At 41.4% G+C, this 72089-nt stretch overlaps 2 protein-coding genes across 2 annotated transcripts; one reads left to right on the top strand and one right to left on the bottom strand.

The window, feature by feature from the left end:
* Positions 1–43146: 43146 nt before the first annotated feature.
* On the bottom strand, positions 43147–44220 carry LOC134203701 (trypsin-7-like). The gene is made up of 4 exons (XM_062678562.1): positions 43921–44220; positions 43625–43855; positions 43455–43558; positions 43147–43383 (listed from the first exon to the last, which is right to left on the bottom strand). The coding sequence occupies exons 1-4, from the start codon at positions 44218–44220 to the stop codon at positions 43191–43193; spliced, it is 828 nt and encodes a 275-aa protein (XP_062534546.1). The 3' UTR covers positions 43147–43190.
* A 24580-nt stretch (positions 44221–68800) lies between these two features.
* LOC134203724 (trypsin alpha-3-like) lies at positions 68801–69716 on the top strand. The gene is made up of 2 exons (XM_062678583.1): positions 68801–69088; positions 69159–69716. The coding sequence occupies exons 1-2, from the start codon at positions 68801–68803 to the stop codon at positions 69684–69686; spliced, it is 816 nt and encodes a 271-aa protein (XP_062534567.1). The 3' UTR covers positions 69687–69716.
* Positions 69717–72089: the final 2373 nt, after the last annotated feature.

Genomic DNA, 72089 nt, shown 5'->3' with positions numbered 1-72089 from the left:
CTTATACCATTCAACTTAGTTTTATGAATCGAGATGATGTCTGTGTGTGTGTATGTATGTGTGTGTATGTTTGTGTCTGTATGGTCACTTTTTCAACCTCAAAGACACACACGATTTTCATGTACTTAGACTTAACTGATTTTATCGCAACAAGTTGCATTCCGCAGAGCCACTCTTCTAATTACATGCTATTTAATTTCATCAAGATTGATTAATGCGTTCGCAGCTGACAAGGAAAATGGTTTAGGCAGTTTTCCATTTTTCCCATATAATCGGGTCTACGAGCATTGAGCAGCTACCATGCTATAATATAAATTACGTTCGCTCGATGGATTAGAATCCTCGCTACGCTAATTTTGTTATAAATTCTCTGTCAAAAATGTATGAAAGAAAATTTCACGATCGTCATAACTTGATTATGACATATTTTGCTTGATTTGCTTATTTTACAGAAAAACATTGCCAACAGTTTTGGTAGACAGGAATTGGAAAAAAACGAAGTTACCATTTTCAGTATATCTTGATTTGATCGAGAAAGGCATCGTCACCGTTAGGTGGATTAATTTTGGTTTTTCTGTTAAAGATTTCCATGAGTAATACTCGTTAGGGATCGTACACTAATAAGCCATGTAGGATTTTTCCCATACAAATTATTTTTTTGTTAATATGAAACGTTCAAATGAGATACCCGCCTCCCTTTTAGTGGTTACGTTATAAGTGTACTATGGGCATTCAGGAAGATTAAGCTATTCTCAAAATTACGTTTTCAGCCTATTTTTCACGTATTGTTGATCTATACAAGTAATCTATAAGATGTGGTTCGCACATCAGGTACACATATTTTGGTAGCAATAAGTTGTTTTCTCTTCCTCGAGGAGACAAACCGGGAAACGCTTGTTTATCCTAACATCGTAAGCAGATGTACGTTCCTATGCCTCGAGCCTGCTCACTGCGGCGTGGCAGCAGTAGGGCGAGTTCAAGGTGCTACCGTGTGGTAAGACTGAGGAACATTCTACGGTAAATATGACAAAACAACGTGCTTGAATTGCGCTGCGTAGGTGTGTAGCTGAAATTTCCTGGTCGTAGCAATAATGTTTATGTACCTCTACGAACTTACCTACCCCCAGCCAGCTCGATATGTTTTCGTGTTCCATTTTTTTTCCGAGGGTAGGTACTCGATATCGGCTACGGTGACAATTGGCGGAACGGGGCGCGATGGCAACTGAAACAGCGGAATCTTGTTTCGTTTTGCTGTCAGCTCACATTACGATCGGAAGTGTGGAAGGAAAGATTATTCGCGCTGCTCCAACGAAGCTGACGATGTTTTATGCCAAAAGATATTGTGTTTCCGTTACATGGGTGTCGATGTGCACAGATGGAAATGATCGAAATAGGTTCGCCAGGCGCTTTCCCAGATTCGTACTAAATTGGATATTTGAATCAGCAGGACTTGACGGTAATTCAAAGTTTATTTCAACATAGGTTTGACATTTTACAATAAAGTGTGCCCTAGTTGCAAAATTTTCACACAGATCGTTACACGGATTAAAATAGAAAAAAAAAATGTTTTCCATGTCACCACTTTCACCTATCCAATACAACCGTCACGTATCACTTCACGATAATGATGATAATACTTTGGGATGTGGCACGTGTAAAACGACTGTTGACATGTATTAACCATTTTGAGTTTTGAATAACGCAAATCACATGCCATTGTTTCGCATTCTAACTGAAGATACCCTTTTTGTCAAATGCATCACCAACACTGCCATACCCTAATTATTTCATTATGGGTTGCATATTATTGGTAATTGACAAAAAAAAAATCAGAAGAGCTGTTTTTGTGTACAACATTTGTGTAATGATTTTCCTGTATTTTAAGAGCTGCGGGATGAGGCTTGAATTTTCGTACGAATCTCTGAACAAGCCACCAATCCCTAGAACTGTTCTCAAAAGCATAATACACAGCAGGTTGAAATTGCTGTTATTTTGCCTGTCTTTGTAAGAGTAGTCAGAATGCTACTAGCCAAGCCGTTCCTGGGTGGACGTTAGGCAAAATCCAACAAACAATTTATTCTGAATAAGCTAGTTTTTTTAGATGCAGAATAGTATTATTGGTAGGATAAGCCCTCTATGAGCTTCCAATAATGTTTGTTGAGAATAACAGTCTAAAAGCGATTTCGACAATGCTGTTCTTACAATAATTGGTATCTTCTAAGATTTCAATTTCTGTTCCCTTTATACTGGTCACGAACACGGTTTTCCGGATAAACTGACACGGTTGATCAAAGCGACGATGGATCGGGTGATGTGCGTAGTTCGAGTTTCAGGGGCATTCTCGAGTCCCTTCGAAACCCGCAGAGGGTTACGGCAAGGTGATGGTCTTTCGTGTTTGCTATTCAACATCGCTTTGGAAGGGGTAATACGAAGAGCAGGGATTAACACGAGTGGTACAATTTTCAATAAGTCCGTCCAGCTATTTGGTTTCGCCGACGACATAGATATTATGGCACGTAACTTTGAGAAGATGGAGGAAGCCTACATCAGACTGAAGAGGAAGCTAAGCGGATCGGACTAGTCATCAACACGTCGAAGACGAAGTACATGATAGGCAGAGGTTCAAGAGAAGACAATGTGAGCCACCCACCGCGAGTTTGCATCGGTGGTGACGAAATCGAGGTGGTAGAAGAATTTGTGTACTTGGGCTCACTGGTGACTGCCGAAAATGACACCAGCAGAGAAATTCGGAGACGCATAGTGGCTGGAAATCGTACGTACTTTGGACTCCGCAAGACGCTCCGATCGAATAGAGTTCGCCGCCGTACCAAACTGATAATCTACAAAACGCTAATTAGACCGGTAGTCCTTTACGGACACGAGACCTGGACGATGCTCGTGGAGGACCAACGCGCACTTGGAGTTTTCGAAAGGAAAGTGCTGCGTACCATCTATGGTGGGGTGCAGATGGCGGACGGTACGTGGAGGAGGCGAATGAACCACGAATTGCATCAGCTGTTGGGAGAACCATCCATCGTTCACACCGCGAAAATCGGACGACTGCGATGGGCCGGGCACGTAGCCAGAATGTCGGACAGTAACCCGGTGAAAATGGTTCTCGACAACGATCCGACGGGCACAAGAAGGCGAGGTGCGCAGCGGGCAAGATGGATCGATCAGGTGGAAGATGACTTGCGGACCCTCCGTAGACTGCGTGGTTGGCGACGTGTAGCCATGGACCGAGCCGAATGGAGAAGACTCTTATATACCGCACAGGCCACTTCGGCCTTAGTCTGAATAAATAATAATAATTATACTGGTCACTTGCGGCACCTACCTATTCGTACTGTTTTTCATTGCTGTGCTTCCCATTTTCTTTGAGGTTGAGATACTCACCGATAAATGCCAATAAATCAATTATTATGATTAAGGCATATATGGTATTACATTTTTTCTCAATTACTTCTGCTATTTCAGTTTTTCAGTTTATCAATTTCATGAGCTATTTTTTAAATATCATGGAGATTTTTTTCTTTCAAATTTTAAAGTCAGAATACACAAATAAACTCAATGCAATAAAACTGCTTCACTATAATGCCTATTTATTATACATAACCCGACAGTCAATTCTGTTGTCATTACGAAGCTTACCATTTACGGTGGTTTATTTTATTTGCATTTTTCATTACATTCCATTAGCAACACCTGAGCACCGTAAAACCGCAGCTTGAAATTCTTGTGCGAGGCAAGTCCACTACTGTTTTGAATCCTGTCCCCCACAATAATAATGCAAAGTAAAACAAAAGAGCCACCACCTTCGCAGTCGACGCGAGACAGGGCAGGCGGCTTTTCCACATCATGACTACGTTCGTGTTTGTCCACTTCGACCGCAAAGTGTTCTAAGCAGATGGAAAATATGAGACAGCATGGTAACCCACTGCTAGATTTGCCATTATCACCAGTCGGAATCGCTCTTGACAATGGAGCAATTTGTCTTGCCCAAAAACATTAAACCATTGCCAGAGGACAGCACGTTGGTGGCCATCGTACCCACACCAGCAGCTGCTTAGCTACTTAAATACATAAGGTCGAACGCCGTAGCCTACTCTGGATGACTGACTGTTCAGTTTACCAAGAAAGGGGAAGCTCCCGAAAAGTTTTCGTCTAGCAGCAAGGCGCAGCAGTTCATTCATCGTCAAAAGCAATTAATCATTTTTGTTTTTTTTTTCTACCATTGTTCAACGATTGCGTACCTACGACAATAACAGACCCTTGGCATGTACCAGCAGTCAGAGAAACCCAGACATTTGTTACAATCAACAGAAGCAAGACAAGACTTGCTTCTGGGTAACAATTGTGATTGAGCAATCAGTGTTTTGGTTTAAGGGATTTACAAATGTACAAATGAAAGATGGGCGTCATAAATCTGTGGATTTATTTCAAAAAGGGCGATATTGATTTTGACCTTGGAATTTCGATCGGCTGATAAGAAACCATTTCGGTCGGCTGATGTGACTCGCAAATAGATTAGACTCCATTTGGCGTACTGGCCACATTTGAAGCTTGCAATATTTTGATATTAGCCAGAAATCGACCAATACAGCAACACAGGTCGTTTTTGAATATACCCGAGTAGCACGCATGTCACACGTTGGCTGCCGCAACTTATATGTGATCGAGTTTGGTTACATTTAAGCTACTGCAACCAAGTCTGCTTAAAATTTGCTACTTGGGTATCCATACAAAAGCAGTAGGAAAAAAATACCCAGCTAGAATATTTTATTTATTTTATTCTTATTTACTTCATCTGTTTTATACTTAAATGAAGTGTGACAAGGAAAGCCAATTTGAGTAGACTAACATCTTGCTCAAATTGGCATAAAAACCTCATATCTTTTCGAAACTGCACAGTAGATAAATAAGCTTTTACGAGCAAACAAACAAAATGTGTTGTATGGTGGACTTCTAGTGTGAAGGTTTTCTACAACTCTGCCTAATGATTCGTTGTTAAAATTCAGCTAATAACAGAGTTATAGCGTTAGTTGCAGTAACTTAAACTAAATGATTGAAATTTTGTTATTATTCAGCATAAGTTACTAGAACTATAGCTGTAACTATGCTACTAGTGGAATTATATTAAGGAACCATTAAGCAGAGTTGCAGAAAAACCTTCGCAGTAGAAGTCCACCATAGAACACATTTTGAAATTCAGCTTTTGGAATGAGTTATTGACAAACTACTAAATGATCGAATGCAAATTACTAAATGATCGATAACATCACTGATTTGAGGTCATCCTGTCTAGCGCTGTGCACCGCTGCACCACGCCGTGGTCACTGACGGTTTTTATGCGCCGCCGCCGCCATCACTTTTGACCGACCCGACGCTGCAATCTTTTGCCCGCGCCGCCGGACGGTGGCTATAATCGTGTTTTAAGGTCACTCCTGACGGAATCCAAGTTTCGAAGTGCTCGCGTTTTCGGGGGCACACCACTCGATACAGAAGCAACGCACACCTGTTATTTTTATTGTTCCACGCATGCTGCAACGCAGCAAAGTTAAATCAACAAAAATGACAGTTGTGCGCCGCCTCCGTATCGCGTGGTGTGCCCCCGAAAACGCGAGCACTTTGAAACTTGGATTGCGTCAAGAGTGACCTTAAGCTCGTTTATTTAATAGTACCTATATTATGTGATTCAGCGTAATGGAATCTTCGATACATTTTGTCAGTAAATCGATGCGCTTCTTTGGATGTATTCAGCCTTATAAAACATCCCCCTAAAAGTGAGATGGAAAGTTTATTTTTTTCAAATTAACAACATGCGTCTTCGCGAGAGTTGTATCAAAAGCTTTCCTGAAAAACTTTGTCGAAGACACCAAGTTCGCAATTTCATTGCTTTTGGAGATTTATTGCTTTTTATGTCAACAAGTTTTGAACATGTTCGATGTATAAACTTACAAAGATATGGAGAGGCGTTGCTCTCTTCAGATATACAACTGGCCTTTGCGCACAAGGAGCAACTGGCTTCAGTTTTCTTGGACATTAAGGGCGCTTTTGATTCAGTTTCCATAGAAGTACTGTCAGATAATCTGCACAGTAGTGGATTACCCGTTATTTTAAATAATTTCTTGTACAATTTGTTGTCAGTTAAACATATGAACTTTAATCTCGGCACTCTGACAACTTCCAGAAATAGCTACATGGGTCTTCCCCAAGGTTCATGTTTAAGCCCCTTGCTTTATAATTTCTACGTTAAAGATATTGATAATTGTTTGGAAGGACAATGCACGCTCAGACAACTTGCAGACGATGCCGTGTTCTCTCTAAGAGGTCCGTGTGCAGCTGTTTTGCAAGGACCATTGCAAAGTACCCTAGATAATCTGACTGTTTGGGCCAGACATTTAGGGATCGAGTTTTCACCGCAAAAACTCAGTTGGTTGTGTTTACTAAGTAGCGGTATCCTGCTCAACTGAAACTCAAGCTGTTGAATGATGACATCAACCAATCTTTATCTTCTAAATACCTTGGGGTCGTGTTTGATTCCAAATGTACCTGGAAACTCCACATTGAGTATTTGATACAAAAATGCCGGAAAAGGATCCATTTTCTACGTTCTATCTCCGGAACATGGTAGGGTGCTCACCGGAAGATCTCATCAAACTATATAGAACTACTATTCTCTCTGTTTTAGAGTACGGCTCTTTCTGCTTCCTCTCAGCAGCTGATTGCCACCTAATAAAATTGGAACGAATTCAATATCGTTGTTTGCGTATTGCCCTTGGCTGTATGCATTCAACGCATAATATGAGCCTGGAGGTGCTTGCTGAGTCACTCCTCTAAAGCACCGCTACTGGGAACTCTCACTTCGAATACTGATCAAATGTGGAACAAGTAACACACTTGTGTTAGAAAACTTCGATAATATGCTTGAGCTGGTTCATCAGTCAAGATTTCTGAGAGTTTATCTCAACTACATATCGTCAGATCTTTGTCTTCCATGTTATAACCCACCAAGAGTTCACTTCACCAACGACAGTTCCTCCATTGAATACGATCTGTCCATGAAACATGCTATTCAAGGAATACCAGATCATCTTCGACAAATATCTATTCCCTCACTTTTTCTGAAAAATATGAACATGTCAATTGCACCAACAGATATTTCACTGATGGTTCTCGCATTAACGGATCCACTGGCTTCGGTGTTTTCAATGTAACTTCAACCACCTTCCGAAAACTTCAGGAACCGTGTTCGGTTTATGTTGCTGAGCTGGCAGCAATTAACTTCGCTTTGGGGATAATTTCCAATCAGCCCGTAGACCATTATTTCATCTTCTCGGATAGTCTTAGTTCTATCGAGGCACTCCGGTCGATGAAACCTGTTAAGCACGCATCTTACTTTCTTACAAACATAAGAGAGCAGATGCGTGATTTGGTCGAAAGATCATTCAAGATCACCTTTGTATGGGTCCCATCCCATTGCCTAATCTATGGCAATGAGAAGGCGGACTCGCTAGCAAAGGTGGGCGCGGAAGGTGAAATTTTTGAAAGACAAATCTCGAACAACGAGTTTTTCCCACTAGTCCGTCAGAGTACTCTTCAAAATTGGCAAATGAATTGGTCACACAATGAACTTGGACGGTGGCTATTTTCCATAGTTCCTAAAGTTTCTGCGCGAGCGTGGTTCAGAGGTGAGGAGTTAAGCCGAGGCTTCATTCTGTCGATGTCGAGGCTTATGTCCAATCACTATTCACTAAACGCACATCTCTATAGAATTAACCTGGTCGATAGCAATCTATGTAGGTGTGGAGCCGGTTACGATGACATCGATCACGTACTTTGATATTGCACGGAAAATGGCGCCTCAAGAGAGCCACTATTGGATACCCTTGTGGCCTGAGGTAAACAACCCTTCCGGGAACTGAGAGATGTTTTGGGAGATCGCGATGTGGTGTATTTGCAGGCCATCTATGCCTTTCTTTTCTCGTCTGACATCAAAGTTTAATACTTCAATTTTTTCTTTCTCAGTTTTTTTCTTGTCTCTGTCTCATTGTTCCGTGTACCATGAAGCTCTGGCCATCCGGAAGATGCTCCCTGAAGAACCAAAACCCGAGCACGACGCTACACCAAACCAGACATGGCGTCAAATACCCGGATGAGCAGCTGAAATACCTCAAACCTAAATCCCAACCCCGTCCATCACCAAATTACGCAATCTAACCTTGAGTCGCCACGAGTATCTTGGTCTTTGTCCCTTTCCCTTACTAACTGTTGATAATAAGATGATATCGATTGTAAATATCATTAAGAGTCTCGGCTCCGTTAAGTGTTATACACGCCTGAGCCTGTCAAATAAATACAATAGATAAAAAAAAACAAAAAAAAGATATGGAGACGCATGGTGCATTGGTTCGTAAACTCCTTGTGATGGGAGATTGATTTTGCTTTGCATAGTAGGAAATGTTTTGACGTAGGACTTACGTCTCTCTTTACTATAACGGGTGTCATTTCAAAATATTCAAAACGACCGCGTTACGCTGTGTTGAAAGATTTTAAACGTTAATAGCGTTCGTCTCAGTGGACGAATTTCTGCGGTAAGCCCCTCAATCGACAGATTTCAAGTATGCCTTCCATGTCCATGCTTGATAAGACCCGAAAAACTTGTTTCAATAGGCATGAAACTGTTTTCAATGAAAACATTGAGATCAAGGGAACCTATAAATATGGGTACCGCATAATTCTTGCATCATTCCATTACCACGTTCTGATTGGTGCAGACACCAGCGAATGAGCAGCCGCTGGGTCTGCCGAGAAGCCATAAAATAGCGCAACGCGATGACCGGGACAAGCGAAGCAACCGCATCATCGATTGAACAACACTCACACCTTTTAGCAGGGAATGAAGTCATCGAAGCCACCATCATCAGCCGAAACCTAGCCAGTACAGCAGCAGTCCACCCTACAGACCCGACAAAGCAGCAATGCTGAGCAGATACCGGCAGCAGCAGCAGAGTCGAGCCGAGACCGGCCGGCATCGGTGATGAGCCGAGACAGGCTGAAGAAAAGCCACATGATGCAGCATGTTTGTCCAAAAAACAAACGGTTCTTCAGAGATCCAATGATAGAGATCAATATCAAAGCTTTCAATTCCCTTCGGGATAGAAATTGCAGGGTTGTTACGGAGATCCTGAAATATTTTAGTAAATACACGTTAAATATCAATGTTAAATATTACGCTGAACATTACAACAATTTAGTGAACGTCTTTTTTCGAGTTCGTTTTTATAATATTACTGATTTTAAGTATATGTTTTAACTTCAACGTTACACATGTTTGTACAAAATTGCAAATAGGATTAAGGAAAAAGCAGTTGATATAACAACTCATCTAGATGGTCCATCTTGGAATTTCTGAAGAAGTCGCTCCAAAATTGTCTGCGGGTGTTTCTCCGAGAACATCTGTGGAAATTTATCCATTCTTGCAAAAGGTTCCCCGGAAATTTATGCGGAATTTCATTTTTTCATATTTTTTTGTGAATTCCTCAAAAACAACATGCAGGAAATTTTCGGAAACTGTATGTGGACACCCCTAATTAATTCCAACAGAAATCGCTTGGGAAATTCTAACAGAAGTTGGTTGGTGACTTTCTGCTGAAAAACTTCCGAAAAATCTGTTGTTAAATTTTCAGGATTTTTCACAGAAATTCTTGTGATCATAGCTAAATAAACTTCGAAGGAAATCGCAACGTGAATTCTTGCGGGAATTTCTCGGGAATCTCTGCAAAAACTCTTTCGGCAAAACATTTTCAAAAATTTTCAACAATTTTTTTTTTCAAAATCAACATCAAAAACAATTTCTGCGGAAGCACTTAAAAGACGGGTGTTCATGTCCTTCAACAGACATGTTTTGAATGCGCCTTGTTTCAGAATGGTTTAAAAATGACAACAAGTGGCGCCCCTCTCCTCATAACATTTGTTTAATCAATGCTCAAGAGTGTAACCATGGAATTCAAACAGGGTTTGTTAATATCCGAAAATTGGTATAAGTAAATAACTACAAACGTTAATTTTGTTCTCGAAAACATTTGAACCGTTTGTTTGAGAAACTGCATATGTAACATTTTTGGCCAAAATGAGATTTTTATATATTCTGAATCCTTGTCCAAAAATACATATTCTGGCAAAAAATACTAACAAAAAATTTTTGTTCAGGAATGTATGAAAAAAATTTCGTTTGTTTGAGAAACTACATATGTCCACATACTTTGCAGAGCAATTGTGGAGTACTGTTTACATTTTTTGCACTGAAAGTGCCCCATGGTGTTAAGTTTTGCCAAAAACTATTGATCTGTATCGAAGAAATCGAAAGATTCGGTGCAAATTTGTTAAAAAACAGTTTTTTGTTGTTTTCTCGAAATAGTGTAAAATGGACTTATGCAGTTTCTCAAACAAATGATTCATTTGCTAACGAGAATAAAGCCCATCTAGATAGACATAAAACTAATTTTCAAATAAACGTCCTTAGATATAGAATTTCATTTGTTTAAATACTCCTAAAACTAAATCCGCACAAAGTCCTAAAATCGTTATGTAAATCCGCGCTGAATCCGCGAAAACCGCAAAATGCGCGAAATCCGCTTAGTCGTAACAATCCTGAAATTGTACTTGGGTGCCAAATCCAATATTCAGAGATAAAATTTTATGCGTGATTTTCATAAATAGCGTTAAAACTAACAGTGGATAATTTTTCTGACTTAACCGCGAAGTGGACGAAGCACTTCACTTGACCATGCCTTTAAAGATTCATAAGATGTTCAAATCTTTCACATAATCTTATTTGGATAAAAAACCACCGATAACAGCTCAAACATTAATAAACTATCAATCGATTTTTCATCAAATGTTGGATTGATAAAAAAATATGTAGAAAAACATTGTTTGATACTGACCGCACACAAAGCGAACGTGACTGAATGATCGTCCCATGTTATGAGTTCTAAATCTGATCACTCGAAATCCCATGTCCGGGTGTTTCCTTCCTTCTACACCGAAAAAATTCTTTATATTGAATATATTTGTCGCACACATAAATTTTTGCAATTTGGCGACCCAAATATATGCAATTTGTACCCACACATAAATTCAATAACTGCATATTAGAGACCACACATACATTTTATTTGATTATAGATTATATTTGTACTTCGCGTGGAGAGTGGTTATGTGTGCACTAATTAGAATCATGAATTAAATTAATGGATTTTTGCCAATAAAAATGTGTGGAATTTTTGTAGTGTACTACTAACAATGTTGTCTCAGAAAAGAACACCCTACTTCCCACCTGAACTGCAATTCTAAGCTTGCTTGCCCGGCTTATTGGCCTGTATCAAGCGAAAAGTCCCGTTAAGAAATAGACGCCAGCAGCGAGCAACAAGCGTAAAAAAGAAGAAGCCCTTCTCGAACGCGTTGATGATGATGACGCTTTGGCTGACAAAGAAGCGGGATACAAGACAGTAGCTGATTGGCCCACCAATTGGGAAGCAGAGAAGATTCAAAATTAAGTAGTATAAAAGAAAAGTGCATTCGCTCGCAGAGCATTCAGTCTTTTTTATACCATCACTAGAAATTCGCGGTTATTTGAAAAGATCGTTTTCTCACTTTTTGCACTTAGCCGAAGCAAACAGCCTTTTTCAAGGCTCTAAGAGTAAAAAATAATGTTCTCCTTCAGTCGCTATCGCACGGATTAAAAGGCCCTACAGTGGAAGGGCTGAGATACAGTCTACATCCCCTGCTGAGCCTACTTGTGGTTTATTTCAGGCAGTCCTCAGTGGGAAGGTTGCCACTGTCGAGGCTAATATTTCGTGATCGGACAGATACTTCCTGAATTTTTATTTGATGATTTTTGTTCGAGGTAGATTTGATTTCTGTGTCGGAATGATGAGAAGATTTTGCCAAGGAATGGTATGCAACGCCGATTATTTATTCAAATTAGTTGATGTGATAAATTTAGACATGTTATGTACCGTCTACGGGGGTGTCATTGGGCCAAAACGTGGTATGCTCCAAGTAAATTTTACAAAGCTCTAGTAGTTAATATTGGAATCAAGTTGTAATTAGTTAGGTACAAGCTTGAACAATAAATTTACCACTGTGTGGGGAAAAAATAATAAAAGAGAGATATTGTTCAAAGTTATAGACGAATCCAAGTAAAAATAAGAAGAAGGCACACTACGGTGCTAACTTTGACAGATCCTACAGCACAGCATAGGGAGATCATTTTAAAATGCTTATAATAAATTCTAGACACAATGTAATTAAAATCTGATTAATGTATGATACGGAAAAAGTTCCAAACTGTATGATAGATACATTTTTGGAAAATATTCAAAAATTGAGATAAGCTTCCAGATATGTAATTCAGAACTTTTTCCGTACCGTACATCAATCAGATTTTAATTACAATTTGTCTAGAATTTATTATAAGCATTTTAAAATGATCTCCCTATGCTGTGCTGTAGGATCTGTCAAAGTTAACACCGTCGTGTGTCTTCTTCTTATTTTTACTTGGATTCGCCTAGGGGAAGCGGGGGTAGCACGCCCATAGGGGTTAAAACGCGCCACCCCTGAATAAGGTTAAATATCCCCATTTTGATTATTTTCAATAGTCTATACGATAAAGCAATGAAAAATATTGCCATTGGATACATATGTTTCATGATTTTTCTCTAGTTATTCATGAAAAACTCGAAAAAACGATTTTTACGTGTTTTGATGCAATTCTAGCTCGGTGGAATTTAGTCTTTCTGTCGCTGTTATACATTGATAAATTAATAATTGAGCCATGAGCCATGCTGCTTACTCGTGTTCTTTATGTTCCACACGAAATCGTCGTCAAAAATGGTTTTAAAACGATTTTATGGGCCTTCAAACTTCTGAGGTCGGTGTGGGGCATTACGCCCATGCTCATTTCGTATGACCGAAACAGCTGAAACATTCGGTTAATTGCCTTAATGTAGGCAATTAAAATGAAAATCAGTACGATAAGCACATGCGCGTTTTAACCCATCCACTGGCGCATCTCACCCCGCATGGTTTCAAAATCTTTTTTTTTCGGGTGCTTTTTAAAAATCAAATTTCTGTGCAATAAAATGGACAATTAGATATCTGTTATCGGTAGTCAGTCGCAGATATGCTGTACTTCAGTATGCGCTGATGAAAACTGGCTGAAATGGTGGTTTTCATTGATAAAAATGGCATTTTCCTTAACGTGGGCGTCCTACCCCCAGTTCCCCTATATGTTGTTTAAAATTGGCCCATTCTCACCCCTCTCAGGAGATGACATTGGGCCACATACAATAAAGTTCACCGGTGACGATGCAACGATTCAATCGTTCATTCAAAATAATTGCCTACATTACGGCTTTTACCAACTATGTATGGCAAATCAACCAAAGGCTTGGCCCAATCTCAACCCTTTTTAGCATGCATTGCTCGTTGTTACGAAAAAACAAGACCGCTAAATAAATACTCATAAAATTCGATAAAACAACAAACAGATTATCATAACATGATCACCAGGTATCCATCGATCTAAAATTTAGTTATGTAATAGATTTGTGGGGCATTACTGACACTATTTTAATACGGGTTCATTCGATCAATAGTTTTACATTCAAATTCCAAGCATTATGGTACGAGCACAACTAATCCTTGGAATTTGTTTTGTGATTTCCTAGACGTAAATTTTAATATAATTTCGAACCGTTTGAAGTTTTCATCAAAATTCGTAACAGTTTCTGAGATATTAGAAGTTGAAACATTTTTCGTTTTTGGCCCAATCTTACCCCCTAGGCCCAATGTCACCCCGAACGACGGTATCTTAAAGGCATGGTCAAGTCAAGTCCTACGTCCACTTAGCGGTTATGTCACAGACATTACCCACTGTTCGTTTTTTATTTAAATCTACGCATCAAACGCAGCAACTCACGTACAATTGTACATATATCAATTTGTTGACCTGTCATGAGACGAAATGGAAGAAACAGATGTGGATTTCTCTCGAAATTGGTTAAGTATTACTTAAATACCTTATCCTGTTCTTGGCTCTGCACCAATAGTTGCGGTAGCGTTCCTACAGTTGCGAGTCCTAATGGGATTTTTTTTTGGTTTAAAATTCAGTTTATTTAGTCTAATAATAGTTCACGGTTTACAAAGTATTTACAAGTTCAAAAGTCTAGGTCTAAGTGGAATTATAATGCATTTACATCGATCCTATCGTTACACTGGTTAACAAAGTGGATGTAATTGATAAAAAATTTTAGTGTTTCTACTCGCATTCTTTTTCCTATACCAGCCAATACAGGGTTTGAAAGTTCTTCGAACGAAAATCGCCTCCACCCATTCGTTGTTCTTGTAAGCCTTCGTTGAAAAACCGTCCACGCCTGGACGACACGAACACAGGAACAAATCTTATGATGCAGCGATTCTACTGTATGGTTTCCGCAGTGTGTACAGTTTTCGTCTGCCACCCGTTGCATCACGAAGAGCAGTTTTTGGTGTTCAATTCTGCCGTTGACTAGAAGGTATAGTTTTGATCGCTGAGCCGATGTGAGCTGCTTTGCCAAAATGTTTCGCCATGCGCGTGGCCATTCGAGCGCTGGACTGTTTGCTTCCACTTTAGGCGTTTGTTGGATGAAGTGCCGGTGGATCAGATCGGCGGAGGGGTTTTGTTGGATTTGTTGGGGAACTTGGGATAAGCATGAAAGGATGTTTTTAATGTCAGGATAATCTATTGAAATTGCTGGGCGGGGATTTGCGAGAAGGAGGGATCTATAGAAAGGGGGGAATTGATCTCAGTTAGTGCTCTGTTTGTGGCTAGGCTTTTGCTTTTTAAAGCCGGAACCTGAATGCTCAGGCCTCCATGGTCCTTATCGCGAGCCAGCTGGAATATTGGTACGCGAGCAGCTATTCCTCTCCACAGAAAAGTACCCATCGTTGAGATGATCTTCACCGTGTGAATACCGAGAGGTGGCAACACAGACGATAGATACCATAGCTTTGACGTGCCGAACGTATTCAGCATGATCACTTTCTGCTGTAAGGTCAGTTTGCGCAGCGATTGGAGCCAAATTTGTTGCGCGAAGCTCCCCACCATTGCGTTCCAATTTAAGGTGGTCATCAGACGAATTGAGTTGGCAAAGGAAATTCCCTGAGTTTTTACTACATGAGAACTTTGTAGCCACTGGGTGTCAACAATATCTTCTTCGCCAAATCCTACATTCACCGCAACGGTTTTGCGCAAATTGAATTGTGCGCCGGCGGCAAAACCAAAACGACGAAAAACTTCTCTCATCGCCTCGATCTGCCAGGGTGACGTCACTATTACGCTGATGTCATCGGCGTAGGCAACAAGCAAATCCTCCCCACACACTTGCTCAAGCCGGCATACGAGAGGGTGGAGATATAAAACGAAGAGATGCATGGACAGTGGGTCCCCTTGCCGCACCGAACGAGTAATCTCGAACGACCGAGAGAGGCGCCCATTGACGAGCAGCCGGGAGGTGGACCGACTGGCAATCTGCGCGAGAAGAGCGATGAGTTCCTCGTTGAACCCGAGCAACCGCATGGTGTCGAAAAGGAATGAATGGCGCACCCGATCGAAGGCGTTCTCGAGATCAAAGCTGATGAGTTTACCGGCGCGTCGGTGGTGACGGAGACTGGCGATCCGATCTTTCAAAGCGAGAGTGGCTTGGAAGATGTTGTGCTCTGAGTTCGAACATTTCTGTCCGTCGCTCAAAACACGGTGGGCTTGCATGACGCGCTCTAGCCGGTTTTTTAAAATTCGGGAGAGAAGTTTATAGTCGCTGTTGAGAAGCGATATGGGCCGGTACGCTCGGGCCGTGTTGTCTCCACCTTTCTTCTTCACCAGCACAATGATGCCCTCCATGAAAGCATGGGGAAGATTGCCGACGAGTGCTTCATTGGGAAGCAGGTTCAACTCACGATGGATTACGTTGAACATGCAAAGGTCTCTCGCGGGATCCCATCGGCACCGGGCGATCGTTTTGCTGCGCTTGTTTTGATAGCAGATAATATTTCTGCCGTCGTGATCTCTTCTGTGCATCTCTCGTTCAGTGGGTCGTCCGGTGGAATAATCCGTTCGCAAACAAACCCGTCCTCGTTGGTATCTGCTGTTTCTTCCAGGTAGAGGCTGGAGAAAAAAGCAAGCAGATTTGCTTCGACTGGCTTGTGGTTCATTTAACATTTGGTTTTCAGCCGTTTGCAGCTGCGTGATGTTTGTTTTTTTGCGTCGTCTTTCCCCCAGCTGGAAGATCGACATAGGCTCTCCCGCCAGATGCGTTTCGTTTATACGCATGATCGCTTGGGAAAAGTTTCTTTGTAGTGCCAGCATTTCACCTTTTAGACGGTTTATGGTGGTCAACATTTCGGGATGCTGAAAGTACCCGTCGTACGCTAGCCGTAGTTGCGCATAGAGACGCTGGTGCGCATCGTGGAAATCCTCGAAGACGGCTCGAGATTTCCACTTGAAAAACGTTTTGATTTTGGGCTTAGCGTACGACAGCCACCATTCCATCCACGACCCGTAGTTTCTGCGCTGCCGAGTCCAATATTGCCACTTATAATGGAATTCGGCAACGTTTTCTTCCGTCAGAAGACCGGGTTCATTTCCCAGTGGGGGGAGACATAGTCTTACCGTTAGCGCTTTGTGGTCTGTGATGCAACAGACGTGGGTGTAGGCAGATTGCAGATTATTTCGTAGACCAGTACTTACGTACATGCGGTCCAGTCGGGATTGTGCGTTGCGACTGGCATACGTGAACCCGGGATCTCGCGGACACAGCTTTTCCCACGCGTCATGCAACTGCAGTTGTTGGATGGCTGTTTTGAGGGACGGGCTGGTGTTCGGGCTGGACGAGTCGCATGCACGCAGTACGCAGTTGAAATCGCCAGCTAGGATGACGTTTGCGGTGTGGTGACGGAGGTAGTACGCCAGCGTGCCGTTGAAAAAATCTTCTCTGGCCGCTCGCTGCGCAGTGCCGGAGGGAGCATAGATGTTGCAGATGGTCGTGTCGTGCACTCACAGTGCGATCAATCGGCTATCCAGACTCTTCTCCATGTGAGTGACCTGGATGTGCTCCTTCACCGCAACAGCTGTGCCTCTCCTCGTGTGGTCTACATTCACGAAAACGACAAAGCCAGGCAAGGAAAGCTGTTCGTTCTCGACTTCCTGCAGACACACGATATCGAGACTTTGGCTGCTGATAAAGATTCGGAGTGCGTTCAGTTTCGTTTGGTTCGTGATGGTTCCGATGTTTATCGACGCGATGTTTAATGTAGGACGTGAGAGCCATTTATGATTTTTATTTCTCGTCCCGCTCGTCGTCGCCGTCGTCACATCGTTGTTTCTTGCCGGGAGGACGACCTCGGCTCCGGGTACTTCTTGTCGATGTTGACGAATCATCCGTTTCGTTGCCGGCTATTCGGCTTTGTGACCGAATCACGTTTACAGGCTTCCTGAAAATATCCTCTAATACCACCTCGGCGCATTGTGGTTGTGTGGTTGTTCGCATTGACGACGATGAAGAGCTGCGTGCCTGTTGTGTTTGCAACAGTGAGTGGGGGGTACCGTTCGTGCGGTGCCTGCAGCTGGCTGACTTGCTGGTAGATTTTTTGAGCCATATGGTTCGGTCTGACTCGCCGGCTTCAGTAGCTCGGGAAAGGCTTCCAGCGATGCTGGTGGAGGAGCGACAGAGCGCTGACCGACCGGTATAGCGATCGGGGTTTTCGCACCGTCTGCCTTTTTCGGTGGTTGTCGTGGTCCAGCTTGCTTCGTTACGTTGGCGTAGCTCTTTTGGACCAGTAGTTTCTTGTTTTGCACACGAGAAATGCCAGTAATCTGGAAATCTTCCCCTTGTAGACGATGTACGCCTGCTGGCCATCGATCGTGACCCACGAATCGATGTTTCGTTGTATAAGCATACGGGCCGACCATATGCCGAGCGGGATTCTACCGAACTCGAAACCATCATTCCAAGTCAATTCGCGCAACGAGATCACTTCTCCGAACGCACTGAGGAACTCAACTATCTTCTCTTCGGAAATGTTTTCCGGCAAATCGTGCACTTTCACTTCCACACTTCCATCTTCGATTGTTATACGCAGCTTGTGCTTCTTCCCCGCAATGTCCACTTCATGTTTTTCATCGTGATCGTCCACGATTTTCTGTGCGAGCGTCAGGTCTTTGATCTTTGAACATCCACCGATGCTTTATTCCGGGCAAACGCCCATTTTTAAAGAAGGGATCACACTCACCATTGCCTTATTCCGGGCAAATGCCTACTTTTAAAAAAAGCAATCACATCCACCATCCAGAAGGAAACACATTAATTATTGATAAGAAAAGTCGAGTCAAGTACGAGACACTGAAGACGGCCTTACATTTGAGGTCGAAATACGTATCTGTCAAGATACAATTAAGTGGTGGAATTCAATTGGGATTGTACTAACTCGTCTTATGACAAGTGACATTAATTATTGCTTTTCACTGGGCAAACCATGATTCCGATGAAGGGTAACAATAATCATTGCTCTATACCCAGCAAATGCATTCTTTCTATGAAAGATTTTTCTGATGCTGTTCATAATTATCCCAAATGCCTTATCCCAATGGCCTGCTTCATTCAGGGATATGTCATTTTCAGGGAAGTTGAAGTTGAAGTCATTTTTGGGGAAATGTTATTAACGGGAAAATGTTATTGTCAAGGATTAGCTATTTTTAAGGAATTCGGGAAATTTGTTTTCGGAGCATTGCACAATGTGAAAGAACCTCGAATGAACTAAATAAGAGGGATTTTAAATTAAGACGTTTTCTGAACAATACCTAACCCCAACAACTTCCTGGATTCCAAAAGTTTCTCCCAGCCTCTATATAATAGTTTTGGGCAGAGAATATGTTTTTACAAAATTGGTTTGAATTGACCCATGCGGTAAAAAGGTGTACTAAACTGTTCGTTTAATAAATATACCATCTCTCTCATTCAGCTATGACACTCCTATCCAGTCTGATATAGTCTTCCTTAAACAGAGAATATGGGTTCCAAATTTAGTGGACATCGGTAAATGGGTTCAAAAGTTATGCTGAATTGATCGAGAACTAAACAATACTCCTCTCTTACACCATCCCCATTTAAAATGACCTACCCACATCCACTAAAGTTGTTTCTTTAGGACATACAATATTTGATACAAATTTAGTTCAAATCGGTCATTGGGTTCAAGACTTACATTTAGTTGATCGATTGTTGAACAATACCCCTCCCCCCACACCCTCCCCCTTTTCCAAAGAGCATCCCTAATCCCCCTATCGTCGTCTCCTTAATATGAAGATGTGTTCCAATTTTGGTTGAAAACGGCCAATGGGTTCTAGAAGTTACACTGAGTTGATCAATAACTAGGCAATACCCTCCCCTTTCTCCAAAAGCATTCATAATCCCCCTATCATCGTCTCCTCAAGATAAAGAATGTGTGTTCAAAATTTGGTTGAAATCGGCCAGGGGTTCAAAAATTTACACTGAGTTGATCAAATACTTAGCAATACCTCCCCACCATCCCCCCTTTTCCAAGAGCATCTCTAACCCCCTCTATCCTCCTTTCCTTAAGGTAAGGAATGTGTGTTCCAAATTTGGTTGAAATCATGCAAGGGGTTCAGAGGCTACACTGAGATGATTAATAACTTCAGCAATACCTCTCCGCACATCCTCCCTCTTTTCCAAAGAACATGCTTAGCCCTCCTCCATTGTCGTCTTCTTAAGATAAAGAATGTGTGTTCCAAATTTGGTTGAAATCGGCCAAGGGGTTTATAAGGTACACTGAGTTGATCAATAACTTAGCAATACCCCTCCCCTTACACCCACCCCCTTTTTTTCAAAAAGCATTCATAATCCCCCTATCATCGTCTCCTCAAGATAAAGAATGTGTGTTCTAAATTTGGTTGAAATCGACCAAGGGGTTCATAAGGTACACTGAGTTGATCAATAACTTAGCAATACCCCTCCCTTCACACCCTCCCCCTTTTCCAAAGAGCATCCCCAACCTCCTATCGTCGTCTTGTTAAGACAAAGAATGTGTGTTCCAAATTTGGTAGAAATCGACCAAGGGGTTCAAAAGGTACACTGAGTTGATTAATAACTTGATCAATAACTCCCCCCACACCCTCCCCCATTTCCAAAACGCATCCATAACCCCCTATTGGGTTCAGAGGCTACACTGAGATAATTAATAACTAAGCAATACCCCTCCCCGCGCATCCTCCCACTTTTCCAAAGAACATGCTTAGCCCCCCTCCATTGTCGTCTCCTTAAGATAACGAATGTGTGTTCCAAATTTGGTTGAAATCGGCCAAGGGTTCATAAGTACACTGAGTTGATCAATAATTGTAATACCGATCCTCTCCACACCCTCCCCTTTTCCAAAGAGCATCCCTAACCCCCCCTGGGTAAAGGCAGGGACTATGTCCAAGGGCTTGGCAGTCCTCCCCAGGCCATCTGCGAGTTGTGGCGCCTGCCTAGGATGTGGTGGGGTTTGACAGTGGGCCCTGTTAAACCTCTATAAAAAGCTGCATGTATCCGCAAGTGGGCTCCTCCAAAGCGACCGTGTGCCGCTCAAAGCCTCTGACAAGCCCAAGTCCTGGTGTTAGGTGGGACGCTAAACAGCTCCTGACACGACGGCCTCCGACGAGACAGGAGGTTTTGCGCAGGCCCAATAAGCCGCCTTTAAAAACAACTATTACGAACGACATAGAAGATAATACGACTCGATACAATCGGCAACGACCCAGGGCGACGAATGAAGGATCACGATTGGAAGCTTGGAACATGGAACTGCAAGTCGCTAGGCTTCGCAGGTTGCGATAGGATAATCTACGAAGAATTACATCCCCGCAACTTCGATGTCGTAGCGCTGCAGGAAATCTGCTGGACAGGACAGAAAGTGTGGAAAAGCGGGCATCGAGCGGCTACCTTCTACCAAAGCTGTGGCACCACCAACGAGCTGGGAACCGGCTTCATAGTGCTGGGAAAGATGCGCCAACGCGTGATTGGGTGGCAGCCAATCAACGCAAGGATGTGCAAGCTGAGGATAAAAGGCCGTTTCTTCAACTATAGCATCATCAACGTGCACTGCCCACACGAAGGGAGATCCGACGACGAGAAAGAAGCGTTCTATGCGCAGCTGGAGCAGACATACGATGGATGCCCACTGCGGACGTCAGAATCGTCATCGGTGACATGAACGCTTTCAGGTAGGAAGGGAGGAAATGTATAAGCCGGTCATCGGACCGGATAGTCTGCATACCGTATCGAACGACAACGGCCAACGATGCATAAACTTTGCAGCCTCCCGCGGAATGGTAGTCCGAAGCACTTTCTTCCCCCGTAAGAATATCCACAAGGCCACATGGAAATCACCTAATCAAGTAACGGAAAACCAAATCGACCACGTTCTAATCGACGGTAAATTCTTCTCCGACATCACGAACGTACGCACTTACCGCAGTGCGAATATTAAATCAAACCACTACCTCGTCGCAGTATGTATGCGCTCAAAACTCTCGACGGTGATCAACACGCGTCGGAGTCGTCCGCCGCGGCTTAACATTGGGCGGCTACAAGACGGTAGACTATCCCAAGACTACGCGCAGCAGCTGGAAGTGGCACTCCCAACGGAAGAGCAGCTAGGCGCAGCATCTCTTAAAGATGGCTGGAGAGATATTTGATCCGCCATTAACAGCACCGCAACCGCTGCACTAGGCACGGTGGCTCCGGATCAGAGAGAACCGACTGGTATGACGGCGAATGTGAGCAGTTCGTTGAGGAGAAGAATGGCAGCATGGGCGAGATTGCTGCAACACCGCACGAGGGCGAACGAGGGCACGATACAAACGGGCGCGGAACAGACAAAACTCGATTTTCCGGGAGGAAAAGCGCCAGCAGGAAGATCGAGACCGTGAAGAGACGGAGGAACTGTACCGCGCTAATAACGCACGAAAGTTCTATGAGAAGTTGAACCGTTCACGGCGGCCACGTGTGCCACAGCCCGATATGTGTAAGGACATAACGGGAACCTTCTTACGAACGAGCGTGAGGTGATCCCAAAAGGTGGCGGCAGCACTACGAAGAAGAGCACCTGAATGGCGATATGGCAGACAACGGTGGCGGTATGGTAATGAACCTAGGAGCACGCGCGCAGGACATGCGACTTCCGGCTCCGAATCTCCAGGAAATCCAGGAGGAGATCGGCCGGCTGAAAAACAACAAAGCCCCTGGAGTTGACCAACTACCAGGAGAGCTGTTTAAACACGGTGGTGAAGCACTGGCTAGAGCGCTGCATTGGGTGATAACCAAGGTTTGGGAGGATGAGGTTCTGCCGCAGGAGGGGATGGAAGGTGTCGTGTCCCATCTACAAAAGGGCGATAAGCTGGATTGTAGCAATCTACCGCGCAATCACATTGCTGAACGCCGCCTACAAGGTACTCTCCCAAATTTTATGCCGTCGACCAACACCAATTGCAAGAGAGTTCGTGGGCAGTACCAGGCGGGATTAATGGGTGAACGCTCTACCACAGACCAGGTGTTCGCAATACGTCAGGTATTGCAGAAATGCCGCAACAACGTGCCCACACATCATCTATTTATCGACTTCAAAGCCGCATATGATACAATCGTTCGGGACCAGCTATGCGGCAGCTAATGCACGAAAAACGGATTTCGGATAAACTGATACGGTTGATCAAGGCGACGATGGATCGGGTGATGTGCGTAGTTCGAGTTTCAGGGGCATTCTCGGAGTCCCTTCGAAACCCGTGGTAGAGGTTACGGCAAGCAGTGATGGTCTTCTTCGTGTCTGCTATTCAACATCGCTTTGGAGGGAGTAATACGAAGGGCAGGGATTGACACGAGTGGTACGATTTTCACGAAGTCCGTCCAGTTATTTGGTTTCGCTGACGACATTGATATCATGGCACGTAACTTTGAGAGGATGGAGGAAGCCACATCAGACTGAAAAGCGAAGCTGGCAACGGATTGAACTAGTCATCAACACATTGAAGACGAAGTACATGATGGAAGGGGCTCAAGAGAGGTTTCAATGTGCGGAGCCACCCACCACGAGTTTCTATCGGTGGTGACGAAATCGAGCTGGTTGAAGAATTCGTGTACTTTGGGCTCACTGGTGACCGCCGATAACGATACCAGCAGAGAAATTCGGAGACGCATAGTGGCTGGAAAACGTACGTACTTTGGACTCTGCAAGACGCTCCGATCGAATAGAGTTCGCCGTCGTACCAAACTGACTATCTACAAAACGCAACACATTTCAGTTATTTTTGTTCATCTTGACGCGCGATCTGTGGAGGAAATTAGTTAGATTTTCACAACTCACCAATACCTTTTGATTAAACATCTCCAGAACTCCGAACAAAGTTTCGATTTGGATTGTAAAGCCGCGTTCAATTTTTTCCAAAAATTTCTTCTTCCGATCATGAGGGATCCAATCAGAGAACAGTGAGATTTTTCACAATCAACCACCTTCTGGACTAAATATCTCCAGGATTCCAACCAAATTTTCGTTTGGATTGTTAAGCCGCATTCCATTTTTTCCAGATATTTCTTTACTCCCGATAATAAGGGATCCCATCTTAATTAATTTTGGTTGTACCTTGAAGCATGGTCCGGAAAGAAATCAGTGAGATTTTTCACAACTGATCAATTCCTTCTTGACTAAACATCTCCAGGACTCAAAAAAAGCTGTCGTTCTGGATTGCAAACCCGCATTCCATTTTTTTTTCCAAAAATTTCATCACTACGATCATTGTCCTTCAAGATGAAGCAAGTAGAAGCATGTGGAAACATTGAAGACGGTCTCTGTCTTACCTATCTTATGCAAGTGAATAAGAACCAAATATTCAGGGCCTGCTTCAACAGTTCAGAATAGCTGTGTAGCCCATGATAGTATACATGCTGTGAGCAACTAATCTAGAGCATCCTTTCTTGCATATTTATAAATCATATTTTTGAACAGTATAGCCTTGATGGGATGCTAATGGTTTAACCAGATGTAGATGATCACAACGGAAACTCCAGAACAATTTGGAGTACCTAGAAATTTGCGCACGGAAAACTGAATTGTAATATCCTTGGACTCTGCGAGCTGCCTGTATGGACATAACTTGGAGTTAACTTCGATTCCATATCAGCTGTAGTTTACCCGGAAGACCGATCTCTAAACTCCTGGATAATTGGAGAACCTAGAACATCGGTAGTAATACTTTTGTAGGATGTCTATTAGCATTTCAGAGATTGTAAAACAAAATCAAAGTCAATTGAAAACGGGAAAATACACCCGATTCTTTTTTTACACGGGTATGCGTTATGTGTAAAAAATCAAAATTAGAAAATCCGTGAAAAAAAGTTTATGATATCTCGACAACTCATGCAAAATGAACAACTTTTGCAAAATTTTAAGGATTTTTTACACGGCCGAGTAAAAAAATCTGTAAAAACGGAATCAGGTGTACTGAAGAAACATATGCCAGGTGTGGGTTGATAACTTGATTTTGTAGCCAAATAACTTTGTTTTGAAGTACCAATTTTTTCAAAATTTTTTCACAGGGTCATTGAGCCTCAAACCTCAGTTAATTTCTGATTACTTTGAAGCGATTTTTTTCATAATTTGTTGCGCAGTGAAATCGACTTGATCTGAAATGCATCCGGTAATATGGCCAAAATACTACATAGAAATAAATTTTAAAACGTTTAGAAAAATCATGCTTTTGAAGTTATATCATCCGAAAGCTCACAATAAGTTGCGTTCGACTGTATTCTTGAAGTAAGTATAACCAAATGTGAGTGATGTCTAATCTACCTATCAGTGCTGTTTCAGACTTTTCTTATTTGCGTTTTATCTTTCCAACGCACCAGAAATACACAACACCGCTAGGTGAATCAATCAAGTTGTTTATAATGTCACACTTAACTCATTTCACTCATTCGTAAATTCTCGAAATCTCAACAGCAGAACTGTTCGGTAATTTATTTTACAAATTTTTGTAATTTTTTCCATTGTCAACTGTCAAAATCACCGAAAATCAGTTAAATTATACCGAACAGTTCTGTTGCTGATTTCGTAAAATTTTACCGAATTCGGCGATTATTTTAAGTGTGTATGATTGAAACAAAGCACTTAAAGTGGATCACATCTATTTTCTGTCATTTAAACTATGTTGAACTTTTGACCGTCTTTTATTGATTTTTTTCCACCAAAAAGCTATGCATTTTATAACAGTGGAATTGATCAATGAACAATTTGGTGCGTAACTTCGGTGGTTGTAATGCCAATGAAAGGAAGATAATCTTTCTCGCTTAAGATTCGAATGCTTCGAAAGCGAATCACCGTTTGAATGGTTGTGTTGAACCGCAGCCAGAAATGCCTATCGATTTCTTATAAAAAAATAACGAGATTTACAAAATATCATGTTTTTATTAAAGTTTTCCTAGCCTTGTAAAAACGTTAAACTCCAGTTGTTTCAGATTCAGTTACGGATCAAAGGAAAAGCCACACGTGCGAGACACCAGGTTCATTACTGAGGCAGTTTGTGGCTCCCACGACACAATACCGATCTGACGACCTCCAGTAACCAGTGGGCACCGCTATCTCCATTGCAGGCATCGCGTCCTGGCTCGCTGGCACAAATCATGCCAGTAAAATACAATACAATAAATGCCTCCCCGTCGTATTAGCTGTTCAATCGCAATACACTTACTCATCAGTGACCCAGCCGGCTGGCCACCCAGCACTGCATGTTTCCTGATCGACCACTGAATGTCAACCATTTGTAACGTGACTGGCAGAGATCCAGGTACGCTCTGAAAGTAGATTGATTTATCCGAATAAGCATAGATGTTGAAATGTTGATCAATAAACATGCTACCGTTAGACCCAACCAGACACAACAGCACGTGTCCCTCCTGGGTAATAAGTGCTTGCTGGTACCAGCTGAATGGGAGTGATGTGCAGTCCTTGAAGTGATTCCTCAGTGCGGAGAACGCATACATCATTTTCCAAGTTCCAGTCGTCATATTGGGGATGGTTAATCAACTCGACATTGAATATTGTGCCTCCTTCCAGACGGTTGGAAGAACTCCACGAATGTAATCTGCAGATAGGTAATAATGTTACAAAATGAAACCGCAATTGTTGAAATTCGTTAGATCTCACAATGGCAACACTTGGCAATGGATACGTGAGTGAGCGGCCGATAGAGCCCATCTATCGGAGATTATTGAAGCACCACAGCTGTGAGATCCACTGCGACGCAAGGACAGTTGGTATGGGAAATTTTCTATCAGCATCCAAGCCGCCGACAACTCGTCCTTATTAGATCTCGCATGTTCCTTCAGGTTATAATATGCACCGGGCATACGTCTGTTGAACTGCAAACGACGTCCTCCCCAGGACCTGCAGTACTGTGCTACAACAAAGCAAATACTGCTAACACTTTCATCTTGCCCAACATGCTACCAACTGCTGTTGGGCCCTATTACTAATCTCATTTATAATTTTGTAATGACGAATCATGCATAAACATATGAAACGAAATTCAATGGAACGGTAGCAAATATGATTGTTTCAAGTTATCATTTTCTTATCGCAGTACGTAACCCCTTCTGTGTGATTAGATACGTTTATGGAAGTCTATTTATTCGAGTATGAACTGATATCATCTGAAACATTTATTACGTTTTCTTTGGGATTGTCCAAATTCACCATTAGTATGCGTTTTTCCTTATTGGTAATTTTATGCAGTATTCTTCTTCCAGAATCATATTCAATTTGTGTTACATTGCCTGCTCGTAATGTGATGCACTGTCACACTGCTTCCGAGTTCAAATGTAACTGTAATGTTTTTATAATATTACTATATGGTTATTAAAATTACTTGTCTAGGAGAAAGTTTTCATCAGTCGTAATCGATTTTCGAGCCGAACTGTCTTCTAGTGGTCTGACGTACAGAATGCTTTGTGACAAACATGTTGAGATTTCACAACTGCAGTACGGAAAACCAGATTATTCAATAAGGTCACCCAGGATAACCAAAGGCCATGGATTGTATTTCGGATTATATGTTAATAAATTATACAAAAGGTTGTTCTTCTTATTCTGATGTTATACTTACAATAATAGATCTCGCAGCACGTAGGTGTGGTTGGTTCGCCAAGATGGCTGAAAATACAACATATCTTAGTTTAGGAATTGCAGGACAAATTATTGTGAAACCAACTAAATAATATTAAGTCAACGTAGTAGGTGAGAATGCGGTGTAACCCCTAAAGTATATTCTTTCTGGTTCGTATTATTCTTTTCAAAGTAAATCATTGTTTGAGAAATGTTCTGTCTTTGTCTTGTCCGTAGTCTTCCAAATAATATTGAGAATTATCTTTGTTTATTAGGAAATTCTGTACTTGATATCTTGGCCAAAGCTGAATTGGTGGAAACTATCCAGTTCCAATCAAAGTCTGTTGCAATCAATGGTTATAAATCGTTGCAACAGAAATCAAACACGGGAGTTGCATCAGAGTTGGATTCTTTCTAAACGCAACGTTCTCATGGGTTCAAAGAAAGTCAAATTCGAACTGATATCGACTAAAGTATGACTGACAGATCGAAAGCAAAACCTGAGCGAGATTGGACTGGTTCATCTAGTCATACATAAAACTGATTTAAAATTTTCCTTATATGTAAATTTGGAAAGGATAGTGAAATTGATCACGCATTCATCAAGCTTAGTCAAAAGAAACTCGTGTGCGGTGTAGTTTATAAGCCACCTGATATCAACTTTTAAAATAGGATTAAATTTTCAATACTACTTACACTGGGGTCGCGTTTTAGAAGACTATTTTACGCGGATTTTGGGATTTAATGGTTTTTTAGCGAATTTTCAATAAGTTCTTAATGCGTTTTTAAAAGGTCGAAATACACGTGAAAATCAAGACGAGCCAGGGTCATATGGCCATCGCTTCGTCTCATATGCAGGAGGTCATGGGTTCAACTCAGGCTCGTCCCATTCCTCCTACTTTGTATCTTTCTCAATATTTTTCATGTTCCAAATTGCTTGAACAGGAAATGGACTTCCACCGTTTCTATTTCTATTCTATAATTTAAATTGACTATTCTAGTACTAGTAGTAGTTTTTTATTTACGTGGCTTTAAAAGCTAAGCCTCATTCGCCACATAAACTATTCTAGAAGTAACTGCTAGAATTGGAAATAAACGGAAAACTCTTCGTATATCCAATTAGAATTCCATCAATTGCTATCTCCTATCACATTAGCTGGGCAACCTGTTAATCAAGAAACCTCTGCCCGTCGTCAACCTCTTCCAAAATTGCAAAAAAATTCCGCTTGAACTCGTGGCAAGTGCCGACGTATATTCGGCTTCTAGTGGGCGAGTGATTGCATCATCATTTGCTTCCCCTTCCTACATTAATTTGCATTCTGACTTGGCAGGCGCCAGTGTGACCTAGCAAATGTGATCTACCAGACACGTGAACATTGAAGATGAGTGCTGTCCCAAGCAAACATCTGTTAGTTTTCTCTGTCCAAGAACAGCTGATCTGGTCATAATTTAGTAACACATTGGCAGTCAGTCAAGCTCAACTTCAAGGTCGGAGAACACGGGAAAATCGTAAAAAATGGATTTTGGTCGATTTTGAAAAGGCCGCTTATCACGTGGATTGTGGATTATACAGTGTTTCAAAACAAAATAAAATCCATAAAACATATAAATAATCTTTTAAGGAAAACTAATTTATATTTTTGGAAGAATAATGGTTTATGATCGTTTGGTATCTCGAGGCAATATAGGTGTCTATCTATCGAAAAGATACGAAAATCGATTTTAACGCGATTTTGGAATCCAATATGGTGGACCAAAATTAAATAATTCATTTCATGGGGATCTCAGCAATATAATCATGCTATATGGGTGTCTATCAATCGAGATCGATGAAAGAGTTCAAAATCGATATTTGACGCCATTTTGGAAATTTCAAGTTTGAAACAGTTTGTTTTAACAATGAAACCATGCAATATGGTGTCTATCAATCGAGATCGATGAACGCGATTGTAAATCGATTTTTGTCTTAAAATTTAAGATGGCGGACCAAAATTCGGATAATGACTATTTCGTGGATTCCAGCAATAAAATCGTGCAATATAAGTCCATCAATCAAGATCGATTAATTGAATTCGAAAACGATATTTACGAAATTCCGGAATCCAAGAAGTCCGACGGCGTTGGTCAGCGTGAGCTATTTCAAGCAAGAATTTCCAAGTCCTCTGAAGGCTGACAGGAAATGCCTGAAACTTCCTGGAAGAATTCCTCCAGAAGTTCGTCCAGGAATTTGCTGGAAGGTTCTAGGAATTCCTCCGAAGTTTCTCCAGGAATTCCTCCGGAAGTTCCTCAATAATTCCCGGTAGTTCCTCCAGGAATCTCCGAAGTTCCTCCAGGAATTCCTCCGGAAGTTCCTCCAGAATTCTTCCTGAATTTCCTCCGAAGTTCCACCACGAATTCCTCCTGAATTTCCTCCGGAAGTTCCTCCAGGAATTCTGAAAGTTCTTCCAAGAATTCCTCCGGAAGTTCCTCCAGGAATTCCTCCGGAAGTTCCTCCGAGGGCCCGGAGTTCCTCATCAGAATTCTCCTGAATTCCTCCGAAATTCCTCCAGGAATTCCTCCAAGTTCCTTCAGGAATTCCTCCGGAAGTTCCTCCAGGAATTCCTCCGGAGTTCCTCCAGGAATCCTCCGAGTTCCTCCAGGAATTCCTCGGAAGTTCCTCCAGGAATTCCTCGGAAGTTCCTCCAGGAATCCTCCGAAGTTCCTCCAGGAATTCCTCCGGAATTCCTCCGGAATTCCTCCGAAGTCCTTCAGAATTCCTCCGGAAGTGCCTCCAGGAATTCCTCCGGAAGTTCCTCCAGGAATTCCTCCGGAAGTTCCTCCAGGAATTCTTCGAAGAATTCCTCCAGGAATTCCTTCGAAGTTCCTCCAGGAATTCCTCCGAAGTTCCTCCGGATCTCCAGGTCTTCGGAAGTTCCTCCAGAAATTCCTCTGGATGTTCCTCCGGATCCTCCAGGAATTCCTCCATTCTCCAGGAATTCTCCTGCCTCCAGGAATTCCTTCTGAACTTCTCCAGGAATAACTCCGAAGTTCAACCAGGGCCTCTGGATTGTATCAGAGAGCAGTTATTGGATACCAGCCTGAGGTAAACCTCTCTTCTGGAAGATAAGAGATAAGGATCGTGATGGTCTATTATAGGCTATCAATATTTTTTGTTCTTTAATTTGTTTCTTTCCTCAAAGTTTTTTCGTGTTCTGCCTTCTGGCCATCCGGAAGATGCTCCAGTCGAACCATTACTAGAGCACAATTATACGCCATACCGTCCTGACGCCAAATGCCCGAATGATCAGCAGAAACTCCCTGATCCCGAATCCAAGTCTCGTCCATCTAAAACTGTAATATATTTCTGTAATCTTAACCTCGAGTCATCACGAGTACGTTGGCTTATGTCCCACTCTATAACCTTCCATAATAACATGATATCGAAGAGCATATCACAATGAATCGTGGCTCCGTAAAATATTATACACGCCTGACCCTACCAAATAAAGGAACTTAGAAAAAATCATCCTTATATGGGAAAATTTGAGCTAAACGCAAATACATTTGAAAATTTTAAAAATATTGCAACGTTTTACGGATGAATCATAACGGAATAAATCATTCAAAGTTGGAAATTTGAATCAATCTTTCAACTGTCAAATGTTTTGTGTTCGTCTTAAGAGATCTTCGATATGAATATAGCGGAAGCAAGTCAGGTGGTGGAGATAAGAGACTAGCGTTTCTGTAGGTTGAATGAATCAAATGAGTCAGTTATTATCTTTGGGATAGTTGTCTTCACACTGTGCAGCTTGATGACTGCACTTTTGTGGTTGTGATTCAAGTGCAATATTCAGGGGTGTGTTCTAAAAATAATTTCTGTTATACTAATCCAAAGATGGAGTTCGATCATTTTTCAAACTCTATTTATAGAATTAACTCGACATTTGCACGTGAACCATCTCTTGTTTTATTGATTATACTTGTGATTGTGAATCCAGCAAAAAGCACTCATCACGATTTTCTTCAACTCTAAGGCGTCAGGTATACACGTTAAAATCATAACACTGAGATATGTTTGTTTATAAAACGGACCCAGCCACAAAAAATAGCTCGTGTGGTTTTATTGTCGCTTGATTTCAATATTTTCAACAGTATTTGGTTCCTCATGAAACAAGGAATCTGTGCAAACGTTTACATGTTAAAAGGACCGTTGTCACGACTCACGAGGCATTTTTGTGCCTGTGTAATCCGTCATCTAGGGTTGTTCTGCATTAGGTCCGTTTTGTGTAAAGAAGCATATCTCTGTGTTATTGGTTTTAAGCGTGTATGGTGAAAAACCCTGTAAAGAATTTTTGAGTCCCGCAAGATTTTTCCGTTGAGAGAAAACCTTTTGTTGTACCGAAAGGCTATCATTTCACCCAAAAAGAACTTTTATAGAAGTCTGGATACCATGATGTTAATAATAACGACTCAGCTCGTCGAGCTGAACAAATGTCTGTCTGCCGTGTGTTTGTGTGCACGAAAACAAAAAAAAATAGCCACTTTTCTATATAGTAATTTTAACTGATTTTCTCGCAAAGTGCATTAGACAGGAGACAAAGCCTTGTTGATCACTATTGTTTGATCACGATAAACCATTGCGTTTAAAAGTTATCTAGAAAATGGAATCGAACTATATAGCGCATATAAGTGGTGTTCTGGCTAAATGCGAGAAAGGCAGTATCACCACTCGGTGAATTAAGTTGGTTTTTAAACCATAGGGGAAGGTGGTAGACTTGATCCTCGGGGAGATTGATCACCCCTGTTTTATCGAGAACTAAAGTAGTTTTGTTCTTGCGATTTTTTGATGATCCTCTAGACAAATGACCTTTATGTGGTGAGTTATTTTTGGATTACAACCTTTATTCTGCAGAACGGTTTGTTTGTTTTGACCTCCTAAAGATTTTTTATTGGCCACGCAAAATTTGAAAGCTTAAAATGACCAAATGCTTTCATTTTCACAGCACAAAGCCATAAATATGCTTATTGATCTGTACTGACGAAAATGTCAACATTCCATCAAAGTTTAGTATATTTAAATTTGAAGTAATTGTCCTCAATATGGGGACACTTGATCCCCCATTAGTAACCATACAAAAATTTGGCGAAAAATTAAAAAAAAATATAAATCTGTTCTCAGGCTTCTATTTTTGTAGATTCGACAGATTTGATGAATGGTTGGCGGAAAAATATTTATGCTAGAAAGGGATCAAGTCTCCCTAATTTAAAATTGCATTGCTGTCAATAATAAAATATCGTTCATGTATACGCACAGCAATTCGAAAATTTTGCTATTTGAAGGAAAATATTTAGTAAATCTGAGGTCACTTTTCTAATTTTATCAAAGAAGTTACTGAGAGGGATCAATTTCCCCGATATTTAAAACCGTTTTTTGACAGCACTCCGAAAATCAATTCTGTATCAATAACAACAATAATTTAAGGACTGTCATACATCAGTAAAGTTAACTATATTTTATAGAGAGTCGTGGAAATCAGGTATGTTTATTTACTTTTGACTGTGATATATGGGAATTCAGAAAGGGATCAAGTCTACCCAACCTCCCTACTGTTTGTTGCAAAATTGACGCATTTGATATGAAATTTATGAGGTTTTCCGTAAAAGTATGGAACTGCTCCTAAAATTGGAGAACTGCCCTACACAGTTGGCAACAAATCTGCACTTTTATTTTCACAATTTACAAGAATCAAATATAATTCATTCAGTGAGTGCAACTATAGATGGATATTTGAGTTTCCGAAATGTCACTCAATCTGACAAAATGGTGCACACAAAACACACGCGGCGCAAGACACGCATGAATATACGTTGAGTGAGATCGACATCGGAACAGTTCGCCTATATGTAAAATATAAACTATCGTCACTGTGCAAATTTGAGCATGAGCATGATGATCGTGCATTTCGTAGCTGCTACTCCGTGATTGTCCAGAATAATCGCAATTGCACATGAAACCAATGGATGGAAGCATGGGATTTGGCATTTACCTCCTTCAAAGTGCTCGTTCTCAGTAAAGCGTCAACCAAATTTCATGAACCCGGACTTTTCTCAAAGTGGATTAGTAGAGCTTTCTTTTGAAATACCCAACAAACAATTTTATGAATAAGCTATTTTTAGCTAAAGAAAACTAATTTTGGTCTTATAAGCGCTTTACCCACCTCCAATGTTTGTTGGGTAGGTGCGTCCGCTAGACCCTGCCCGCGTTCATGAGTTTCGAAAATGATTTTTCCTATTTTTGCTATTATAGACAAATTTCTTCAGTAACTCAACCAAAAGTTCTGGCTATAAAATAAAAGTAGACATGAAATATCATAGAAGTGATTTGGAACATTTCAAGTTATCTGATTACTGTAATTACCGATATTAAAAGTCATATCCCTGATCTAAGCGTTATGGTCATATTTTATTAAATCTGATCACGAAATAAACCAAATTGTGCCAAACAGGAGGGTAAATGTAAAAAAACTGTAGACATATATATAATCAATTTTATGTGTTGAAGATACTATTTTGGAACATTCTAGTTCATCCAAATATCGTGAGTTCTAGTCTTGAATTCTACCATAGAACTGTTCCATATCTTGAATTCTACCATAGAACTTCTACCATACTCTGTTCAAAGAAATCAAATGACTCAAGGGAAATTTGTCTGCGTTCCCCTTAGTGACATTCTAAAATGCGCGAAATCAAGTTCAGCTCGTATGACTCACGCATCAACGGTCTCCAAATGTTTCGCAGTAGCAAAACCCTTTCTAACAGATCGTTGGATACCTGCCAAAAAACGTTATACCGATCTTTCTGCATTTCAATACACTGAAGGCCATCCAAACGTTCTGGAGTTCAGGTCGTCAAATCTACAATAAAGTAGAAGTTCAATGCCTGATTGAAATCAAGCTCAGGTCATCCTGCTCAGTTCAAAGAAATCAAATGACTTATTGGAAATTTTTCTGCGCCCCATAATGACATTCGTAAGACCTGGCAACAATGTCGTCGAAAATGTTTCGCAGCAATCAAAACCCTTCCCTACAGATCCTTGGATACCTGCAAAGAAACGTTATAACGATCTTTCTGTATTTCTGTAACGAAGACCATCAAAACGACTAGATCTATAGAAGTAGAAGCGCAATGCTTGTTTCAAATCAAGCTCAGCACATCTTGCTAAGTTCCAAAAATCAAATGACCTATTGGAAATTTTCTGCGTGCCCATAATGACGTTCTACACTCAGAAATAGAATAAAACTAAATAGAATTGAAATTAAACATTTTTGACATTTTCTAATGTTATACAGCATAGTTTAAAAAGTATACTCAATGATAATAATTTATACTATTACGGAATAGCGTGAAGTTATTTATATTGCATTCTTCAGTTGAAAACATGGCGCAATCTACACGCCGCTCTCCTTCTGTTTGACTAGAAAAAGACGGCGAAACAAATGTAAGTACATAATTAAAAAAACCAGGCGGATATTTAAAGTATTTTTCTATTTTAGCATTAATCCACTGTGAAAATGTGCATCGGAGTATTCGAGGCAGCGAAATATTGAAAAGGTATCGCAAACGACGCGGGAAACGTTGGAACATTGAAATTGTTACTTCAGCTGCGGACATTCAGGATAGAAAATGGTCGAGTGATCTTTATCAAGTATTCAAGATGTCCTGCATGGCAGTGTGTGGCGATTGTCCGAAGATTCCGAGGCCTTGTACCAAACTATTAGTTTCTACGCTGCCAGCTCAACGCCGAACATCACAGCGAAAAAATCGCCCTTCATCAGGTTTAATCAAGTTGTGAAGGCATGGGAATTTTATGTTGGTAAGATAGCATCGTTTTCAAAGGTTGGTGATTCAATGTATTATTTTCTCCAGGTTTTGAACTCAACACGGAATGGTATATATCCACAATAAATTGACGTACTATTCTATTGTCGCTGGTACAAACCTGGTAAAACATCCCAGGAAACATTCAATCACCGAATCAAGACCAGCCAGGACATTGCAGCATCGACTCCCACCCCTGAAGCAACAGCTGACAGAACATGTATTCAAATATTCGGGCCCTGTCAGTTTGACACATTTATTTCAACTCATTTTATGGTTTTCCTAATATGAACTGAACTGATTTATTGTAACAACACAGGTAAAAATGCGGCTTTGAAAATAATAAAAATTACTTTTAATTGATTTTTGTTTATTATTGGAAAAGTAAAACTATGAAAACAAATGAATTTAACCTAGGAAGCACAACCTAACAAAATATACTAATCAGTTATAAAGCATATTTATACTATGGAACGATTATTCTAAAGTTATACTATCCAGTATTGTTGCATCAAATACGAGCTTGGGTCAACAGGCGAAAGATTTAGAATGACTTTTAATCTATATAGTATAAATATATTGAGTGTAGAATGCGCGAAATTTTCAGTTTGCCTGTAAGACCTAGCAACCTACTCCAAAATGTTTCTGACAGCCATCAAAACCCTTCCCAACAGAACCTTGGATACTTGCAAAGAAACGTTCCCAGACAACCAGAATGATGCATATGAATTGTTTTTCTGTTATGCGATGGCTATGCGCACAAATTTCATCGCTTACCAGTCGCGAAAACGCTTTTGCGTACAAAGTGGAGGCGATACATGTGTATTTCTTAACCGACGTTGCACACAGTAGTATGCGATATACACGATTTTTTGCGAGTTTGTTAGTTACATTGCGATGTAGTTGTGATAACAAACTCTGTTTGACAGATAATCCGATTCGTTGAGTTTGTTTGCAGGAATATGCGATGTCAATACATGTTGGAATACGCAAATAGCCTACTGTGGGGAAATTATAAATAAACTGATGAGCTTCGCCCACAATGCGATTTTGATGAAATTTGGATCGTAGGAATAGTTCCGATAGTCGGGTGTTCCTATAGTTGCGGTAGTGCTGTTTTTTTAAATCTATGTAAACGCAGCAAACCATGCATTCTATCAATTTGTTGACTGTCATTAACGAAGTAGAAGAAAACAGTTGGATTCTCAAAATCGGTAAAGTATCATTAAATACCTTATCTTTTCTCTCTGCTTGCACCAATAGTTGGTGTTCCTATAGTTGCGAGTCCTATAGGGAAACAATGGGATTCGCAACTATAGGAACACGAATTAAAATACCGCAACTATTGGAACACTCACCAATAATTGGAGGTATCATTTAGGTAAGAAAGATAAATTTGCAGCGATCGGATAACTCTTCGTTTAAAATATATTTGATGAGCTTCGAATGCGTACTTAAGGTAAGCGAAAAGAATAGGCGTAGTGTAAAAACGAATAGTGAGGATCGCTTAGTTCCTCCACTATTGGGTCTTTTACCTAAACGATTTTAATGCACATTCTTATGCGATGTGGTTGACTGTTGTATACGATCATTATGCATTTCAATACACCGAAGCCCATCCAAAACATTCTTGAGTTCAGTCGTAAGATCTATAAGAATATTTCGCGCATTCTAGAATGTTTTATGGGGCACGCAGAAAATTTCAAAAGGCTTTGATTTCTTTGAACTGCGCAGGATGACCTGAATCTGATTTGAAACAAGCATTGCGCTCCTACTTCGACAAGAGGTAATACTTATACCATTATCCACTTTAATGGATCCAAAGCCTTTAATTTATTTGTTGTTGCAATGAATTTCGTTCATTCACTCAGAGTTATGATTTTCCATTCCCTCGTCTAACAAAGTTGTACCGAAAAGTTATCATTCCACTCCAAAACGAGCTTGTAGGAAGACCCATATTGTTGTATTTCGTTAGAAAGAGAAAGTAAACATTTTAAACATCTGACATGTCTTGAACCCATATTTAATAAGGCGTTCTATATAGATATGTACTGTACTGAAATGTGCTGATAAGCGACGTGTCTATCGCGGTACATCGCCCTATAGTATAGCTTCTCAGTTCCTTATCAATACTCTTTCGGCAACAGTTGTCCGGCTTAGTACCCGATAAGAAGACTGTTGCTAAAATCCACTGATATACCACTGAGAAAGTGAAACCAACTGAATTATGACGTACTCAGGCACATGATAATGCCTGATCGATTACAAGCCTGATAAGTTTATCGCTCGGATCTTTACTAATCATTGCTTGTTGATTTAAATTAATCCTATTATATCAAGTTTCGGCTTGAACTTTTTATGCGTGATATACTGTCCACTCTGTCTGGCAATGGATTGTTTTCTCTGAATGGCGAAGTATAAAATATAATATTTTTAATTAATTGTTTTGGCATGAAAATCAAGATTTTTTTATAATTGCATAGGTGCATCGTGAAAATGATTAAGTTGAATAAATAAACTATTCATTTAACTATTCTGAAGAATACAGTAAAAATTGGACGCATTTTAAATGTGATCGAATCAGCAGCAGCTGCTTTAATCGAAAAATAAAGAATAAATTTAACTTAACTTAACAAAAAAACATAGAACAAATATAAGAAATTGTAATGTAGATTTCATGTCAAAATTGAAGAATTCCATATACAAAGATTGGACAAAACTATCGGACAGACTTTAATCTTTATCAAAATTCGGGCAAGTATCGGTTTTGAACAACCCGAGTGGTGCAAAGAGCGTCTAAGATCTCCACATCCTGGTGATGTCCAGCATAGCCTTTACCAATTGCCAAGTTAGATTTCGATCGATTTTATTTATTGATTTATTGAGGCTGTGTCACCATGTATTTCTGGCTTTGTCTCTGCTGCGATGGACAGCTAGGTTCCATTCTAGTGCTTGTTTAAAGAGTTCGTTCTGCGCCTCACCAGCGCTACTTCTGTTCCAGAATTTCAGTTGCTATCGGCTCTCAGTAACACGATGATGGGGCCTGTTGTTTGAGATCGTTGTGAAGCCGAAGACGGTATACAGCAACACAATGTCTCGACGTTTTTCGCATCAGCCAGGTCATCCTTTTTGGCATCTTCACTAAGATATTCTGCATTCAGTCGACCTGAAGGTTACGCAGTGCCGAAATATTACAGGAAAAAACGATGCAATAGTTGAGCGGATGTCGGGGTCAGCCTCGATCGTTGATATGCGATCGACCCATGGAGCATTGTCTGATATTTTTTTCTAACAAATGCGATGCGAATTTAAATTTAATTTCGTACCATGTTGTTCAATTATTTATCTTCCTAACTAATCTAAAATTATTAGTAGAAAATCATTAGTACTGGCATTCAGTAAAATTTATTTTGAAAAAAATCATCGAATGTCATGTCTTTGGGAAAGTGTTTGTATGAAAGGGCATGAACTTTTCTATCCATTGCCGATTGAAACAGCTGCCCGTCTCTGCCCTATCGCATAAACGGCAATTGTGGAAAATACCATAAATTTGCCTTTTTTCCACGATTAATCACTAAAAATCATTTTTTTAACTGGATCACCGCCACGAATCGTGTATTTTACCAATATCTATAATCTTGAATAATATCCAATAGTAAAAGTGTTGAAAAAGTACAATTCCTGATCAAATTTCTTTTTTTGGTCTGTCTTTTCAAAATAAGTGAATAAATCATCACAGTAGGCTCTGGAAATATGAAATTTTTAGCAAGGTTCATCGAAACTAAGTGATAAGCAACTTCTCTGAAGAAATTACACTTTAAAAACGCTGTTTGGCCAATTTGGCGTATAGGACTTTTATGCGATTATTGTTTAAAATTGTGAATAATGACCAAAATGTCGCCATTGATATATATTGAAACTTCGCTGAAGATACCTATGATCAATTTCATCATTTCAATGAATGAGAGGTTTATTCCATGTTTGGACCAGGGCTGCCCCAGTGTGCGACCCCTGGGGCTTTATTCGATTGCATGCTTTGGATGGCTGTTTGAATCTCTAGCAGTGACGGAGCTTCGGTATTGATGCGTGTTATACGTCGGATCCTAGGCACATCATGCCGAGGTGGTGGTAGCCTGGCTGGCACTTGAAAAAGTTGCTCGAAGTGCTCGAACCAGCGTTTCAGCTGGTCAGTTGGGTCGGTCAATAACTGATCATTCGCGTCTTTCACAGGCATCGTTGCATTCATCTTCGCCCCGCTTAAGCGTCGTGAGATATCGTAGAGGAGGCGAATGTCCCCGGTTGTCAGAGAGTCTGCCCACGCTCGCTTGTCCCGTGGAGTGTTTTACTTCCTTCTCAAAAGCCGAGTATCTTGACGGGCTAAGACTTTGGCTCCTCTGGTTTTTGATCGCTCTATCGCGGCTTTGGCTTCTCTTCGCTCCTCTATCTTCCTCCAGGTCTCATCGGTGATCCATTGTTTTCTCTGGGTGCGCAGTTCGCCCAGATTGTTCTCGCTGGTGGCGATGAAGGCATTCTTGATGACGGTCCATTGGTCTTCCACGCTGCCACCTTCCGGAATACCTGCAGCACGCGTCTCCAGTTCTTCAAAGAAGGACCGTTTCACCGTGGCATCCTCCAATAGGGGTGTGTTGAACCGTCGTCCAACTCTCTCCTCCTCCTGACGAATCCGCGCAATGCGCAGGCGTATTTCGCCGATGAGGAGGTGATGATCAGAAGCGATATCGGCTAATACAGATGTGGTCGATTTGATTTTCTGTAAAGCCATCACGGGAGACCCACGTGACCTTGTGAACCGGTTGATGAGGGAAGAGCGATCCCCCGATCACCATGTCGTTATTACAGTAATATCCCGATTTTATCACCCCCCTGGTGAATTTTGGGGTGATAAATCAGGGTATGTGACAAAATTGGAAAAAAAATATTTTAATTTTTTTCAATTCATTCCACAAATATGAATCATTTTATGCCTTGGAAAGGCCAAATGCGTGAACGGTACCCGTTATTTCTTGTCGAAATTGCTTACAGAATATTTCCCAGGTACTCAGAAGTCGTTCGTAATAAACTACAGGCGGTGAAAGTTATTTCATGAAAATCAATGTTGTTTTTGGTATTATTTACGAAAATAAAAAGAATGACAATTTTTTTTGGGGTGACAAAATCGGGTCGAAAACGTGACAAAATCGGGACGTGATAAAATCGGGTCGAAAACGTGATAAAATCGGGGGTAGACAAAATCGGGGGTAGACAAAATCGGGGAGTGACAAAATCGGGTCAACACTGTACCACAAAATTCTGCGAACAGCTCTCCGTTTTCGCTCATTTCTCCGAAAGCATGGAGTCCCCTAATGCGCTCATGGTTCGAGTTTCGGATGCGATCTTCGCATTAAAGAACAGATCTTGATATCACCCTTCGGAATTTTATCTACGACGGCATTGAGTTGACTGTAGAAGTTCACTTTGTCTTGCAGATCGGCAGCATCGGTTGGCGCATAACATTGGATTATAGTAAGGTTTGGACCCGGAAGTCCCAAATATCATCTGTTCGTTCTCTGTGTAGCTACAGCTATCCTGACAATAACGGAGTAACAATTATTGCTTTGTAAATAACCCTTCTGATTTTTTTAATTACGTTAATTTCTGTAATTCTGTTTTTTGCAGGATATTTTCAAGACATATCCAAAACTCCAAACAAGCTATCGTTTTGGATTGCAAAGCCGTATTTATTTTTTTCCAAGAATTTCTTCACTTCTGATTATAAGGGACAACACATTTCAGTTATTTTTTGTTCATCTTGACGCGCGATCTGTGGAGGAAATTAGTTAGATTTTTCACAACTCACCAATACCTTTTTGATTAAACATCTCCAGAACTCCGAACAAAGTTTCGATTTGGATTGTAAAGCCGCGTTCAATTTTTTCCAAAAATTTCTTCACTTCCGATCATGAGGGATCCCAATCAGAGAACAGTGAGATTTTTCACAACTAACCAATTCCTTCTGGACTAAATATCTCCAGGATTCCAAACAAATTTTCGTTTTGGATTGTAAAGCCGCATTCCATTTTTTTCCAGATATTTCTTTACTCCCGATAATAAGGGATCCCAATCTTTAATTAATTTTTGGTTGTACCTTGAAGCATGGTCCGGGGAAGAAATCAGTGAGATTTTTCACAACTGATCAATTCCTATTGGACTAAACATCTCCAGGACTCAAAATAAACTGTCGTTCTGGATTGCAAAGCCGCGTTCTATTGTTTTCCAAAAAATTTCATCACTACCGATCATTGTCCTTCAAGATGAAGCAAGTAGAAGCATGTGCGAAACATTGAAGACGGTCTCTGTCTTACTCATCTTATGCCAAGTGAATAAGAACCAAATATTCAGCGGCCTGCTTCAACAGTTCAGAATAGCTGTGTAGCCCATGATAGTATACATGCTGTGAGCAACTAATCTAGAGCATCCTTTCTTGCATATTTGTATTGTAAATCATATTTTTTGAACAGTATAGCCTTGATGGGATGCTAATGCTTTAACCAGATGTAGATGACTACCAACGGTATAAGCTCCAGAACAATTTGGAGTACCTAGAACATTTCGGTAGGGAAAACTGAATTGAAAATAGTACCCTTGGACTCTGCGAGCTGCCTGTATGGACATAACTTGGAGTTAACTTCGATTCCATATCAGCTGTAGTTTACCCGGAAGACCGATCTCTCTAAACTCCTGGATAATTTGGAGAACCTAGAACATCGGTAGTAATACTTTTTGTAGGATGTCTATTAGCATTTCAGAGATTGTAAAACAAAATCAAAGTCAATTGAAAAACGGGGAAAATACACCCGATTCTTTTTTTTTACACGGGGTATGCGTTATGTGTAAAAAAAATCAAAATTAGAAAATCCGTGAAAAAAAAGTTTTATGATATCTCGACAAATCATGCAAAATGGAACAACTTTGCAAAAATTTTGTAAGGGATTTTTTTACACGGCCGAGTAAAAAAAATCTGTGTAAAAACGGAATCGGGTGTACTGAAGAAACATGTATGCCAGGTGTGCCGGGTTGATAACTTGGATTTTGTAGCCAAATAACTTTGTTTTGAAGTACCAATTTTTTTTCAAAATTTTTTTCACCAGGGGTCACTTGAGCCTCAAACCTCAGTTAATTTTTGATTACTTCTTGAAGCGATTTTTTTTTCATAATTTGTTGCGCAGTGAAATCGACTTGATCTGACAATGCATCCGGTAATATGGCCAAAATACATACATAGAAATAAATTTTAAAACGTTTAGAAAAATCATGCTTTTGACAGTTATACTCATCCGAAAGCTCACAATAAGTTGCGTTCGACTGTATTCTTGAAGTAAGTATAACCAAATGTGAGTGATGTGTCTAATCTACCTATCAGTGCTGTTTCAGACTTTTCTTATTTGCGTTTTATCTTTTCCAACGCACCAGAAATACACCAACACCGCTAGGTGAATCAATCAAGTTGTTTATAATGTACACACTTAACTCATTTCACCGTATTCGGTAAATTTTACCGAAATCTCAACAGCAGAACTGTTCGGTAATTTATTTTACAAATTTTTGTAATTTTTTCCATTGCTCAACTGTCAAAATCACCGAAAATCAGTTAAATTATTTACCGAACAGTTCTGCTGTTGAGATTTCGGTAAAATTTTACCGAATTCGGCGATTTATTTTAAGTGTGTATGATTGAAACAAAGCACTTGTAAAGTGGATCACACTTTATTTTCTGTCATTTTAAACTATGCTTGAACTTTTGACCGTCTTTTATGATTTTTTTTCCACCAAAAAGCTATGCATTTTATAACAGTGGAATTGATCAATGAACAATTTGGTGCCAGGTAACCTTCGGTGGTTGTAATGCCAATGAAAAGGAAGATAATCTTTCTCGCTTAAGATTCGAATGCTTCCGAAAGCGAATCACCGTTTCGAATGGTTGTGTTGAACCGCAGCCAGAAATGCCTATCGATTTCTTATAAAAAAATAACGAGATTTACAAAATATCATGTTTTTATTAAAGTTTTCCTAGCCTTGTAAAAACGTTAAACTCCAGTTGTTTCCGCGATCCAGTTACGGATCAAAGGAAAAGCCACACGTGCGTAGACACCAGGTTCATTACCGAGGCAGTTTGTGGCTCCCCACGACACAATACCGATCTGACGACCTCCAGTAACCAGTGGGCCACCGCTATCTCCATTGCAGGCATCGCGTCCTGGCTCGCTGGCACAAATCATGCTGAAGTAAAATACAATACAATAAATGCCTCTCCCGCTGTCGTATTAGCTGTTCAATCGCAATACACTTACTCATCAGTGACCCAGCCGGCTGGCCACCCAGCACTGCATGTTTCCTGATCGACCACTGGAATGTCAACCATTTGTAACGTGACTGGCAGAGATCCAGGTACGCTCTGAAAGTAGATTGATTTATCCGAATAAGCATAGATGTTGAAATGTTGATCAATAAAACATGCTACCGTTAGACCCCAACCAGACACAACAGCACGTGTCCCTCCTGGGTAATAAGTGCTTGCTGGTACCAGCTGAATGGGAGTGATGTGCAGTCCTTGAAGTGATTCCTCAGTGCGGAGAACGCATACATCATTTTCCAAGTTCCAGTCGTCATATTGGGGATGGTTTACAATCAACTCGACATTGAATATTGTGCCTCCTTCCAGACGGTTGGAAGAACCTCCACGAAGTGTAATCTGCAGAGATAGGTAATAATGTTACAAAATGAAACCGCAATGTGTTGAAATTCGTTAGATCTCACAATGGCAACACTTGGCAATGGATACGTGCAGTGAGCGGCCGATAGAGCCCATCTATCGGAGATTATTGAAGCACCACAGCTGTGAGATCCACTGCGACGCAAGGACAGTTGGTATGGGAAATTTTCAATATCAGCATCCAAGCCGCCGACAACTCGTCCTGTTATTGGGGATCTCGCAATTGGTTCCTTCAGGTTATAATATGCACCGGGCATACGTCTGTTGAACTGCAACCAGACGTCCTCCTCAGGACCTGCAGCTACTGCAGCTACACACAAAGCAAATACTGCTAACACTTTCATCTTGCCCAAACTACTGCTACCAACTGCTGTTGGGCCCTATTACTAATCTCATTTATAATTTTGTAATGACGAATCATGCATAAACATATGAAACGAAATTCAATGGAACGGTAGCAAATATGATTGTTTCAAGTTATCATTTTCTTATCGATGTCAGTACGTAACCCCTTCTGTGTGATTAGATACGTTTATGGGAAGTCTATTTATTCGAGTATGAACTGATATCATCTGAAACATTTATTACCGTTTTCTTTGGGATTGTCCAAATTCACCATTAGCTATGCGCGTTTTTTCCTTATTGGTAATTTTTTATGCAGTATTCTTCTTCCAGAATCATACCTCCACTTTGTGTTACATTGCCTGCTCGTAATGTGATGCACTGTCACACTGCTTCCGAGTTCAAATGTAACTGTAATGTTTTTTATAATATTACTATATGGTTATTAAAATTACTTGTCTAGGAGAAAGTTTTCATCAGTCGTAATCGATTTTCGAGCCGAACTGTCTTCATAGTGGTCTTGACGTACAGAATGCTTTGTGACAAACATGTCGGAGATTTCACAACTGCAGTACGGGAAAACCCAGATTATTCAATAAAGGTCACCCAGGATAACCAAAGGCCATGGATTGTATTTCGGATTATATGTTAATAAATTATACAAAAGGTTGTTCTTCTTATTCTGATGTTATACTTACCAATATTAGATCTCGGCAGCACCGTAGCGTGTGGTTGGTTGCCGCCAAGATGGCTGAAATACAACATATCTTAGTTTAGGAATTGCAGGACAAATTATTGTGAAACCAACTAACATAATATTATTAGTCAACGTAGTAGGTGAGAATGCGGGTGTAACCCCTAAAGTATATTCTTTCTGGTTCGTATTATTCTTTTTCAAAGTAAATCATTGTTTGAGAAATGTTCTCGTCTTTGTCTTGTCCGTAGTCTTCCAAATAATATTGAGAATTATCTTTGTTTATTAGGAAATTCTGTACTTGATATCTTGGCCAAAGCTGAATTGCGGTGGAAACTATCCAGTTCCAATCAAAGTCTGTTGCAATCAATGGTTATAAATCGTTGCAACAGAAATCAAACACGGGGAGTTGCATCAGGAGTTGGATTCTTTCTAAACGCAACGTTCTCATGGGTTCTAAAGAAAGCCATCAAATTCGAACTGATATCGATTCAAAGTATGACTGACAGATCGAAAGCAAAACCTGAGCGAGATTGGACTGGTTCATCTAGTCATACATAAAATCCGATTTAAAATTTTCCTTTATATGTAAATTTGGAAAGGATAGTGAAATTGACTACGCATTCATCAAGCTTAGTCAAACGAAACTCGTGTGCGGTGTAGTTTACAAGCCACCTGATATCAACTTTAAAAATAGGATTAAATTTTCAATACTACTTACACTGGGGTCGCGTTTAAGAAGACTATTTTACGCGGATTTTGGGATTTAAGTGGTTTTTTTACGCGAATTTTCAATAAGTTCTTAATGCGTTTTTTTTAAAAAGGTCGAAATACACGTGAAAATCAAGACGAGCTTGGTGGTCATATGGCCATCGCTTCTGCCTCATATGCAGGAGGTCATGGGTTCAATCCTAGGCTCGTCCCATTCCTCCTACTTTGTATCTTTCTCAATATTTTTCATGTTCCAGCAATTGCTTGAACAGGAAATGGACTTCCACACCGTTTCTATTTCTATTCTATACCTTTAAATTGACTATTCTAGTAGTAGTAGTAGTATTTTTATTTACGTGGCTTTAAAAGCTAAGCCTCATTCGCCACATAAACTATTCTAGTAGTAACTGCTAGAATTGGAAATAAACGGAAAAGCTCGTTTCCTGTATCCAATTAGAATTCCATCAATTGCTATCTCCTATCACATTAGCTGGGCAACTCGTTAATCAAGACGAACCTCTGCCCGTCGTCAACCTCTTCCAAAAATTGCAACAAAATTCCGCTTGAACTCGTGGCAAGTGCCGACGTATATTCGGCTTCTAGTGGGCGAGTGATTGCATCATCATTTGCTTCCCCTTCCCTACATTAATTTGCATTCTGACTTGGCAGGCGCCAGTGTGACCTAGCAAATGTGATCTACCAGTACACGTGAACATTGAAGATGAGTGCTAGTCCCAAGCAAACATCTGTTAGTTTTCTCTGTCCAAGAACAGCTGATCTGGTCATAATTTAGTAGCAACTATTGGCAGTCAGTCAAGCTCAACTTCAAGGTCGGAGAACACGGGAAAATCGTAAAAAAATGGATTTTTGGTCGATTTTTGAAAAAGCCGCTTATCACGTGGATTGTGGATTATACACGTGTTTCAAAACAAAATAAAATCCATAAAAACATATAAATAAATCTTTTTCAAGGGAAAAACTAATTTATATTTTTTGGAAGAATAATGGTTTCATAGATCGTTTGTATATCTCGAGGCAATATAGGTGTCTATCTATCGAAAAGAATACGAAAATCGATTTTAACGCGATTTTGGAATCCAATATGGTGGACCAAAATTAAGGATAATTGCTATTTCATGGGGATCTCAGCAATAAAATCATGCAATATGGGTGTCTATCAATCGAGATCGATGAATAGAATTCAAAAATCGATATTTGACGCCATTTTGGAAATTTCAAGTTTGAAACAGTTTCGTTTTAACAATGAAACCATGCAATATGGGTGTCTATCAATCGAGATCGATGAACGTGATTCGTAAATCGATTTTTGTCTTAAAATTTAAGATGGCGGACCAAAATTACGGATAATGACTATTTCGTGGGGATCTCAGCAATAAAATCGTGGAATATATGCGTCCATCAATCAAGATCGATTAATTGAATTCGAAAATCGATATTTGACGAAATTCCGGAATCCAAGAAGTCCGACGGCGTTGGTCAGCGTGAGCTTATTTCAAGCAATAGAAATTTTCCAAGTCCTCTGAAGGCTGCTACAGGAAATGCCCCGAAAGTTCCTTGAGGAATTCCTCCAGAAGTTCGTCCAGGAATTTCGCAGGAAGGTCCTACAGGAATTCCTCCGGAAGTTTCTCCAGGAATTCCTCCGGAAGTTCCTCCAATAATTCCTACGGTAGTTCCTCCAGGAATTCCTCCGGAAGTTCCTCCAGGAATTCCTCCGGAAGTTCCTCCAGGAATTCTTCCTGAATTTCCTCCGGAAGTTCCACCACGAATTCCTCCTGAATTTCCTCCGGAAGTTCCTCCAGGAATTCCCCCGAAAGTTCTTCCAAGAATTCCTCCGGAAGTTCCTCCAGGAATTCCTCCGGAAGTTCCTCCAGGAAATCCTCCGGGAGTTCCTCCGGAAGTTCCTCCAGGAATTCCTCCTGAATTTCCTCCGGAAATTCCTCCAGGAATTCCTCCGTAAGTTCCTTCAGGAATTCCTCCGGAAGTTCCTCCAGGAATTCCTCCGGAAGTTCCTCCAGGAAATCCTCCGGGAGTTCCTCCAGGAATTCCTCCGGAAGTTCCTCCAGGAATTCCTCCGGAAGTTCCTCCAGGAATCCCTCCGGAAGTTCCTCCAGGAATTCCTCCGGAAGTTCCTCCGGGAATTCCTCCGGAAGTTCCTCCAGGAATTCCTCCGGAAGTGCCTCCAGGAATTCCTCCGGAAGTTCCTCCAGGAATTCCTCCGGAAGTTCCTCCAGGAATGCCTTCGGAAGTTCCTCCAGGAATTCCTTCGGAAGTTCCTCCAGGAATTCCTCCGGAAGTTCCTCCGGATGTTCCTCCAGGAATTCCTTCGGAAGTTCCTCCAGAAATTCCTCTGGATGTTCCTCCGGATGTTCCTCCAGGAATTCCTCCGGAAGTTCCTCCAGGAATTCCTCCGGGTGTTCCTCCAGGAATTCCTTCGGAACTTCCTCCAGGAATAACTCCGGAAGTTCAACCAGTAGTGCCTCTGGATTGTATCAGAGAGCAGTTATTGGATACCCTTGTGGTCCGAGGTAAACTACTCTTCCGGAAGATAAGAGATGTTTTTAAGGGATCGTGATATGGTCTGTATATAGGCTATCATTATTTTTTTGTTCTTTAATTTGTTTCTTTCCTCAAAGTTTTTTTTTTTCGTGCTGTCTCTGCCTCTCTGGCTATCCGGAAGATGCTCCCAGTCGAACCATTACTCGAGCACAATTATACGCCATACCGTCTCTGACGCCAAATGCCCGAATGATCAGCAGAAACTCCCTGATCCCGAATCCTAAGTCTCGTCCATCCTTAAAACTGTAATAATTAGTCTTTGCTGTAATCTTAACCTCGAGTCATCACGAGTACGTTGGCTTATGTCCCACACTTACTAACCTTCCATAATAACATGATATCGAATAGACATATCACAATGAATCGTGGCTCCGTAAAATATTATACACGCCTGACCCTACCAAATAAAGGAACTTAGAAAAAAATCATCCTTATATGGGAAAATTTGAGCTAAACGCAAATACATTTGAAAATTTTAAAAAATATTGCAACGTTTTACGTGATGAATCATAACTTAAAAGGAATAAATCATTCAAATTTCAACGTTGGAAATTTGAAATCAATCTTTCAACTGTCAAATGTTTTGTGTTCGTCTGGCTAAGAGATCTTCAGATATGAATATAGCGGAAGCAAGTCGTATGCTGTGGTGGAGATAAGAGACTAGCGTTTCTGTAGGTTGAATGAATCAAATATAGAGTCAGTTATTATCTTTGGGATAGTTGTCTTCACACTGCTGCAGCTTGATGACTGCAATTTTGTGGTTGTGATTCAAGTGCAATATTCAGGGGTGTGTTCCTTAAAAAATAATTTCTGTACACTACTAATCCAAAGATGGCAAGTTCGACTATTTTTCAAATCTATTTTATAGAATTAACTCGACATTTGCACGTGAACCATCTCTTGTTTTACTTGATTATACTTGTGATTGTGAATCCACTACAAAAGCACTCATCACGATTTTCTCTTCAACTCTAAGGCCGTCCAGGCTAGTACACGCTTAAAATCAATAACACTGAGATATGTTTGCTTCACACAAAACGGACCCAGCCACAAAAATAGCTCGTGTGGTTTTATTGTCGCTTGGATTTCAATATTTTCAACAGTATTTGGTTCCTCATGAAACAAGGAATCTGTGCAAACGTTTACATGTTAAAAAGGACCGTTATCACGACCGTACGAGGCATTTTTGTGCCTGTGTAACTGGCGCTCATCTAGGGGTTGTTCTGCATTAGGTCCGTTTTGTGTGAAGCAAGCATATCTCTGTGTTATTGGTTTTAAGCGTGTATGGTGAAAACCCTGTAAAGCATTTTTCGAAGTCCCCGCAAGATTTTTCCGTTGGGAGAGAAAACCTTTTTGTTGTACCGAAAGGCTATCATTTCACTCCAAAATCGAACTTTTTATAGAAGTCTCGGATACCCATGATGTTATATACCAATCGACTCAGCTCGTCGAGCTGAACAAATGTCTGTCTGCCCGTGTGTATGTGTGTGTGTGTGCACACGAAAACCAAAAAAATAGCCACTTTTTCATATAGTAATTCTTAACCGATTTTCTCGCAACAAGCTGCATTAGACAGGAGACAAAGCCTTGTTGATCACTATTGAATTTGATCACGATAAACCATTGCGTTTAAAAGTTATCTAGAAAATGGAATCGAACTATATAAGCGCCATATAAGGTCGGTGTCTTGGCTAAATGCGAGAGAGGCAGTATCACCACTCGGTGAATTAAGTTTGGTTTTTTTAAACTATAGGGGAAGGTGGGTAGACTTGATCCCCGGGGAGACTTGATCACCCCCTGTTTTATCGAGAACTAAAGTAGTTTTGTTCTTGCGTATTTTTCAGTATGATCCTCTAGACAAATGACCTTTATGTGGTGAGTTATTTTTTGGATTGACAACCTTATTTATTCTGCAGAGCGGTTTGTATGTTTTGACCTCCCTAAAGATTTTTTTATTGGCCACGCAAAATTTGAACAGCTTTTTTAACAATGACCAAATGCTTTCATTTTTTCACAGCACAAAGCCATAAATATGCTTATTGATCTGTACTGACGAAAATGTCAACATTCCATCAAAGTTTTAGTATATTTAAATTTGAAGTAATTGCCTCAATATGGGGACACTTGATCCCCCATTAGTAACCCATACAAAAATTTGGCGAAAAAATTAAAAAAAATATAAATCTGTTCTCAGGCTTCTAATTTTTTGTAGATTTGACAGATTTGATGAATGGTTGGCGGGAAAAAATATTTAATGCGTAGTGAAAGGGGATCAAGTCTCCCCTAATTTAAAAATTGCATGTGCTGTCAATAATAAATATCGTTCATGTATACGCACAGCAATTCGAAAATTTTGCGTATTTTGAAGGAAAAATATTTAGTAAATCTGAGGTCACTTTTCTAATTTTATCAAAGCAAGTTACTGGAGAGGGATCAATTTCCCCCGAATATTTTAAAAACCGTTTTTTTGACAGCACTCCGAAAAATCAATTCTGTATCAATAACAACAATAATTTAAGGACTGTCATACATCAGTAAAGTTAAATACTATATTTTATAGAGAGTCTGTGTGGAAATCAGGTATGTTTATTTACTTTTGACTGTGATATATGGGAATTCAGAAAAGGGGATCAAGTCTACCCAACCTCCCCTACTGTTTGTTGCACAAATTGACGCATTTGATATGAAATTTATTTGAGGTTTTCCGTAAAAGTATGGGAACTGCTCCTAAAATTGGAGAACTGCTCCTACACAGTTGGCAACAAATCTGCACTTTTATTTTTCACAATTTACAAGAATCAAATATAATTCATTCAGTGAGTGCAACTAATAGATGGATATTTGAGTTTCCGAAATGTCACTTCAATCTGACAAAATGGTGCACACAAAACACACGCGGGCGCAAGCACAGCACATGAATATACGTTGAGTGAGATCGACATCGGAACAGTTCGCCTATATGTAAATATAAACTATCGTCACTGTGCAAATTTGAGCATGAGCATGATGATCGTGCATTTCGTAGCTGCTACTCCGTGATTGTCCAGAATAATCGCAATTGCACATGAAACCAATGGATGGAAGCATGGGATTTGGCGACATTTACCTCCTTCAAAGTGCTCGTTCTCAGTAAAGCGTCAACCAAATTTCATGAACCCGGACTTTTCTCAAAGTGGATTAGTAGAGCTTTCTTTTGAAATACCCAACAAACAATTTTAGCTGAATAAGCTATTTTTTAGCTAAAGAAAACTAATTTTGGTCTTATAAGCGCTTTACCCACCTCCAATGTTTGTTGGGTAGGTGCCGTCCCGCTAGACCCCTGCCCGCGTTCATGAGTTTCGAAAATGATTTTTTCCTATTTTTTGCTATTATACACAAATTTCTTCAGTAATCAAATCCAATAAAGTTCTGGCGTCATAAAATAAAGTAGACACATGAAATATATCAAGTAGAAGTGATTTGGAACATTTCCAAGTTATCTGATTACTGTAATTACCGATATTAAAAGTCATATCCCTGATCTAAGCGTTATGGTCATATTTTATTAAATCTGATCACGAAATAAACCAAATTGTGCCAAACAGGAGGGTAAATGTAACAAAAAACTGTAGACATATATATAATCAATTTTATGTGTTGAAGATACTATTTTGGAACATTCTAGTTCATCCAAAATATCCGTGAGTTCTAGTCTTGAATTCTACCATAGAACTGTTCCATACTCTTGAATTCTACCATAGAACTTCTACCATACTCTGTTCAAAGAAATCAAATGACTCAAGGGAAATTTGTCTGCGTGCCCCTTAGTGACATTCTAAAATGCGCGAAATGTTCTGAAGTTCAGCTCGTATGACCTACGCATCAACGGTCTCCAAAATGTTTTCGTCAGCTAGCAAAACCCTTTCCAACAGATCGTTGGATACCTGCCAAGAAACGTTATACCGATCTTTCTGCATTTCAATACACTGAAGGCCATCCAAAACGTTCTGGAGTTCAGGTCGTCAGATCTACAATAAAGTAGAAGTTCAATGCCTGATTGAAATCAAGCTCAGGTCATCCTGCTCAGTTCAAAGAAATCAAATGACTTATTGGAAATTTTTCTGCGTGCCCCATAATGACATTCGTAAGACCTGCGCAACAATGTCGTCGAAAATGTTTCCGGCAGCAATCAAAACCCTTCCCTACAGATCCTTGGATACCTGCAAAGAAACGTTATAACGATCTTTCTGTATTTCTGTACACTGAAGACCATCAAAACGATCAGATCTATAATGAAGTAGAAGCGCAATGCTTGTTTCAAATCAAGCTCAGCACATCTTGCTAAGTTCCAAAAATCAAATGACCTATTGGAAATTTTTCTGCGTGCCCCATAATGACGTTCTACACTCAGAAATAGAATAAAACTAAAATAGAATTGAAATTAAACATTTTTGACATTTTCTAATGTTATACGAAGCATAGTTTAAAAAGTATACTCGCAATGATAATAATTTATACTATAACGGAATAGCGTGAAGTTATTTACTATTGCATTCTTCATGTTGAAAAACATGGCGCCAATCTACACGCCGCTCTCCTTCTGTTTGACTAGAAAGTAAAGACGGCCGAAACAAATGTAAGTACATAATTAAAAAAAAAACCCCAGGCGAATATTTAAAGGTATTTTTCTATTTTACAGCATTAATCCACTGTGAAAATGTGCATCGGAGTATTCCAAGGGGGCCAGCAAATATTGAAAAGGTATCGCAAACGACGCGGGAAACGTTGGAAATTGTTACTTCAGCTACGGACATTCAGGATAGAAAATGGTCGAGTGATCTTTTATCAAGTATTCAAGATGTCCCTGTATGGCAGTGGTACGCTTTATGGCACCAAACTATTAGTTTCATACCGCTGCCAGCTACAACGCCGAACATCACAGCGAAAAAATCGCCCTTCATCGGGTTTAATCAAGTTGTGAAGGCATGGGAATTTTATGTTGGTAAGATAGCATCGTTTTTCAAAGGTTGGTGATTCCAATTCCAACGGAATGGTCTATATCCACAATAAATTGACGTACTCTTCTATTGTCGCTGGTACAAACCTGGTAAAAACATCCCCGGTGGAACACATTCAATCACCGAATCAAGACCAGCCAGGACATTGCAAGCATCGACCCCCACCGCCCGGAAAGCAACAGCTGACAGAACATGTACCTCAACATTCGGGCCCTGTCGAGTTTGACACATTTATTGCGACTCATTTTATGGTTTTCCCTAATATTAACTGAACTGATTTATTGTAACAACACAGGTAAAAAATGCGGCTTTGAAAAATAATAAAAAATTACTTTTAATTGATTTTTATGTTTATTATTGGAAAAGTAAAACTATGAAAACAAATGAATTTAACCTAGAAAGCACAACCCTAACCAAAATATACTAATCAGTTATAAAGCATATTTATACTATGGAACGATTATCTTAAAGTTATACTATCCCAGTATTGTTGCATCAAATACGAGCTTGGGGTCAACCAGGCGAATAGCCATTTAGAATGACTTTTAATCTATATAGTATAAATATATTTCTGAGTGTAGAATGCGCGAAATTTTCTGTAGTTTGGCTCGTAAGACCTACGCAACCTATTCCAAAATGTTTTCGACAGCCATCAAAACCCTTCCCAACAGAACCTTGGATACTTGCAAAGAAACGTTCCCAGACAACCAGAATGCATGCATAATGGAATTGTTTTTCTGTTATGCGATGGCTATGCGCACAAATTTCATCGCTTACCAGTCGCGAAAACGCTTTTTGCGTACAAAAGTGGAGGCGATACATGTGTATTTCTTAACCGACGTTGCACAGTAGTGTATGCGATATACACGATTTTTATGCGAGTTTGTTAGTTATACATTGCGATGTAGTTTGTGATAACAAACTCTGTTTGACAGATAATCCGATTTCAGTTGAGTTTGTTTGCAGGAATATGCGATGTCAACATATGAAGCTGGAATAAATTCGCAAAATAGCCTACTGTGCGGGGAAATTTATAAATAAACTGATGAGCTTCGCCCCACAATGCGATTTTGATGAAATTTGGATCGGTAGGGTAATAGTTCCGATAGTCGTGGGTGTTCCTATAGTTGCGGTAGTGCTGTTTTTACCCAATCTATGTATTAAACGCAGCAAACCATGCATTCTATCAATTTGTTGATCTGTCATTACACGAAGTAGAAGAAAACAGTTTGAGAATTGCATCAAAATCGGTAAAGTATCATTAAAATACCTTATCTTTCTCTCTGCTTTGCACCAATAGTTGTGGTAGTGTTCCTATAGTTGCGTGTCCTATAGGGAAACAATGGGATTCGCAACTATAGGAACACGAATTAAGAAATACCGCAACTATTGGAACACTGCACCAATAATTGGAGGTATCATTTTAGGTAAGAAAGATAAATTATGCAGCGATCGGATAACTCTTCGTTTAAAATATATTTGATGAGCTTCTGAATGCGTACTTAAGGTAAGCGAAATAAAGTATAGGCGTGGTGTAAACGAACGAATAGTGGTGGATCGTGCTTAGTTCCTCCACTATTGGGTCTTTTACCCTAAACGATTTTAATCGTACATTCTTATGCGATGTGTGGTTGACTGGGTTATACCGATCATTATGCATTTCAATACACCGAAGCCCATCCAAAACATTCTTGAGTTCAGTCGTAAGATCTATAAGAATATTTCGCGCATTCTAGAATGTTTTTATGGGGCACGCAGAAAAATTTCCAAAAGGTCATTTGATTTCTTTGAACTGCGCAGGATGACCTGAATCTGATTTGAAACAAGCATTGCGCTCCTACTTCGACAAGAGGTAATACTTATACCATTATCCACTTTAATGGACTAAAGCCTTAATTTATTTGTTGTTGCAATGAATTTCGTTCATTCCACTCAGAGTTATGATTTTTTCCATTCTCGTCTAACAAAGTTGTACCGAAAAGTTATCATTCCACTCCAAAAACGAGCTTTCATAGGAAGACCCATATTGTTGTATTTCGTTAGAAAAGAGAAAGTAAACATTTTAAACATCTGACATGTCTTGAACCCATATTTAATAAGGCGTTCTATTATAGATATGTACTGTACTGAAATGTGCTGATAAAGCGACTGTCTATCGCGGTACATCGCCCCACATAGTATAGCTTCTCAGTTCCTTATCAATACTCTTTCGGCAACAGTTGTCCGGCTTAGTACCCGATAAGAAGACTGTTGCTAAAAATCCACTGGATATACCACTGAGAAAGTGAAAACCCAACTGAATTATGACGTACTCGGGCACACATGATAATGCCTGATCGATTACAAGCCTGATAAGTTTATCGTCGGATCTTTTACCTAATCATTGCTTGTTGATTTAAATTAATCCTATTATATCAAGTTTCGGGCTTGAACTTTTTATGCGTGATATACTGTCCACTCTGTCTGGCAATGGATTGTTTTTCCTTGAACATGGCGGAAGTATAAAATATAATATTTTTAATTAATTGCTTGGGTATGAAAATCAAGATTTTTTTTTATAATTGCATAGGTGCATCGTGAAAATGATTAAGTTGAATAATAATCAAAACTATTCATTTAACTATTCTGAAGAATACAGTAAAAATTGGACGCATTTTAAATGCTGATCTGAATCAGCAGCAGCTGCTTTAATCGAAAAATAAAGAATAAATTTAACTTAACTTAACAAATAAAACATAGAACAAAATATAAGAAATTGTAAATGTAAGATTTCCATGTCAAAATTGAAGAATTCCATATACAAAGATTGGAAAAAACTATCGGGACAGACTTTAATCTGTCGTAATATCGGTTTTGAACAACCCGAGTGGTGCAAAGAGCCGTCTTAAAAGATCTCCACATCCTGGGTGATGTCCAGCTATAGCCTTTACCAATTGCCAAGTTAGATTTCGATCGATTTTATTTATTGATTTATTGAGGCTGTGTCACCATGTATTTCTGGCTTTGTCTCTGCTGCGATGGACAGCTAGGTTCCATTCTAGTGCTTGTTTAAAGAGTTCGTTCCGCCCTACCAGCCCCACTTCTGTTCCAGAATTTCAGTTGCTATCGGCCTCTAGTGACAACGATGATGGAGCTCGTTGTTTGAGATCAAGTTGTGAAGCCGAAGACGGTATACAGCAACACAATGTCTCGACGTTTTTCGCATACAGCCAGGTCATCCTTTTTGGCATCTTCACTAAGATATTCTGCATCCAGTCGACCTGGAAGGTTGCAGTGTCCGAGATATTACGAAATAAACGATGCAATAGTTGAGCGGATGTCATGGGGTCAGCTCGATCGCTGATATGCGATCGACCCATGGAGCATTGTTCGATATTACGGTTGACCAAGGCGACGATGGATCTGGTGATGTGCGTAGTTCAAGTTTTGGGGGCACTCTTGAGTTCCATAGAAATACGCAGAGGCGTTACGGCAAGGTGATGGTCTTCCATGCCTGCCAAGTGTTCAACATAGCTTTGGAGGGTGTAATACAAAGGACAGGGATCGACACGAGTGGTACGATTTCCACGAAATCCACTTAGCTACTTGGCTTCGCCGACGACATTAATACTATGGCATGTACATTGAGATGATGGAAGAAACCTACATCAGACTGAAGAGGGAAATAAAGCAGATCGGATTTGTCATCAATACGTCGAAGACAAAGTACATGATAGGAAGAGGCTCTAGAGAGGACAATGTTGGTCATCCACCACGAGTTTGTATCGGTGGTAAAGAAACCGAGGTGGTTGAAGAATTCATGTACTTGGGTTCACTGGTGCCCTCCGATAACGATACCAGCAGAGAAATTCGGAGACGCATCGTGGCAGGAAATCGTCCGTACTTTGGACTCCGCAAAACCCTAAGATCACATAGATTTCTCCGCCGTACCAAACTGGCTATCTACAAAACGCTCATTAGACCGGTAGTCCCCCACGTAACAATTTCCATGCTTCTTGGATTTATTAAATTTTTATAGCGGATTTATAATAGTAATCACCATAACTAGCTGCTTAGTTTTATTGTCACTCTTATTGCTATCAATAAACCTCCTATAAATATGCTGAAAAGGTTTCAAACGTCAAACGCCTATTGACTTTATGAGCAGCTCTGCGGGTATGATGAAGAGCGTAATAAATCCTATTTTAAAAGCTCGAATAAAGCCAAAATTTATGGTCGTAATGTGGTCAAAAGAATAACCCTAATAAGAATATTTGCATTGCCAAGAGTTTATAACAGAGTTCAATAAGAGCAACATTTTTCTGATCGAATTCTCTGATGGCCATATTGGAAACGGAGAAGCATTTTCAAGTCTGTGAAATTTTTCACTGTAATTCATAACTAGAGGATGTTTTCATCGCGTAAAATACTTTTTTGGTAATTGCCTTTCGTTACTAATACATTGAGGATGATTATCGACAAAATCAGCGGTGATTTATGATAATGCAGTTATAATTAATTTACATTTTTTCCCAGAACTACATCATTTTGAGGGCGCATGATGTTCAATCTTATTTTTCCACTAGCTTTCACAATGAAATCGAAAGCGCACCTCATTTCAATTGAAAAATAATCCTGAAAAAATATTTTGCAGTTGTGTTCATCATGCATCATGCCTCTACGGAAACGAGACCTGAATAATACTAGTAGAGAACCAACGCGCACTTGGAGTTTTCAAAAGAAATGTGCTGCGTACAGCTGTTGGGAGAACCACCCATCATTCACACCGCGAAAATCGAAAGACTGCGGTGGGCCGGGCACGTAGCCAGAATATCGGACAGTAACCCGGTTAAAATGGTTCTCGAAAACAATTTGATGTCAACAAGAAGGCGAGATGCGCAGCGAGGAAGGTGGATCGACCAGGTGGAAGACGATTTGCGGACCTTCCGCAGACTGCGTGGTGGGCGAAGTGCAACCTTGGACCGAGCTGAATGGAGAAGACTTCTATGCACTGCACAGGCCACTCCGGCCTTGGTTAGAGAAAATAAAAAAAACAGTTGACTTGAAAAATCAATTGGTTTGAACTCCAGAACTATTTTAGAAATTTCAGGATATCTGATTAGGACACATCTAAATCGTAAATCATGCGAAAGGCTTTCAAGGGCATGTATGCATCTTAAGAAATACTTTTCTCCTCACTTCGTCTTATACCGACCAAATGCGTTAATTAAAAAAAGCATTGCCTTATTTCAGCGCATTGTCTTCTTCTTCAATGACTCTTCATTCCATCTGAAACTTGGGTTGTTTTTCAACTTAGGGTTCTACTAGCATTTCCACAGTTATTAATTGAATCATTCCTGATGTCTGCCAGTTGCATGAATATCTTGTGTGGCAAGCACAATGGATGTACTGTGCTCAAGGAGCTGCAAATGCTTCCCATCCGGAAGCATCCTAGGCCGAAATTCGGGAAAATGTTACATTCGGGGAATTGTTAATGGGAAAATAGCAGGAATATGCAATTTTGGCAGAATTTGGCAATAGCAGACAAACAGACACAACACTCGTGAAATTTTCATCGTACACTGATTTACAGGTCAATTGAAATAATCATTAGTTGGCCAATCACTCACTTGTGGGGCGCGCACCGGTTTTGTTCAAGTTTAACGTTTGCTCACAACCGCCATCTGGTTCTTGATTTGCCCAACTTAGTGAGTACAATAGATGTCGTTAGTATATGTACGACGATGAATTTGATAAGTGAATGTACAATGTTTTATGTCTGTTTGTCTGTGGCAATAGTGTATTATGCTACGTACACACCAGTCAAGCAGTTTGACGAACATTGAATCCGCCCCCAAGAAAACGCTTCGGTTGCTGCTTTGTTTGAACGTGTGTGAAGTTGTTCGAACAACCATGACCGTTAGCGGAGCAACTCCGGAACTAAGTAAGGTCGTGCAGGTCGACCTGAATGAAGCTAAACCAGTTCCTCCACCAAGAAAGGAAACTGTATCACGTCGGGAGAGGGTCGTGCAAATTGCCGATCCTAAGGAACAGAGGAAGTCAGTGCCTCCACCTAGGAGGGCAACTGAAGTTCGCCGGAACGATGAACAACCCTGGACTGTGGTTGTAAATCCAAAGAAGACGAAGCGACGAGCGAAAGAAGCCGCAGGCAAGGAGGCAGGTGGAACGCAGCTTACATCTGCTAAGAAGGGTTAGAGCCCGTGTTGCAAAGGGTGCGCTTCCCAACGGCAACGGTAAGCGGAAAGACAGAGGCGAAGCGATCATTGTCAAGTCTGATGATAAAAGCTATGCCGATGTCTTGAAGGCCATGAGGAGCTATGATAAGCTTACTGGTCTAGGAGGCGACGTCAACTGCATCCGTCGAACGCGGAAAGGCGAGATAATCCTCGTCCTAAAGCGGGGTGCTGCTCAGAAGAGTGCTGAGTATAAAAAGTTGACAAAGGAGGTACTGGGTGATGGGGTTCAAGTGAGAGCCCTATGCCCAGTATCGGTCATCCAGTGCCGCGGCCTGGATGAAATAACCGAAGCTGTGGACCTGGTGGACGCGCTGAGAGATCAGTGCAACGTCCAACTCCAGGAATCCGAGATTCGGTTACGTAATAGCTTTGCTGGGATGGAGGTTGCCACATTCCAAGTGCCTCTGGCTGATGCCAAGAAGGTACTAGATAAGGCTAAGCTAAGTACTAGATAAGTCGGTATGCTCGTTGAGCATAATCCAGCCACCTCAGTCCTGCTATAGGTGCCTCGGCTACGGTCATAAATCCTTTGACTGTCGGGGTCCCGATCGTAGTAAGCTATGCCGCAGGTGTGGAGCTGAAGGCCACAAAGCTCGCACCTGTCAGGCCGCACCGAGGTGTCTGATCTGTCCCCCTAATACAGACAACAGACACCTCACCGGTGCACAGGCCTGTCCGGCCTCTAGAAGGGTCCAGACATGCAAGTAACACAGCTAAACTTAAACCACTGCGAGGCAGCGCAAGCGCTGCTACAACAGTCGGTTACTGAGTGTACACACTTAATTTTTTTTACCGGGATCTCAGCAAAATGTTGAACTTTTACCGAGATTCGCACAGCCGTGCCCCAGCAAACATGTTTTTTGCCGAGATTTCTGTCAAAGTTGCTGAAAATCAGCAAATAATTTGCCGAAAATCAGCTAACAAACGTAATTTTTGCCGGGATATCAGTTTTTAATTTTGCTGGCGCACGGCTGAGCGGATTTTTGCCGAGCTGCAGAAATAAAAACTGAGTGTGTAAAGCTGATGTTGCCTTGCAGTCCGACCCATATTGCATCCCTGCTGGAAACGGCAGTTGGGTTGCTGACAAGTCCGGATCGGTGGCAATCTGGACTTGCGGGCGGTTCCCCATTCACGAGATAATATCATCTCCTAACGATGAGGGTTTCGTTATAGCAAAGGTAAACGGAGTTTACTTTTGTAGCTGTTACTATCCTCCTAGATGGAGTATAGGGCAGTATACTAGCGTAGTGGACACTCTTGCGGTCAAACTAACTGGTCTAAAACCGTTAGTAGTAGCAGGGGACTTCAACCGCGTGGGCGGTGGACTGGGAATCCCGGTTCACCAACGCTAGAGGTCATATTCTGCTAGAGTCTCTAGCGGGACTTAATGTAGTCCTGCTGAATGAAGGCCAAGTGTCAACATTCAGAGGACCGAACGGTGAATCATGCATCGACGTGACCTTCTGCAGCGCGGGATGGACGTTGAATCCGGATTGGAGAGTACATGAAGGGTATACAGCTAGTGACCATCAGGAACTTCGTTTTATGGTTAGCTATACCCCCACTGAATCTAGAGCTACGAGAAAGGTCAGAGGTGCTGACCAAGGATGGCGCACCTCACAGTTCGATCGAGAACTGCTGATTGAATCACTACAGTGGGAAGATCGGACCTTGAACCTTAATGGTGACGAGTTGACCGATGTCTTGCTATGCCAAGGAAGTGTAAGCCATATGGGAACCGCAAACCAGCGTACTGGTGGACTGACACGATAGCTGAACTCCGTGGATCTTGCCTTAAAGCCAAAAGTACGACGTGCAAGAAACGAGGTTGATCGACTTGATAAACGCCGGACATTCCAGACAGCAAGCAGAGCTCTAAACTACGAAATAAAGTGTAGTAAAGAGCCTGCTTTGAAAGGCTGTGCAGTATGGCAAACAACACTCCATGGGGGGATGCTTACAGGATAGTGATGGCTAAAACAAATCGCACACCTCCTGAGAGATCTCCGGAGATGTTAGCTAGGATCGTTGAAGGGCTGTTCCCGAAGCATGATTCACCAGACTGGCTTGATACACCGTATGGGTCGGTTGACGTGGTCTCGTTAGTGACTATCGAAGAGCTTATCGAAACCGCAAGAGGTTTTAAGCTCAATAAGGCGCCGGGACCGGATGGTATTCCGAACCTGGCACTTAAACACGCGATTCTTGCCGCTCCAGATATGTTCAGGAGCTGCCTCCAACGTTGTCTGGATGAAGGAAACTTTCCAGATCGAAACGACAGAAATTGGTGCTATTGCCCAAGCCTGGGAAATCCCCGGGAGAACCTTCGGCATACAGACCGATTTGCCTCCTCGACGGAGCTGGTAAGCTGCTTGAGAGGGTTATTCTGAACAGATTGTCGACCTATACCGAGCGTACTGGTGGGCTATCAAACAACCAGTATGGCTTCCATAAAGGTCGTTCCACCGTCGAAGCAATTCGATCGGTAACGGATACGGCCAAGATAGCGAGAGGTTTGAACAGGCGAGGTATTAGATACTGCGCATTGATTACATTTGATGTAAAAAATGCGTTCAACAATGCTAACTGGGTAGCTATTGCTGACTCCCTGCACCGATTGAGAGTTCCGGATTACCTGTGCAGGATACTGAAAAGTTATTTTTAGAATAGGGTGCTGATATACGACACGGATGCTGGTCAAAAGTTGATCGTAGTGTCTGTGGGTGTTCCACAGGCGTCGATCCTCGGACCGGTTCTGTGGAATATTATGTACGACGGAGTATTACGCTTAAGTCTCCCGGCCGGTGTGAATTTTTTTTTCTGATTCCGGATGTGTCCAACTGGGTCGATAGAAAACATGGTCAGTTCAACTTCCACCTAACACATGTGTTGTCTGATCATGGTTGCTTTAAAAAAATCCTACAAAGGTTTGGCTTCGCAGATTCTGCGGAGTGTACAGAATGTGTAGGTGAGGTAGAGTCGGCAGAGCATGTGATGTTCGCATGCCCGCGATTCGAGGTAGAACGCAATGCCATGCTGCTTGTTAGCGGTATGGATACAACCCCGGACAACCTCGTCGAGAGGATGTGCCGGGAGGAAGTTATATGGAATGCGGTGAACACAGCATTTCAACAGATTGTGTCGAAACTGCAGCGGTGGTGGCGTCTTGAACAACACCAACGAATGCAGTAAGGACACCTGTGATGCAGTGAACACTTTGCTCACCTCGACAACCAACATGTCGCGGTTGGGCTGCGGGGACCTCCGTATGTAGATATAGAGGTCATTGCGGTTCATGCGCGGTGGTTGTTGTCGGGGTGCTCGTCTCCAATGTGAGATTATGATACGGACCGCTAGGTTACTATCATAGTTTGCGATCGGGTGGTGAGGTTACCACTCTTGAAGTCGATGTGTATTAACGTCAAGTGCGTTAGCATAGGCGTGAGCGTTCTCAATAGTCCCCCCCTGATGTATTGCTTAATTGCGGGCCGGGGGTACGGACTGGCGAAAGGGTTTTGGTTTTAGTGGGTCGGGTAACATACCCATCCCCACACTACCTGAGTTAACCTCCTCAGGTGTCTGGATGCAGATTTCCGTTTACCCTTGCTAAAAAAAAAAAATTGACAGCTGGCGGCTCGGTTGGAAAAAATTAAAACGGTTTGATTTTGATTTGAGTAACCGGGGGTGGAGTCAATGTTCGCCGAACATGTTTGAGCATTTGTAGTGAAGTTGTACAAACCCCCATATATTTTTTGATAGTTGGTGCTCAAGTTGACGCTTCGGTCGTTCGTGTGTGATATTGCTGGTCGAATAAATTGATTGTTCGTGCCGCTGTTGGCAAAACATGATGGATGTTTGAATAAACAAGAGGTGGAGACAATGTTGGTCAAACTACTTGACCGTGTGTACGTTCCATTACGCGATGGACACGATAGTCTGGTACAAAACAAAAGTCAGAGTCAAACCCGTCCTCAAGAAGATGGATTCTCTAAACTATTGCTAGGAAATTCCTGTTGAAAATTTTTGGGCTTTGGCAAAGGCCCATTTATGATAGCATGCTAAGGCGGTGGACTCCGCTACAACTTTTGAAAAATGATTGAAAATGTACCCCAAATCGCTGCGCTGAAGCTAATGGGTACCACGTGATAAAATTCCACTCCTTGGCGTACGATTAAATGGATCACGGATAAGTGACGCTGAACTGCAATAAAAGTAAAGGACAAAAAACCAAAGTCGTAGTGTTGTTTTTAAATCCTTTTAAAAGATCCACCATATTACATATTTGGAGCATCAGTGGTTGCTTTAGACAACAAAATTACTGAAACGGTGTGAAAAGTGCTTAAATCTGCAAGACACAAATAGTTTTTTTTCTGGAGCATTTTTTTCTTTTCTTAATGACATTACATCCCCCACTGGGACATTGCCGCCTTGCAGCTTAGTGTTCTCTTAGCACTTCAATAGTTATTAACTGAGAGGTTTCTAAGCCAAGTTACATTTTTTTTTGCATTTGTATATCATGAGGCTAACACGATGATACTTTTATGCCCAGGTAAGTAGAGAAAATTTCCAACCCGAACATTTCCTGCACCGAACCGGGAGTTGAACCCATCCACCATTAGCATGGTCATCTCTCTCATCCAGCAGACACGCACACACGCACACAGCAGACACGCACGCAGCAACACGTACGGACGTGTTTTTTTTTTGCTCGCGCATTTTTTCGAAGTGTTTTTTCTCGTTCGTTCGCTGTTTACGTTTTCGCTTGTCGCGTTGGCGTTATTTTCTCCCGGACCCGTCATGGGAGACTCGGTGGCCGATTCGGTCGCTGGAAAAGTGCCTAAGCGCACTGCTCTTGGAGGCGCGGGTAACCCCTCCAAGCAGCTTTTGCAGAGCAACGTGTTCTCGCCGTTGCCGCTTGATGACGCCGGCAATCCGCCGAAAAAGAGGAAGAAGCAGCAATCGCAGCTGCCGCAGGTGCAACCGGAGCGGAAGGAGAAGTGCCCGCCCGTGTTTGTGAAGGGCGATCCGCCGGATTTACGCCCAAAAATTCGCCAGCTGATCGGCTGAAATGTACTTTTCGGCTCTGCAGCGAGGGCGTGAAAGTGATGCCGGCCAACAGGGACCATCATCAATCCGTCGTGGAGTTCCTCGAGGTCCACAAGTATGAGTACTACACTCATGACCACCCCGGCACGAAGCCGCTCAAGGCTTTGCTGCGAGGACTTCACGACATGAAGGAGGAAGAGCTCCAAGCAGAGCTTGAAAGTTGCGGACTGAAGCCAGTAGCCGTCCACAAGATCGCTCGTCACGACAAGGCGAGGAAATATCGCGACCAGCTTTACCTGATCCATCTGGAGCACGGATCCACTACCTGGAAGGACCTGAAGCTGGTTGGCGTTATAAATTACACCGTCGTTGACTGGGAGCGATATCGGCCAGTGCACCGCGATGTCACGCAATGCACCAACTGCTTCAATTTCGGGCACGGCACCAGAAACTGCCGCATGAAGCCGCGCTGCAACAAGTGTGGCGAACCCCATCCGACTGACGAGTGCGACAAAATGGAGGTGGCCGATCCCAAGTGCGCCAACTGTGGCGACAAACATCGGGCCACCACAAAGGGCTGCCCAAAGCGAGCCGAGTTCCTGGAAATCCGGAAGAAGGCTTCCACCAGGACCATTCCGAAGAAGAACCGTGTTCCTGTAATCAACGAGGTGAACTTTCCAGTTATCCCGGCTCCCCGTCGTGTGATTCCAATACTCCCACCGCTACAACCGCACAAGCGACTGGCAGCGGCAGCTGCATCGGTCCAAGCTCCAGCATCGTCGGCACCATCCACCAGCGAATGGCCTCCGCTTCCTCCTCCTGGGTTCCGTCGGCAGTCGGAGAACGAAGCCGTCCCACCGGAAGAATCTGCCCCGCTGTACACTCCGGAGCAGCTGATGCCGATCTTCGCGCAGCTCGCCACTCGACTGCGCGGCTGCAAAACCCGATTCGACCAGGTCTTCACACTTGGCATGTTCATCATTGAAAATGGCTGCTAGGGTGGGCCTGGTCAACTGGAACGCTTGCTCGCTAAAGAGCAAAACAATCGAGCTGAAGGATTTCCTTGAGGAGAAGGAAATAGACGTGGCGTTCATCACCGAAACGCACCTAAAACCGGAGGTGAACATCAACATCCCGGACTTCCGCATCGTGCGACTCGACCGGCTGACCAGGGGAGGTGGTGTGGCCATCGCTCTTCGCTACAACATCAACTGTCGTCTGCTTCCAAGCTTCCAGCTCAGTGTCATTGAGGCCATCGGTGTCGAAATCACCACTTTGGTCGGCACAATCGCGCTCATCGCGGCGTACTGTCCAACGCAAGCCAAAGCCGGCGATGGATCATCGGCTGCCCTTCGGAGGGACATCGTCAAGCTGACGCGGAGGCAAGGCCAGTATATCATTGCCGGCGACTTGAATGCCAAACATCAAGCCTGGGGCAACAGTCGCGGCAATCGAAACGGCACCATCTGGAGCAACGACATGGAGGAAGGCCACTACACGATCCTGAGCCCGGATTCCCCACTCGGCTGAGTCGGTCCGGTGCCCACGCAACGCTCGACCTCTACGTAACAAACCTGAGTGACCACGTCTCGCAGCCGGTTGTATACCAGGAGCTCAGTTCGGATCACTATCCGGTGGTGGCGGAACTGGGCTCCTCGGTCAATCGGCACCAGCAGTTACGGCGGAACTACCACCGAGTGAACTGGCAGCGTTTCCAGCAGTGCGTCGATAACACCGTCGACTACGAGGTGCGTCCGGAGACGCCGGAAAGTATCGACCGCCAGCTGTGCGCCATCGAACATCGATACACTCACCAAAGATTTGATTCGATTGCGGAATGTCACTCGCAGGCAGTTTCAGCGTACTGGACTGCCTGAGCTCAAGGCCCGCTGCAATCGAATCACAAAAAATATCAAGGCCAGAATGGTGGACCTCAAAAATAACGACTTCTCGAATAAGATCCGCACTCTCCCAGATTATGCTAAGCCGTTCTGGAAAATGACCAAAATTCTAAAATCCAAGCCTCGGCCCATTCCACCTTTGATCCCACTAGACAATAATGGCTCTAAGGATCGCTTGATAACTCCTGCAGAGAAGGTCGCTGAAATAGGTCGTCACTTCGTCAGCTCACACAATCTTGGGCAGAACATCGTCAGTCCACACGAAGCAGCCGTCAACGAGCATGCTAACAACATCCATTTGATTCCTAACGACTTCTCGGAGGAGTTGGAGATCTCAGCTGACGAATTGACGGCCTATATCAAATCGTCGAAGAACATGAAGGCCCCAGGCTTCGACAGCATCCTGAATCTCGAGCTCAAACACATGAGTGCTCCGTTCTTTGAGCACCTCTCGCTGATCTTTAATCAGTGTCTCCGGCTTAGCTACTTCCCATCGTCCTGGAAGTCAGCGAAAGTCATCCCCATCCGGAAGCCTGGGAAGGATCCTTCCTTCCCCAAAAGTTATCGACCCATCAGCCTTCTCTCAGGGTTATCCAAGCTATTCGAAAAAGCTATTCATCATAGGTTACTTGAGTCTGCCGAAAATCTCAACATCTTGCTCGAGGAACAGTTTGGTTTCCGACGCGGTCGGTCAACTGTACACCAACTGACCCGAGTTACCAACGTCCTCAGACGGAACAAGTTTGTCTCGAAAACATCCGCCATGGCCTTACTCGATGTCGAGAAGGCATTTGACAATGTATGGCATGATGGCCTGGTGTACAAACTACAACGCTACAATCTTCCCAGCTACCTGGTGAAAATCATCAACAATTACCTGTCGACAAGGACATTCCGGGTCTCAATCAGCGGAGCGAGTTCCAATGCGCACAACATCGTCGCAGGCGTTCCCCAGGGCAGTATCCTCGGGCCCCTGCTTTTCAATCTGTTCACCTCCGACATGCCAGAACCTCCAGAAGGCGGCATTCTGTCTCTGTTCGCAGATGACACATCCATCGTCTACAACGGTAGAGTGATCAGAGCGCTAGTGGCAAAACTCCAACGAGGCCTGGATGCCCTGACAGAGTACCTCACCAGCTGGAAGATCTGTATCAACGCGGCGAAGACCCAGGTCATCATTTTCCCCACTCCAAATCCCTAAACTTGTTCCGCCTGGGGACTGTAAAATCATCCTCAATGGCACGACTGTGGAATGGGCCAATGAGGCCGGCTACCTGGCTTGACCTTCGACTGCAAGCGTATTTTCAGGCAACAGGTTGACAAGACGGTCGAAGTGTAACGTTTTGGTGAAACTACTACCTTTGATCAACCGTCGGTCGTCATTGTCCCTGAAAAATAAGCTTGCTGTCTACAAGCAAATCATCCTCCCTGTGATCGAATATGGCATGCCGGTCTGGGAGAGCAGCACAAAAATTCACCACCTCAAACTTCATCGGGTCCAAAACAAATTTCTGATGATGATCCTCAACATTCCTCGCAGGACAAGAACATCCGAGGTCCACCGTCTGGCCGGGATAAAAACCTTACATGAACGCTTTGGTGAGTGTAAAGAAAAGTTTAGGGTCCGTTGCTTGCATTCGGATCAGGCTCCAATTAGGGCGCTAGTTCCAATCTAGGTTATCAAATTTTAATTGTAAATATTAGTGTACATAGTAGTTAGGTTATCAAATTTTTCAAAATGAACTAATGCCTGCAATAGGCTTCCATGTCATACTAGAGAATTTTCAAATTACTTCCTTTTCAAATAATAATAAAAAAAAACTAATAACAAAGATGAAGGGCCGTGTGGCCAAACACTTACAATGTACACTAGATGTAAAATCAAAGCAAATAAATAAACATACTTTTATTGAAAAAAAAAAAAAAAAAAACCATTAGCATGGTCTTGCTTTGTAGCTGCGCATCTTACCGCATGGCTAAGGAAGGCACCTTTAACTTAAAAATGTTTGTAAAGTTACGCATTTAAGGTTTAATGATCTCAATGATCAAATATTTCGTCGACGAAAGTATATCGATTGTACGAGCCTTTTATCAGATATTAGCTGTTGGAGTTAAATTATACCTTTTACATTCAGCTACGGGTAAGAAATTGAAATAAAAAAAAAACAGAAAAAGGCAATGAGACTCATTTGAGGCGATTAACAATATGTGTAACCCCTTTGTTTTGCCGCGTCTACAGGGTGTACGTTATCAACGAACTACTACTATACGCATAATTCTGTCCCGGAGCTATCGGAAGATTAATTTGATATTGATTTTGGAGGTTTTAACGATAGATAAACTTAGACATAGATAAGAAACCTCCTACTATATAAACGAACTCCGGTAGCCGTTAGTTTACATTAGATATTGGAGTGACAATGAAGGCCTTCATCGTTCTAGCATTGTGTGTGGTGTCCGCTTTTGCCGGCCTTGAAGAGGATCTCTGGACCTCGTTCAACAAAGTTCGACCTACTGGTTTGGAAGGATACGAAGAGCCACGGTTTGATGGCAGAATTGTAGGAGGAAATGAAGTCAGCATTGGTAACTTCCCATACCAGCTGTCACTTCGTCACAATGGAAACCACATCTGCGGTGCCTCCGTCATCTCCAGCAACTGGGCTTTGTCTGCTGCTCACTGTACCGTGTCTCCTGTCACCGCTGGATCTGTACGTATTGCTTCAGAATTTACCATTGTGCGTGAATAATAAAGAATGCTCTTTTCTTCTGATCATCCAGGCTACTCTGCGAGGAGGAAGCGCCAACCGTCTCAGTGGAGGAGTCATTTTTGCCGTAGCTCAGATCGTAAACCATCCACAGTACAACGCTAACACCATCAACAACGATGTGTCGGTTCTGCGTACCACCACTTCGTTCTCTGGAGCTAATATTGCTGCCATCACTATTGTCCCAAGTGGAACCAACTTCGCTGGTGGTACTCGTTCCGTTGTTTCTGGATGGGGTCTGACCGCTGCTGGAGGATCTCTGCCGACCAATCTGCGTGCCGTAGATATCCCAGTCGTTACTCTCGCCACTTGCCGCAACCAGTGGGGAGCTGCCCGTATCACCGATAGCATGGTTTGCGCCGGAGAGCCAGGACGTGACTCTTGCAACGGAGACAGCGGTGGCCCATTGGTCACTGGAGGTCGCCAGTTCGGTATTGTCTCATGGGGTGCAGTTCAGTGCGGTGGAAATCTGGCTGGAGTGTACGCTAACATTGGTGCTGCTGTTATTCGCAACTTCATCAGCTCAAACACTGGTGTGTAGATGGAAAATAAATTGATTTTGTGCATTTGAGTTATCGGAGTTATTATTATTTGTCTTATTTCAAAGCATATTTATCTATCATTAGCACTGCTTTTATAGTATTGGTTATTGTTTTTTACATAATGATATTGTTTTTTACATAATGATTTTACATGATACTTTCAATCATTAACCAGGATATGTTTGACATCAAAGCGTATCGAATATTAGCTTAGCTTCGCTTAGACTGACTGTACATATCAACGATTGCTACTTCGTGATTGATCAGAACTGGTGAAAATTGGTGATCAATAATGGTACCTGCCAAGTCCTTGCAGTCAGTTGAAAAAGGGAGAGAATGACCGAGAAAACCTCTGCATCTCCACAATTACCACGTGAAGGAAGTTGTGTTAGTTGGGTGGGGTAATCAGTAACATAGATCGGGATGCACCATGGAAAGTAATGTGACCTATTAACTTCTACACAACAGTATTAGCATTACCTTATATTGTTCAATTGTTCATCTTTTTCTAAGAATAAACAATCAATCGTTCAAAGTGAGCAATTGTCCATTTGAATTTTGGATTAGGCGCCTGCGTCATCATTTCTTTAACGTAAGGAAAGTAGAAAAGAAGCGGGATTGAAATCGAAAATAAGGGTATATTTACGGCTATTTAGTTGAGGTTTAATAACAAAGCACAGACATATTCTGTTAATTTACGTTTATTTAATATGGCGATTGTTTTTCATTACCTTATTTTGTGTGAATTATGAGTATGTTTTTATTTAGTGTTTCAACTACTGTTCACTCTTATGGATTCCATTATTCGCGGAGACGAGCCAGCCTAGGGCTGAAAGCCTTCTTAATAAAGATAAAAATTCAATATAAGTATACAACAAACATAAACCATAGTATTGTGTAACTAATGAAATTTTAAGTCACTGTGAATCATATTTTGCATCGAAGGTTCGAAGCAAATAGTATTTGATGTATATTTTTAAATATAATGAAAAAAGTAGCTGGTTATCCAGTCTCATCATAACATACTATTAGCATGAGCGATGCCATAATACAAGAATAATCACGGCATAGGCAGTCATATGAATATGTATTTACATGTCATCCGTACTTCAATAAATTATTTAATTGTAGCCCTAACCCCATGATAGGACCCCTGAAATCACGTGTTCTGTGCCCAAACAAAAAAAAAGTACATGGAAAACCAATGCATTGGTCCATCCGTGTGCGATCACACACCAAAATCTCACAATCATGTGGACACGATGAAGCATTAAAAAATAACACTTACAAAAAAAAAATAGTAAAATGTCATAAAAATAAATAAATAAATGAATATTATCCTCTTTATGAATATATACGACTAAGATCTGAGTGGAATGTAATGTTATAGATTGAGAACCGGCACTACACTACTAAAATCCACACATATTTATTGGCAAAAATCCATAGATTTAACTTATGATGTATATCAGCGCACACATAACCATTCTCCACGCGAACTACTAATAAAATATATATCAAAATAAACTTTATGTGTGGTCTCGAATTAGCAATTATTTAATTTATGTGTGGTTCTATATTGTCTGTTTCCTTGGTAACAAAACGCGCCGACCATTTTTTAGGCACTATCAAAATCGTCGCCAACATCTTTATTCTAAAATTATGTTAGTTTTATTAGAAAATAATGTCAATCTGGATTAAAAACAGGGCTCAATTTTGGGAAATAATGTGATTATTGAGTATATAAAATTTTGTTCACAGTAGATTTGACAGATCTTATGGCCATTTCTGCTGGCGACGATTTTGGCGTCAATTTGTTTTGCGACGATTTCAAATCGTCGCGGCCGATAAGGTGGGAAATTGATAATATTGATTATATTAGGGTAAAGCTATTGCAAAAATTTATAACGGCGACACATAGATCTTATAAATATCTATATGGCAGTGTAGATAGCGTTGTATACCCACAAATTTTGTGTGTGATTGTCGTTAATGCTCAGTAACAGTGGCGCCGTGAGTGGGTGGGACAAGTAGGACATGTTCTACGCATGAATTTGCCTGGGTAGGACCCATGATTATGGTAAGAACATATAAGTCATTTGCTGGGAAGAATTTGTGTGTTAGAAAAGGTGATTTAAAAATCATTCAGAGTGTACTCAATAATCACAGAGGTTTCAAGAATTCTAAAGCAATAGACTACCGTCGTCGGGGGTAACAATTGGTCTGGAGGGAGAGAATGGGTCATCGCCTTCACCGACAGTCTGGAGGTCGAATAACAAAATCGTTCAAAATGATCTCTTATAATTTAGTTTTCTTGCCTTCAGTCAGATACTATATACAAGCATTCTATGTAGTTGAAACAATGACCCATTCAGGGTTGTTAACGTTAATTAACGATTAAC

The sequence above is a fragment of the Armigeres subalbatus genome, unplaced genomic scaffold (assembly GCF_024139115.2).
Source record: "Armigeres subalbatus isolate Guangzhou_Male unplaced genomic scaffold, GZ_Asu_2 Contig207, whole genome shotgun sequence".
NCBI classification, from domain to species: domain Eukaryota; kingdom Metazoa; phylum Arthropoda; class Insecta; order Diptera; family Culicidae; genus Armigeres; species Armigeres subalbatus.
This window is presented reverse-complemented; position numbering and strand designations above follow the sequence as displayed.

What these genes read in the sequence shown, in the direction of transcription:
- LOC134203724 (XM_062678583.1), top strand. Translation starts at nt 68,801, where the DNA reads ATGAAGGCCTTCATCGTTCTAGCATTGTGTGTGGTGTCCGCTTTTGCC. An exon ending in CTCCTGTCACCGCTGGATCT is followed by an intron (nt 69,089 to 69,158) that starts GTACGTATTGCT and finishes CTGATCATCCAG; the next exon opens with GCTACTCTGCGAGGAGGAAG.
- LOC134203701 (XM_062678562.1), bottom strand. Translation starts at nt 44,220, where the DNA reads ATGAAAGTGTTAGCAGTATTTGCTTTGTGTGTAGCTGCAGTAGCTGCA. An exon ending in CATTGCCAAGTGTTGCCATT is followed by an intron (nt 43,856 to 43,920) that starts GTGAGATCTAAC and finishes CTATCTCTGCAG; the next exon opens with ATTACACTTCGTGGAGGTTC. An exon ending in TGTCTGGTTGGGGTCTAACG is followed by an intron (nt 43,559 to 43,624) that starts GTAGCATGTTTT and finishes ATCTACTTTCAG; the next exon opens with AGCGTACCTGGATCTCTGCC.